Here is a 69,789-nt window from a genome sequence, read left to right on the forward strand (position 1 = left end):
GACTTGGCTAATGGAGTGGAGAGTGTGCTATTCAATTTGCAGATGACCCGAGCGGGGAGGAGTGGAGGACAGGATTCAAATTCAAAACGCCCTTGACAAATTGGAGAATTGGTCTGTAGCCATCACCGGGAGGTTCAATACAGACACGTTCAAAGTCCTTCACTCAGGAAGGAAAAAATCGAACACACCGCTACAAAACAAGGACTAAGTGGGTAGGGGGTCAGATGGCTGGAAAGGCTCTGGGGCTGACAGTGGGTCACAAATTGGAGCTGAATCAGCAATGGGATGTATTTGTGAAAAAAGGCAAATGACGAATATCATTCTAGGGTGTATGAACATGCGTGTCGTAGGTACATGCATGTCGTAGGTACATGTGTGTCTTAGGTAAGACATGGAAGGTGATTGTCCTGCTCTGCTCGGGCCTCAGCTGGAGTCCTGTGACTTTAGACCAGACGGGGACAAATTGCAGAGAGTCCAGAGGACAGCAACAGAAATGAGAAAAAGTTTAGAAAACCTGACTTACGAGGGAAGGTTATGGGGTTTGTGGAGTGGAATCCTCCACCCTCGATCCTCAGGGGGAAGGATGCTGGTTCTTGGGGCGCTCCTGGGGGGCCTGGCTGAGCTCGGGGCTAGAGAAGAGGGGTGATATGTTCTTCTCCCAGTAGGTGGAATTATATCTGCCCTGCATATACCCTGTCCATGACGAATGAAAGCAGCTCTCCACCTTCACAGCCGTGGGAGGTGAGTTCATTTGTTGGGGTTTGTATCAAGCTGGCCATGAAGGGGTGTGTCTCTGTGTCTCTGTGTGTGAAATGCTACCCCCTGCTGGAAGAAATCAGGCCTGGTGTATGCAAGCCCACACATGCGTTTTGCACGCCGCCCCCTCCCCCTCCCAAAATTGGTTCACTCTATGGGTGGGCGAGTGCGTTTGCACCACCGCTCACTACTGTACATCCTCAGCTCACTATGTACATGTGGATGCGTGTGATGTGGTGCTATTTAACCGACCAAAACCAGCTCGCAGCTCCGATCTGGAACAAAACATTGGTTCCTCTTAGGTTCAGAAAGAGGGAAGGGAAAACTCTTTCGATCCAAAATGGAGCAAATAATACGGGACAGGGATGGGAAAATAGAGGGGCGATAAATCCAGACAGGATCCCAGGTCATGCGGTGATTGGAAAACGAATTTATTTTGGCAGTTCTTTGATATGTTTTCAAGCAGCGAAAGGAGGGACATGTCAGTGGGTTTTTTCTTTTTAGTTCATTTGTCTTTTTAAAAATGTTTTAGTGCCACACAGACGAAAAGGGGCTGAGGAAGAGACCGGAAGTGGAAACAGGAAAGGGAAGAAGGAAAGAAAAATGAAGAGGTTATTTGTCTGTTTCTTAGCAAACACACCACAGATTACAGGAAAACAGCCCACACGGAAACAATACACAGCTCAATACCCCAAAAGGGAAGTTGAGGGACATCAACAACGTGGTAGGAATTTTTCTCCCGCATTTGTTTTGTTTTTTTAGTCCTTTTTAACATCTTTTTTTTGTTCGCTTTTGTGTTTTGTTTAAAAAAGATCAAAAAATCTAAGTTTGGTTTGTTCTTTTTTTTTTCTTTTTCGGAAGGTAGGCTGGGAATGCAGACATGGTGGAATGGAGGTTGTGTAGGTAGGTAAAGGTGCTGTGAGCGCACACACAGAACACACACTATATATCACAGCTAGACCCTGGGAACAAGCCGCAGCTGATGTGAATTGTTGGTAGTGATAAATCCACGGAACTATCGTCATTTGTACGAACTGTGAATCTCGCTCTGTGTGTGTGTGTGTCTAGTATATTTTGACATGCTATACATAGGCATATAGTATATTTGTGATATGTGTGTATACATAGTTACACACATATATAGTATAGCTACTATATATATGGGACTGTAGATATACGCTTACACATAAAAGGACACACAGAGGACATTTTATATATATATGTGTGTGTGCATATATATGCATATATACAGTAGCTAAACATCTGTAGTAAATTTACTATATATGTATGTGTGTATTTATTTATATACAACATATATATTATACACACAGTAAATATATAATGCATATATTTTTATATAAAGATATAGACATGTAGAGTATATTTCCTACACGTATGTATGTGTGTGTGTATATATCAATCTAAATAGCTACACATATATATATCTATATATGCTATATAGATATTATATATGAGATATAGATATAGTAAATATACATATTGTAGATGTATTATATATGCGTACTTATATTTATATATACATATATATGCACACATACAGATATGTAAGAAATATACTGTCTATACACACATAATAAATATGCCGTAGATGTGTCTTTATGTATCTTTATTTATATATACAAATATAAACATAAATATTAAATATCCTATAGAGGGGTGTATTTATCTTTAAATATAAATACATAGGAAATATACTATAGATGTGTCTGTCTATACTCATACACACATACACAGTAAATATGCTGTATACGCGTATATCTTTATATATCTTATATATAATATATATATATATATATATATACACACATACACATATTATAAATATTAAATATATGATAGAGGTTTAATTAATATACCATATTTAATATTTGTGTTTATATACACACATCTATAATATATTTAATACATCCGCATATACAGACATCTATAGTATATTTAATATTTGTTTATACACACACACACACATATATATACACACATATCTATAGGATATTTAAGATACAAATATACACATATATACACACATGCACATCTATCTATCTATCTTTCATGGTACATATACATACACATCACCTCCAATATATTCTCACACCCACTGGGCGAGATCCCCGGCTGGTATAAAACTACCATCACTTCTTTGCCTTCAGTGGAGCAAAGCTGAATGACACCAGCTGGGACCTGGCCCCGTTCCATGCCCACCCTGCTTGTATAGTATATTTGGTGTGTCTGTATGGGCTCTGCACAGCACAATGCTCCTCACTCTTCTCCCCAATCTAGACAGGATGCCCCCACTCCCAGTCAGAGAGCGGCCCGGTGGGACACACCTCAAATACAGCAGGTTGTCTTGGTGTGACTAGGATTTAGCTACGGCTACACCAACAGCTGTGTCTATAGCCACTGAGCGAGATACTCAAACACACATATATAGTATACACCGAATGTATCTCGATCTAGCTACCTATCCACAGGATATCGTTTTATAGAGCGTAACTAGAACTAGTTATGTAGCCTAACTAGAACTAGAACAAAATGAGATGTTTACAATGGTGTTGGCAAGCCATTGTTACTGAAGACTACCATAGTATTTTTCTCAAAGAGATGCTATTTGGATATCCATTTATATATATACACATACATACATACACACACGCACACAAAATCACAAATATCTATATATATGCACACACACACAATCACAAATATACATATATACACACAATCACAAATATATACACACACACACAAAATCACAAATAAATAAATACACACCTATGCATATACATATAGCTAGATACACATAGGTTAATGTATACTATATGCAGCATGCAGAAATGTGTTGTGTATAGCGTGTGTATAGAAATACACACAGATACTGTATATATGTGTGTGTGTGTGTGCGCACGCACCCACATATGCTATAAAACGCAACAGTGTGACACAGTTGTCAGGAGGACGACCTAGTGGGTAAGGACGAGGTATGGGGACAGAATTATGTCGCCCCATTGCTGGGACATTGGGAAGTAGGATTCCTGGGCAGCAGATGGTCAGGGATGATTGTGCCCCAGTTGAGTATGGGCTAGATGGGTCCTGGTGTGGTGTCTCCTCATGGTCTGATGACTGATCACCCCTCCATCTGGGGTGAGGGACCAGCCACAGTCCCCCCATGTGGTTTGGAGCAGTCTATTCCCTTCCTCGATGCCTATTCCCTCCCGACGCCAAAGCTCACAGTGGTGTTTGGCCACAAGATAGCTCCACCGTAGGGTGACTTGAAGACTGTTAATACCCAGGTGTGGCTGACATTGCTCTGGGATAACTCCCACCCTCCCCCAACACCCCCCCGCCCCACTGTCCCTACAGCATCCCAGAGTAATTGTCCCAGATACTTGTAGAAATATTCTGGTGTACTAGAGTAATGAACCCCAATATGATAGTGACATGGCAGTGTTTGGGGCTATTACTCCAGAATGCTGCAGTGTACTTTGGGAAGACTAGCAGTTGGAGATAAATTATTATTCTAGTATTTTTATCATGGCATACTCGGGAGCCATAAATACTCCAATTTCTTTAGTATTTTACAAGGGTATATTTGGAACCGGTTATTACTCCACGTTACTCCATGATTTTCTGCGGGTGTGTTAGGGAGACACTTTTACTTTAAATTACTATAGTATTATTATAAACATATATTTGGGGTTACTGTTCTTAGAGAAGTGTCTTTTTTTAAGAAAACAAGACTAATCTAGAGTACTATTTGCTTCCAAAGTGTGTTTGGAAGATATTATTACTCTAAATTAGTCTAGAAGTGTGTTTGGTGGCCACTATTAATTAGTTTACTATTTCCAGAAGTTTAGTGTATACAAATGCTAGCATATTCTAGAGTGAGACTAGTTTCTAAACTGTATTGGCAAGCCACGGTTACTCTAGATTATTCTACTATTCTTACAAACATGTGTTTTGGATTCATGAGTACTTTATATCTTTGTAATATTTTATAAGTGTTTTTTTTAGGGAGCCATCATTACTCATAATTACTCTAGTATTCTTATCAGTGTGTGTTTGAGAACCATTATTACTCTAGATTACCACTGAATTTTTTCAAAGCTATATTTAAGTGCCACTATTACACTATATACTCCAGGGTCTTTATAAGAGTGCCATATTTGGATATTCATTATTACTCTGGACTACCACAGTATTTTGCAGAGCCATACTATTTGGGATCCAGTATTGCTTTAGATTACTGCAGCGATCAAATATAGCCAGTATTACTCTAGATTAATCTCACATTTCTATAACTGTGCAGTATTTGGACATCCGTTATTACTCTAGCATTTTTATAACAGGTACAGTATTTGGAGAGCCATTATTGCTTTATAATATTGTATTATTTTCTCCAGAGGAACAATATTTCAGCATTCACTATTACTCTATGTTGCCTCAGTGTTTTCCTTAAGGGTGAATTCTTTGGAAACTAGTAACATTCGAGAGTACTGCAGCATCTTTTATAAGGGTGTAATATTTGGAGGGCCGGTAATACTGTAGTATACTATAGTATTTTTCCCTAATATAAAATAAAAAGGTAGAGTATTTAGACATCCATTATTAATTTACAGTAATCTAGCATTTGTGTAAGAATGTTGTATTAGGAAAAACTACCATTCCTCTGGAATACTGTAGTATTTTTAAGCTATGTATTGCTTGGCTATCCAGTATTACTTTAGGTTTCTAAAATATTTTTTCAGGGGCATAATATTTGGACATCCCTTATTACTCTGAACTATAACTGTATTATCCAGAGAGCTCTTCCACATGCACATCTATCTATATTTTTATATGACTGTAGTATTTAGGTTTCATTGTTACTAAATATTCTGTTCCAGGAGTTCTCAACCTTTTTCTTTCTGAGACCCCACAAACATGCTATAAAAACTCCAAGAACTGGTTTTCGGCATATGAAAGCCAGGACCGGCATTAGGGGGTAGCAAGCAGGGCAGTTGCCCAGGGCCCCACCTCACAGGTTGCTCAGGCTTCAGCCCCATGCAGTGGGACTTCGGCTTTCTGTCCTGGGCCCCAGCAAGTCTAATGCTGGTCCTGCTTGGCGGACCCCCTGAAACCTGCTCACAGTCCCCCAGAGGGCCCAGACCCCTGGTTGAGAACCACTGCTCTATTCTATGATTCTTTTTAAATGAGGGTATAATATTTGAGATGTTTACAAGCCATTGTTACTGAAGACTACCATAGGATTTTTCTCAAAGAGATGCTATTTGGATATCCATTTTTACTCCATATTACTTTAATATATTTATAAAGGACGTATTTACTTGGCCACATACTCTCACTCCAGAATACTGTATTTTTTCTTTTCTTAGGCATAATGTTGCATATTCAATATTACTCTGTATATCGCTAGTATTTTAAAATAAATGTGTAGTACTGGTAGCAAGCCATTATTACTCTAGAATATCACAGTATTTTTCCACAGACATACAATTTAGCATCTATTACTAATAATTACCAGTCATTACTGTATAGTATTCAAGCAATTTTATAAAGGTGTAGGATTTGGGCACCACTATTAGTCTAAAATACTATGGGATCTTCCTCCCCATAAACCTGTATGTCCAGTATTTTTATATTACCTGAATGTATTATAAAGGTGTAATATTTGGATAGCCATTATTACTCTATATTGCTGCAGAATTATTGTAAGGCTGTAGTATTTGGGAGCCCTTATTTTACTAGTATATTATATAGGTTTTGCATTTTGCGGAGCCATTATTACTCTAGTATTTTACAAGAGTTTAGTATTTGGGAACTGTTATTATTTTAGTATATTATTCTAGTGTTTTATAGGGGTGTGGTGTTTGAGAGTACTTATACTCCAGTATTTTGTGAGGGCTTAGGTTGTAGGAGCCAACATTACACTAAGACACCACAGTAATATCCTTCCTAAGGCTGTTGTATTTGAGATCATGTATTACTGTTATTACCCTCAAATACTGTGTCATTTTCCTCGTCAGTGTACATTATTCGAGTATATTTTACAATGGCTCAGTATTGTTACTCTGGAATAGTGTAATACTGATCATTAATAACTTAATAATATATTTTGTTCATAGTTGCTCTTATGCAAAGGAGGGGCTGAACTTTAGGATCTTCCCACCTGGAATACCGGAGTATTCTTTGATTTTGTAGTATTTCTGTAGTAATGCTCATTTCTTTTTCAATAACACCTGACATAGTGGCAACCATTCCTGGCATGTGGAATTGGAATCAGGCATGAGCTGGGATAGCCATGTGCTTCCCCAAGTCATGTATACTGGAGTATCTTTAGAAACTGGAGTATTTTGTAGTGATGGGAGATGACTTAATCTGGATAGTTTTAACATTCTTACATACTGTCATATTGCTACTCCAGTATTCATGGCTACTGTAGTATCGGTGCTCCAGCATTCTTGCTAGTGTAGCATAAATACTCCACGATTCCAGGATCCTGCAGTAGAAGCAGTTTGGGTTCTTGGGCACTGTAGTAGCATTGCTCTGGTACACCTGGATACAGTAACATTGCTATTGAAGTATTCGGCGATATGACAGCATTCCTTGGAACTACAGTATTTGTACTCTAGCATTTTTGATACTGTAGCATCGATACTGTAGTATCAATACTGTAGCATTGGAGTCTGCTGTAGCATTCCTCTATAAACTAATACTAGTACTCTAGTTTTCCTGGATACTGCAGGACTAGTATGTTACTATTAGTATTTGGGGATAGTGCTTCATTCATATTCTGGTATAACTGGATGTTCTTGAATTCCTCAGTGCTCTAGTATCAACACCATTTTCTGTGCCTCTAGTATTTTATGTAGCAGTCTGTTTCCCTCCGACAATGACTGACTGGTAATCATTCTGATATTCCTTAATATTTTAGTACTGATATTGCAATATTTTGCTGCTCTAGCTTTTCATATAATTCTCTGGTATTTTTTCCATAGTGATTGATGGGTAACTACTCCTGTTTTCCTCAGTGGGCAGGTATTGACACTGCAATATTCAGCTACTGGGGTATTTCCTAGAATAAACTGGTATTTTTCATAACAGCTGATTGGTAACCACTCTGGGATCCCTTAGCTTTCTAGTATTGACAACTTTCCATGTATTATACTGGTATTTCCCCCCCCACTCCCCGACTACTGGCCACACCATCCCCAGCAGAACCCAAAACAAGACAGCATCAACAAAGGACAGATCACCACTCCGTCCCTCCAGGCTAACCTCGGATGTGAAGAGAAACCAGAGCGTTTGGGTCACTGTGAACCCAAAGGTGGGTTATGAGCCAATCCACGCCCTCCTACCAGGGGTCAGGGATGTCGGCCGATCTGGGGAGAACCCAGGTATCCGGGGGATGGAGAGATGGATGGAAAGATGGCGGAGAACAAGAAACTTAGATTTGCTGACCCCCAAGGAGTGTATGTATAGGTAGCTGGAACGTGTGCTGTTATATCCATTGCATGTACAAGTTTTCTTTAAATTATTATTATATTATTATTATAATTTTTTTTGCTTTGATTTACAACCCCAGAGTCCCCCCAATTGTGGAAGCAAGAACTACCCCAAGGACCACGCAACAAATTATAATCATAATTTTCTTCTACATTACCCCAGGGATCCAGGAAGCGAGAGAGAGAGAGAGAGAAGAAGAGATGTTAATGGCTAGTTTAATACTTTCATGGCTGGACTGGGCACCAGCAAGACAACAAGCAGAGTGAGTGAGATTGTTAGCTGATGGAAATCACTGGAGCTACATGGATTCACACCTGCTGGGGATTGGGCCCCACTGACCCCAATGGAGCGACAGCCGAGTGACCCCAGCTGGGATCCGCCCCATTGACCCCAATGGAGTGACGGGCAAGTGACCCATGCTGGGGATCTGCCCCACTGAGCCCAATGGAGCGACGGCCCCATGACACCAGCTGGGGATCTGCCCCACTGACCTCAATGGAGCGACGGGCCCATGACACCAGCTGGGATCTGCCCCACTGACCCCAATGGAGTGACAGCCGAGTGACCCCAGTTGGGGATCTGGCCCCACTGACTCTAATGGAGTGACGGCCGAGTGACCCCAGCTGGGATCTGCCCCATTGACCCCAATGGAGTGACAGTCAAGTGACCCATGCTGGGGATCTGCCCCACTGACGCCAATGGAGCGATGGCCGAGTGACCCCAGCTGGGATCTGCCCCATTGACCCCAATAGAGCGACGGTCAAGTGACCCATGCTGGGGATCTGCCCCACTGACCCCAATGAAGCGACGGCCCCATGACACCAGCTGGGCATCTGCCCCACTGACCCCAATGGAGCGACAGCCGAGTGACCCCAGTTGGGAATCTGGCCCCACTGACTCTAATGGAGCGACGGCCGAGTGACCCCAGCTGGGATCTGCCCCATTGACCCCAATGGAGTGACGGCCCCGTGACCCCAGCTGGGGATCTGGCCCCACTGACCCCAATGGAGTGACGGCCCCATGACACCAGCTGGGGATTGGGCCCCACTGACCCCAATGGAGCGACGGCCCCATGACACCAGCTGGGGATCGGGCCCCACTGACCCCAATGGACCGATGGCCCCATGACCCCAGCTGGGATCTGCCCCATTGACCCCAATGGAGCTACGGCTGAGTGACCCCGGCTGGGGATCGGGCCCCACTGACCCCAATGGAGTGACGGCCCCGTGACCCCAGCTGTTCTTATTTATTTATGTTGAACAAAAAGGTGATTTATTAAACACCATCAATCTACAGAGTAAGGAAAAGAACCCAGGAGTCCTGGCTCCTATTTCCTCAGGCTCCATCCTGTTAGACCCCACTCCCCTCTTAGAACCAGGACTAGAGCCCAGGAGACCTCAGTTCTTTAGATCTCTCCATCTCCTGATGGAAACCAAGGGTGTCCCTGCCCCTCGCGTTCACTCGGAGCGTCATTCCTCTCCTGCTCTCGGACTCATCACATCTGTTTATTCACAGTGCCAGATAGCAGTCTGACAGATCCCTCATTGCTCTGCCAAGGGAGGTGGGGCTGGGACAGGAGGGGGCTGCAGGTCAGGAGTGAGGGGCACCAGCAGAGGTGTGGGTGCGGGGGAGCCCAGGGCTGGGCTAGCAGGGGGCAGCAAGTCAGGACTGAGGAGCACAGGCAGAGCTGTGGGTAAGAGGGAGCCCAGGGCAGAGATAGCAGGACGCTGTGTGTCGGGAGTGAGGGGCACCGGCAGAGCTGTGAGTGTGGGGGAGGCCAGGGCTGGGCTAGCAGGGGGCTGCATGTCAAGAGTGAGGGGCACCAGCAGAGCTGGGGTGGGGGGTAGCCCAGGGCTCGGTTAGCAGGGGCTGTGTGTCGGGAGGGAGGGGCACCAGCAGAGCTGTGAGTGTGGGGGAGGCCAGGGCTGGGATAGCAGGGGGCTGTGTGTTGGGAGTGAGGGGCACCGGCAGAGCTATGAGTGTGGGGGAGGCCAGGGCTGGGCTAGCAGGGGGCTGCGTGTCGGGAGTGAGGGGCACCGGCAGAGCTGGGGGCTGGGGGGGGGGGGGGGAGGCCAGGGCTGGGATAGCAGGGGGCTGCGTGTCGGGAGTGAGGGGCACCAGCAGAGCTGTGAGTGTGGTGGGGGGGCAGGGCTGGGATAGCAGGGGGCTGCGTGTCAGGAGTGAGGGGCACCGGCAGAGCTGTGAGTGCGGGGGAGGCCAGGGCTGGGCTAGCAGGGGGCTGCGTGTTGGGAGTGAGGAGCACAGGCAGAGCTGTGGGTAAGGGGGAGGCCAGGGCTGGGATAGCAGGGGCTGCGTGTCGGGAGGGAGGGGCACCAGCAGAGCTGTGGGTAAGGGGGAGGCCAGGGCTGGGCTAGCAGTGTTTCAGGAGCCAGTGGAAGTGCAGGCCAAGATTGAAGGGAGTGGATAGACTGTGTTAGAAATAGAAAACGGCTGCCACACACAAAATTAGTGAAGCATGTGGTGTGGAGAGGCCTTGGGGATGGAGTGATGGAGAAAGAGAGACAGGAGAAGGGAAGTGTCTCCATCTCTGCGGGGGGAGGAGGCTCTCGGGGATGACCTGCCTCGAGTGGAGCTGGGGAGATTTGTGTACAGATTTCTGTGGGTTCTCAGCCTCTTTCCTCAGATGAAGGGGGTTCATTGCAGAGCAGGTTGGGTCCACCCCCCCGCCCCATCCCCGCACTCACCCTCCGAGCCTTGCTCTGGTATTTTACAGCTTTCTTGGTGTCGGACACAGCTCTTTCCACGTAGTCAACGGAGTGCTCCACATTGTACTCAATGCGGTCAATCATCTCCCCCTGAAACAGACAGCCCAGGTGAGAGGTAAACCCGCACAGAAAAATCAGCCAGTTTAGGGAATGGGACCCAGGGTCGTTCCCCTTAAGGGTGGGCATCGGCTCCAAAATGGGACTGGCTCGCTCAAGGGGGCAGAGAATGGGACATGGGGCCTTTCTCTTCTAGGGAGGGCTGTGAGTCAGGTGTGAATTTTATTTGAAAGCTATTCTGAGTCTTGTATGCAATGAGTTTCATGAGTCTCAGTCCAGATTCTCATGGAGGAAGAGTCCCCATCACAACATCACAAGGGGGCCCTGGCTGGCAGCCCTTTGGAGAGAAGCCAACAGCTGAAATGGAAATCTAGGTACCTTGTTGCGAACTTAAAAATGCACACTACTGACACCTTTGCAGCCCCTGATGGACTCTGCAAACGAGCCCCATTTAGTGCTTCCTGGGTGCCAGAACTTTTAAAAGATTGGTGAGTCTGCTTCAGAACTTGTAACGCTGTACATTCTGGAACCTAGAACGTGCACTCTGGATCCACTGATGTTCTAAAAGAGTTCTAGAGTGGACCGTCACCTTACGGTAGAGTGTAAGATAGAGAACCCACCATCTGGGGACTCCCTCTAGCACTCTTCCTGGCCTCAGAGTGTTGGAACTCTGTGGGTTCTAGATGGCAGAACACATGCAGCTGTGACTATCTTCAGAAGCATCACTATCCAGATCTCTCTGGTTCTAGACTGGGGAGCCCATCTGACTGTCAAGCGCCCTGTGTTGCAGAATGCATTATGTTCTCGACCATTGCTCATGTCTTCCACAATCCAGAACTCTAACTGTTATGTAATGTAAAAGACCTCCAAGGTTTTAGTGGCTCAAAGGACTGAGAACTTGGCTAACTCTGAAATGCTGACGCCAACCATGGGCTCTGAAATCAAGAACTTTATGGGTTCTAGACTGCAGCACACAGGTTACATGATCAAGAACCCTGCATGTCCTAGACCATGGGCACTTAGATTCATGAAGCTGTCAGGTTGAGGTAATAATCTCAGGGGTTCTAGGTTATAGTACCCTGTAAATTATGGGCCATATTTCATGGGTTCCATGATACAGAACTTTCTGGGTTTTCTAGCGCAACATCTAAGTTCTAAGGTGCAGAAGGTTGTGGATTCTAGATAATAGTTCATTCCTGGATTTATCATGCGTGAACTGTCCATAATGCATGGATTCCATAATTCAGAACACAGCAAGTCCTAGACTGTTGCATTTAGGTGCAGAAGTCTGTTGAATACAGAAGGCATCTAGACAATAATCTCATGGGTCCAAGGTACAGAACCCTGTACATTCTAGAGCATAGCTCATGGGCTCCATGACCTAGAATTCTGCTGGTTGGAGATTCATTTCTGGGTTCTATGATACATATAGCTGCACATTCTAGACTATCACTCTTAAGTGCTAAAATGCAGAATGCTCTCCACTTGTGGTAATAATCTCCTAGGTTCCACACTACACAATCCTACATGTTCCAGATCATATAAGATGGGTTCATTGATCCAGAACTCTCTTGGATCTGGGAAAAACACATGGGTTCTAAGATGCAGAAGATTGTGGATAATAGCTTATGGGCCCCAAGGTTCAGAACCCTGGAACATAGCTAATGGGTTCCAGGATCCAGAACTCTTCAGGTTCTATAGTACATGGGTTCTAGGATGCAGATGACTGTGGGCTTTAGATAATAGCTCATGGGTCTCAAGGTCTAGAACCCTGTATGTTGTAGACCACAGCACATGGGTTCCACAATCTAGAACTCCTTATGTTCTAGCCTACAGTATATGGTTTTATGATGCAGAAGGCTGTGGACTGTAGATAATATGTGCTGAAGGTTCAGAACCCTGCAGGTTCTAGACCAGAGTTTCCCTGATGCTGTGCTGTCAGGCCTGAACAGGGGTACCAAGGAATTTTTTGAAAAACTACAAAGGGGGGGAAGCTGACTTCTGATTGGTCATCTGCCTCACTGACCTTCCTCCTCCAGGAGTGAAGCAACCAATCAGAGCTCAATAGCCCTCTCTTTTCCCCTCCCGTTCTGTGTGAGCAATGGGTCAGCTCCTCTGCCCCTCCTCTTCCCTCCTACAGATGCCAGCTGAGGGTGGGGTGGGGTGGGGTGGGGAAGAGCCCCTGGAGCTCAAGTTGTGCCACGGCAGAGAAAAGGTTGAGAACCACTGTTCTAGACCATTGTTTATGGGTTCCACAATCTAGAACTCTTTGGGGTCTAGATTATAGTGCATGGTTTCTATGCTGCAGAAGGCTGTGGGCTGTCGAAAATAGTTCCTGGGCTCCAGGGTCCAGCACTCTGCAGGTTCTCAACCACAGCTCACATGCTCCACCATCCAGAACTCTGCAGATTCTAGGCTGAAGCCCACTCTAGCTCCAGAACACTGCAGGTTCTCACCTGGCTCTCCACCAACATAGCCATGTCCACAAACATGTCATGCAGCTCACGGATACTGGTTTCCAGTTTGATGATCTCATTATGTCGGGTTTCGATCTCATTCAGAGCCTGTTTCGTCATCTGTGAGTCCATTTTGATCTGTGGAAGCAGAAGGGAGTCTGAATGATAGAAATAAGCATCCCCCCAATCCCTCCAGGGCCTTCTAGTGCTCACCCATTCAGGGCCGGTGAAACCATTTAGGCGACCTAGGCGGTCGCCTAGTGTGCTAGGATTTGGGGGGCGCAATTTTCTTTGGCAGCGACCACGGAGGCCGGATCTTTGGCCGCCCCGGTCCCCGCCGGCATTTAGGCAGAGGGAGATGGGGCAGGGGGGTGCGGGGAGGGCCGCCTGCAGCAAGTAAGAGGGGTGGTGGCATGTAGGGGAACTCCCCGCCCCAGCTCACCCCTGCCCCACCTCCTCCCCCAGCATGCCATGGCCGTTTCACTTCTCCCGCCTCCCAGGCTTGCAGTGCCTCAGTTGAGAGCTGCCGCTGGGGGGGGCGGGGGCACCTCAAGGCAGGGGTGCTGGGGGGGCAAGATGGAAGTTTCGCCTGGGGCGCGAAACCTCCTTGCACCAGCCCTGCACCCTTAGCTGAAATGCAGCCACCTCTGGGGTGGGGCAGCTGGGGATGGGGATGGCCTGCCCTGTGCTGAAATGCAATTGTCCCCAGTGGCACAGTGCCCCCTAGTGCCGCACTGGGCTATTGACTTGGGAACATGGGGAGCCCTGTTTCGGGTGACATCCCAGTCCTGACACTTACATCATCAGTGAAAATAGCCAGTTTGCCGCTCTCCAGCATGTCTTCCAGCTCTTCATTGGTGGTTGTCCGACCAGCTGTGAAGGCAATAGAAGGTCAGTGGCCTTGGCCTATTGCTCCAGGGCTGACGGAAGCAAAGTCCCAATCCCTGTTGCACAGCGCCCCCCCTAGTACCACCCAGACTGCAAAGGAACAGCACCCCCTACTGAGCTCTGTTCCCAGCAGCACAGCGCCCCCTAGTGCCTCACTGGGACACTGTGACCAGCCCTGATTGCCTGGGGAGAGCGACCCCTGCTGAGCCCCTGTCCCGCTCCCCGCAGCACAGCGCCCCCTAGCGCTGCATAGGGGCACTGGGGTCACTCAGCACTTTGAGGGTGTGTGCGCCCACACACACACACACACCCAGGGTGCTGATTCCTACCAGCAGGGGGCAGTGCTGCTCTCTCTTACACACACACACACAACCACAGCTTCCCCATGCAAAGGCCCCGCCCCCATCCAAACCTACTTATCTCCAATTGCCTCTGGATCCGATCCTTGCAGCGGTCCCGGTATTTGGACTGGGTGGCGTTGTACTCTGTCATCACCTCCACGAACTTACGGGATAGGGTGGAGTGCTGGGGGGAAGGGGTGGGGAAGGGAGACACCGTGAGAGACGCAGAGCGGCCGGGGGCACTATTTTTTGGGGGGGTCCCTTCGGTGGTGGAAGCTTGTGGCGCTGACTGAGATTGCGAGTGATCTGCCCTCGACTTAGTGGAGGGAGGGATGCGGGGAGCTGTGATGGGAGAGAGCTGGAGAGGTGGGGAAGGAAGGGATGGAAGAGAGAGGATGGCTCTGGAAGTTGATGCTGAGGCTGGGGCTTCAGGAGGGAAGGATATTGGGGGCGGGGAGACGGAGGGGTACCTGTGTCTGGGGGGAGTGAGGAGGAGGGATACCTGTGTCTGGGGGGAGTGGGGAGGAGGGCTACCTGTGTCTGGGGGGAGTGGGGAGGAGGGCTACCTGTGTCTGCGGGGAGTGGGGAGCAGGGATACCTGTGTTTGGGGGGAGTGGGGAGGAGGGATTCCTGTGTCTGGGTGGGACGAGGGAGGAGGGATACATGTATCTGGGAAGGCAAGGATGGAGGGATACCAGTATGGGGGGGGGGTGATGGCGGAGGAATACCTATGTTGTGGAGGGCGAGGACGGAGGGATACCTGTTTCTGGGGGGCAGGTGAGGGCGGAGGGATACCTGTTTCTGTAAGGGCAAGGGTGGAGGGATATCTGTGTCTAGGGGGAGGAGGGCTGAAGGATACTTGTATTTGGGGGAGGCCGAGGAGGGAGGGATACCTGTGTCGGGGGGGAGTGAGGAGGGAGGGATACCTGTGTCTTGAAGGAGTCAGGGCAGAGGGATACTTGTATTTGGGGGGGCTGAGGAAGGAGGGATACCTGTGTTGGGGGGGGCGAGGGAAACCTGTGTTGGGGGGGAGGGCGGAGAGATACCTGTGTTTTACGGATCCGCAGGTCAGCCGAGGACCGGTTCAGCCCCTCCTCCTGCTCAATGCTCTGCTCGATGGCTGTGGAGAGACATGAGGAGCTGGATCTGAGCCACGGACTCCCTTGGCATGGGAGACGGGGAGTATTTTTCAGGGCAGAGTGATATGCCCTGGAGGGGAAGGCGTGCAGGACCAGCCAATATGGCCACCCAGGCTCGTACCTTTCAACTTGGAGCGCACCTTGTTGGCCGTCTTCTTGATGTCGGCCGTGAGGTCCTCCAGCTCCTGCTTGGTCTCTGCATGGGCGGGGGGAAGCGGGGGGGATGAGATGGAAGAGTCACCACCACCGCCTCCCACACTGGGGGTGAGGCCACCTTCCCAACCCCCTGATCCCCCTGGGATCCCCATGGCGGGCATGCCTGCCAGGGAGTCCCCTCCCCGCCCCCCCGCCCACCTTCCACACTGGGGACGGGGCCTGGAACAGCTGGGTGAACAAAGGGTGAATGGGGAGATGTGTGGATACAGATAGCTAGGCACACACACGGAGCCATGGATGACGGGAGGGAGGGAGGGAGGGATGGAGGGACAGAGTGATGAATAGATGGAGGGCGGGACGGACAGTTGGTTAGGCAGATGGAGGGATGGCTAGAGGACAGATTGACAGGCAGACGGATGGGTGGATGGACGGATGAATCGGAGGAGAGAGGGATGGATGGATGGATAGATGGATGGAGGGAGGGATGAAGGCCCAGCGAGATGGATGGAAGGAGGAAGGGGGAGGGATGTATGGGTGGACAGGGATGAATGAAAGGAGAGGGTTGGATAGACTGAGGGGTGTGTGTGGGGGGGGATAGATAGGTAGGTAGGTAGGTAAAGGGTGAATGGTTGATACATGAAGGAAGGAGGAAGGAAGGGGTGGATGGACCCCTCTAGGTTCCATCCCCCTCTCCCCCCAGCAGAGCAGGGAGGCGATGGGGCTCAGAGACCCCCTCAGCCTGGGGCACCGCAACTCACTCTCGTCTGGGTTGGGAGCAGCCAGGATGGCACTGTGCTGCTTCTTCACCTGCTCCACGTCCTCCGACAGCTTCTCTATGCAGCCACGGATCTCCTCCACCTGGGGACGGACAGATGGACAGATACATGCACGGGGGCACTGCAATTGCCAGGCATACCAGCATGGGGCACTGTGCTGCAGGGAACAGGGCAGGGGGCTCTCTCCCCTGGCAGTCGGTGCTGGTCCCAGTGCCCCATTGTGGCTCTAGGGGGTGCTGTTCTGCAGGGAGTGGGGCGGGGGCTCAGCAGGGGGTGCTGGGCTGCAGGGAGCGGGGTGGGTGCTCAGCAGAGGGTGGCAGGCTGCAGGGAGCAGAGCAGGAGCTTGGGAGGGGGCGCCGAGCTGCAGGGAGTGGGCAGGGGGCTTGGCGGGGGGCACCAGGCTGCAGGGAGCGGTGCGGGAGCTCAGCAGGGGGTGCTGGGCTGCAGGGAGCGGGGTGGGTGCTCAGCAGAGGGTGGCAGGCTGCAGGGAGCAGAGCAGGAGCTTGGGAGGGGGCGCCGAGCTGCAGGGAGTGGGCAGGGGGCTTGGCGGGGGGCACCAGGCTGCAGGGAGCGGTGCGGGAGCTCAGCAGGGGGTGCTGGGCTGCAGGGAGCGGGGTGGGAGCTCAGCAGGGGGTGGCGGGCTGCAGGGAGCAGAGCAGGAGCTTGGGAGGGGGTGCCGAGCTGCAGGGAGAGGGCTGGGGGCTTGGAGGGAGGCGCCAGGCTGCAGGGAGAGGGCTGGGGGCGCTGGGCTGCAGAGAGCGGAGCAGGAGCTTGAGAGGGGGCGCCTGGCTGCAGGGAGTGGGGTGGGGGCTCAGTGGGGGGAGCCGGGCTGCAGGAAGTGGGGTGGGGACTCAGTAGGGGGTGGTGGGCTGCAGGAAGCGGGTGGGGAGCTCGGCAGGGGGTGGTGGGCTGCAGGGAGCGGGGCAGGGGCTCAGCAGGGGGTGGCGGGCTCCAGGGAGCGGGCAGGGGGCTCGGCAGGGGGTGGTGGGCTGCAGGGAGCGGGGTGGGAGCTCAGCAGGGGGTGGTGGGCTGCAGGGAGCGGAGCAGGAGCTTGGGATGGGGCGCCGAGCTGCAGGGAGTGGGCAGGGGGCTTGGTGGGGGGCACCAGGCTGCAGGGAGAGGGCTGGGGGTGCCGGGCTGCAGGGATCGGGTGGGGGGGCTTGGCAGGGGGAGCCGGGCTGCAGGAAGCGGGGTGGGGGCTCAGTAGGCGGCACTCTCCCCTGGCATTCCATGCTGGCCCCAATGCCCCCACGCGGCACTAGGAGGCGCTGTGCTAAGGCCCTGGATCTTGTCCCATATCGCCCCCCAGCACCATGCTGTGGCATTGGAAATGAACTGTTCTGTGAACTTTGCTATTCCTCCTCCTGCCCCCCGCCCCACCCCGCCGTGGCTGCACAATTAACTAGGCCACGTGTGTAACTTACGACACCACCACCTGCGTGCGAAGGACAAACTGCATCATCAGTGAGCTCCTTGGCCTATTAATCAGCCTGTCTGAATATTAATAAGGCCAGCTGCACACTAATTCAGAACCACCTGCCTTGGCAGGAGTTATTTCAGGTTACGCAGAAGCACCTTGTCGTGAGCGAACGGGCAGAGATGCAGCCGGGTCTGGGGTGTGGCAGCTGGGTGAGGAGTAGGAGTTGTCAACTGTCTAATCACACAAACCCAAACAGCCTTGCCCCACCCCCTGCACCCCCATCCCTAAGGCCCCACCCCTGCCCCACCCTGCCCCTTCCCCAAGGCCCTGCCCTGCTCACTCTATTTCCCCTCCCTCTGTCGCTTGCTCTCCCCGACCCTCGCTGACTTTCACTGGGCTGGGGCAGGGGATTGGGGTATGGGAGGGATGCAGGCTCTGGGCTGGGGCTAAGGGGTTTGGAGTGTGGGTGGGAGGGAGCTCTGGACTGAGCCTGGGGCAGAGGGTTGGGGTGCAGGAGGGGGCTCAGGGTTGGGGGAGGGGGTTGGGGTGTGGGAGGAGGTGGGGGGTTCAGGCTCTGGGAGGGCTTAGGGCTGGGGAACGGGTGCAGGAGGGGCTGGGGGGTGTGGGCTCTGGGAGGGAGCTTGGGTGCAGGAGGGGGATCTGGGCTCGGGCGGGGGTGGGGGTGCAGAAGGGGGTGTGGGCTCTGGAAGGGAATTTGGGTTCAGGAGGGGGCTCCGGGCTGGGGCACGGGGGTGCGGTGTGGGCTCCGGCCGGGCGGCACTTACCTTGGGTGGTTCCCAGTCAGCGGCACAGCAGGGCTAAGGCAGGCTCCTTGCCTGCCCTGGCCCCGTGCCGCTCCTGGAAGCTGCTAGCACATCCAGGGAACTGCGGCCAATGGAGCTGCCTTAGTCCCGCAGGACCACTGATTGGCAGCCGCCCAAGGTAAACTGAGCCAGAGGGCTCTGCGCGCTGCTCCCAGAAATGGCCGGGGCAGGGGACTCTGCGCGCTGCCCCTGCCTGCAGGCACCGCCCCCGCAGTGCCCATTGGCTGCAGTACCCAGCCAATGGGGTCTGCGGAGCCAGTGCTTGGAGCAGAGACAGACCACTCCACCCCTTAAAATAAAAATACAGAGATATACCTATCTCATAGAACTGGACGGGACCTTGAAAGGTCATCATGTCCAGTCCCCTGCCTTCACTAGCAGGACCAAGTACTGGTTTTGCCCCAGGTCCCTAAATGGCCCCCTCAAGGATTAAACTCACAACCCTGGGTTTAGCAGGCCAATGCTCAAACCACTGAGCAATCCCTCCCTTCCATGGGCTGTAGGGATGTGTTGGCCACTTCTGGGAGTGATGTGGAGCCAGGTCAGGCAGGGAGCCTGCTTTAGCCCCACTGCACCGCCGGACTTTTCATGCCTAAAATCTCCCAGTTTGGCTTCAGTAGCCTCCAGGAGATAGAGCCCGATTCTGGGAGACTCCCGGTGAAACTGGGAGGGCTGGTAACCCTAAGTAGGACATGACTCGTATAAATAGCAGCCCTTCGTCTCTAACCTGTTCGAAGAATTCGTCCATAAAATGATCCCGGTCCACATGAACCACCTCTTCTTCATCGTCACTGTCTTTGGCCTGGAGGGGAGAGAAGATAAGAGATTAGAGGCCCCACTGTCTCCCCCAGATGCACACAGATCCCAGCGACCACCTTAGAGCAATTTGCAAGGTGAGCAGGTATGTATCACACAACCCAGCCCTGAGATACAGCCACCTCTGGGGCGGGGCAGCTGGGGAACAGCCGCACAGCGACGCCGCGTAGGCATGGCTCACCCAGTGCTGAGATGCAGCCATCTCTGGGGTGGAGCGCAGCAGGTGTCCTACAATTTAGGACATAAAATGAACAAAGTTATGGCCTATGCCCTTCAACACCAATCTGCAATTCCCCCACGCTCTTCAAGTCCTGAGCTCCCCCACCCACAATTATGCTGAAACACCCATTATTTATGTATGTATGTATCTATCTTTCTATCTATCTTGAATTAATGATAAATCTTTTGTTAAAGATAACGTCATGCAATGAAACTCCAGGAATTCATCCAACCAAAGTTGGCAACCCGACTTTGGGGTGCTGTCCTATACACCACATTGCCCACATGGTGGCCTGCAAGGCCTACAAAGGCCAACAGAGTCTGGTCCTGGAGTAGTTTGTTGGCTGGGCAGCGAGGCTGAATCTTGGGAGAGGGGACAAATTGAGACCTTGGTTTTGACCCTCTTTAGGCCAAAAGCCACTGATTGCCAATCCTTTCAGGGAATAGGGACCAATGCTCCCCACTAAAGACCGGGGTGACTGCAGGGGGTCCTGCATCCACCCCCAGTTAACATGGGACCATGCTGTGTCTGGTTTTGGCAAAAAAAGGAGGGAAGCAGGATGTGGGAGGCAAGAGATTAAGAGGAGGGGTCCCCCTAAATAATTTCACTGGGGTTCCCCATCCATCCTTCCCCACCAAACACAAAATCAGACTGGCCTAAGAAAGGAACAGATCTACTGCAACAGCTGGGGAAATTGAGGCTCAGAGTGCTAAAGGGGTTGGAACAAGGTCATGCAGTGCTTAGACTAGACTAGAAACCAGCAATGCTGACCCCCATCCCTGCCCTAACCCACCAGACCCCATTCCTCGCCCAGAGCCAGGGATAGAACCCATGTGTCCTGACTCCCAGCCCCACCTACTCTAACCCACTACACACCAGATAGAGGGGTGTGTGTACGGAGATGGATAAACAGATGTTTGTTTAGGAGGATAGGAAGATGTATCTATAGAATCACAGGACTGGAAGGGACTTCGAGAGGTCATCTAGTCCAGTCCCCTGCACTCCTGGCAGGAGTAAGTATTATCTAGATCATCCCTGACAGGTGTTTGTCCAACCTGCTCTTAAAAATCCCCAATTATGGAGATTCAACAACCTCCCTAGGCAAATTATTCCAGTGCTTAACCACCCTGACAGTTAGGAAGTTTTTCCTAATGTCCAACCTATATCGCCCTTGCTGCAGTTTAAGTTCACTGCTTCTTGTCCTATCCTCAGAAGTTAAGAAAAACAATTTTTCTTCCTCCTCCTTGTAACAACCTTTTACATACTTGAAAACTGTTCTCATGTCTCCTCTCAGTCTTCTCTTCTCCAGACTAAACAAACCCAGTTTTTTCGATCTTTCCTTGTAAGTCCTGTTTTCTAGACCTTTCATCATTTTTGTTACTCTTCTCTGGACTTTCTCCAATTTGTCCTCATCCTTCCTGAAATGTGGTGCCCAGAGCTGCACACAATACTCCAGTTGAGGGCTAATCAGTGCGGAGTAGAGCGGAAGAATCACTTCTCGTGTCTTGCTTACAACACTCCTGCTAATACAGCCAAGAAGGATGTTTGCTTTTTTTGCAACAATGTTACACTGTTGACTCATATTTAGCTTGTGATCCACTATGACCCCCAGATCCTTTTCCACAGTTCTCCTTCCTAGGTAGTCATTTTCCATTGTGTGTGTGCAACTGATTGTTCCTTCCTAAGTGGAGCACTTTGCATTTGTCCTTAATGAATTTCATCCTGTTTACTTCAGACCATTTCTCCAGTTTGTCCAGATCATTTTGAATGTTCATCCTACCCATCAAAGCACTTGCAACCCCTCCCAGCTTGGTATCGGCCACAAATTTTATAAGTGTACGCTCTGTGCCATTATCTAAATCATTGATGAAGATACTGAACAGAACCGGACAGTGGTTTTGGAACATTTTTAATAGTGGGGGTGCTGAAAACCAGCCCCCTTATCCCTATATACTCCCCCCCGCCAAGCTGAGGCCAGGACCCCCAGTGTGCGGGGCTGGCAGCCGGGATCCAGGGTGCACGAGGCGGCAGCTGGGACCCCGGGTGCGGGGCTGGCAGTCAGGAGCCCTGGGGTGCTGCAGCATCCCCTGTACCCCTAGTTCCCATGCCTATGGAACCAGACTCAGAACTGAACCCTGCAGGACCCCACTTGTTATGCCCTTCCAGCATGAGTGTGAACCACTGATAACTACTCTCTGGGAACAGTTTTCCAACCAGTTTTGCACCCTATGTATCTAGTTCTCTCTCTGTCTCTACTGAGATCCAGATCTCTCTGCAACTCTGATGTAGCTCAGCTTAAAAAACAACAAGGAGTCCGGTGGCACCTTAAAGACAAACAGATTTATTGGGGCATAAGCTTCCGTGGGTAAAAAAGCCACTCCAAATAAATCTGCAAGTCTTTAAGGTGCCACCAGACTCCTCATCGTTTTTGTGGATACAGACTAACCCTCGATACTTAGCTCAGCTAACTACAAACTCCTTTACCTAGGCCAGTGGTTCTTAACCAGGGGTACATGTACTCCCGAGGATACACAGAGGTCTTCCGGGGGTACATCAACTCATCTAGATATTTGCCTAGTTTTGCAACAGGCTACATAAAAAGCACTAGCAAAGTCAGTCCAACTAAAATTTCATACAGACAACGACTTGTTTATACTGCTCTATATTCCATACACTGAAATGTAAGTACAATATTTCTATTCCAGTTGATTTAGTTTATAATTATATGGCAAAAAGGAGAAAGTCAGCAAGTTTTCCATACTAGTGGCTGTGACACTATTCGTATTTTGATGTCTGGTTTTGTAAACAAGTAGTTTTTAAGTGAGGTGCAACTTTGGGGTAGGCAAGACAAATCAGACTCCTGAAAGGGGGACAGGAGTCTGGAAAGGTTGAGAGGTACTGATCTAGGCTTTGAAGCATTACATTTTTATTGGTCAACATCGATTTTACCGTACACACACACATCAATGAAAAAAAATATTTCCATCCATAACAACTGAAACTGGCAGCTGGCAAAGTGAGGAAGATGCTGCCTGAGAGGGGAGTTTGATTTAAGTAGACGCATATGCGTTGACATGGGATGTGGACAACTTGCGTTTTAACGGTTACAACGCTTTCTGAATCTCAGCGTCTCCTGCCATTAAATAATTATGGTCTTGTGGCCCCAGGGAATTTCCCACAACTCGGAAAATTGAAATCAATACAAATACAAAAAAATTGCTTAAACCCCATAATTGTGTGCACCTGTTAAAATGTAAATAGATAAAAATCGGGAAAAAAAGTCTTAAAAATAGACATCAAAATTATTTAAAAAAAAATCAAATTCTTCAAACCCTGCCTTTATCTATCCATCCCTATACACTTCTGTCTCTTCCCACTACACACATCTATCTAATCTATCTGTCTATCTATTCCATGTTCCTCAATTCCACAGCCCCTCAAGCAGCCCTGTCTGTGCCATGACTACACTCCACTTACATAAGATGCTTTCCAAACTTGATCTAACCCCAGGCGACATGTTCTGAAGTAGCGGTGCGGAAACGTCCCCCTGGGAGGGCTCTGCTCCCTGTACAGAGACCCAGCACTGCAGGGAGCGTATCGGCCTGGGCTGAGGGGTCCCATCCCAGAGCTGGGGCGAGACAGATCCACCCCCCCGAAGCTGGAGAGAGATGGGATATCCCAAAGGTGCTCCGGGAGGGGAGGAGTCTGGGATTGAGCCATGGAGGGGTGAAGTTGGGTTGGGGAGGGGCTGTGGCTGAGGCTGTGGCTGTGTGTCTCTTTCCTGGAGGGCATTCTGGCTCACATCTCTCATGCGTCTCCTTCGCTCCAAGGTCACTGCTTGGTGTGTTGGAGCAGTGACATAACACACACGCTCCGGTGGCTGCGGGAGGGGGCGAAGGGCAGCGCATCCTCTGCTTGGGGGACTATCACATTCCCATTGTCCTTCCAGGAACCCGTCATTCCCAAAATAACCAGCCTCTGGAGTGGCGTCAGCGCTGACCCAATGCGGCGCTAGGGGGTGCTGTGCTGCAGGAAACGGCATGGGATCAGCAGGGGGCGCTCTCCCCTAGCAATCAGGGCTGGCCCCAGTGCGGCACTAGGGGGCGCTGTGCTGCGGGGAGTGGGATGTTCTAGATTCGGGTGTCCCCCTTATAGCCTCTATTTTCATACAGGGAGGAGAGGGTCTCCCCAAAGCGTAGCTAGACTGCTCCCCACTCCTTGTTCTCTCCACCGTTAGCCTGTCTGGCCCTCCAGCGCCCCATCTCTCCTCCTGACCCCTCCCCAGAGAGGAGCCATCCATACCCTTTCACCAGCCCGTCCAGCCATACGACACACAGGCTCTGTGTGTGTGTGTGTATTTGTGCCTGGGCTTTTTTTTGTGTGTGTGTGTGTGTGTGTGTGTTTGTGTGGCTTTCTGCCTGTGTCTCAGATTGTGGGGGGAGGGGTGTCGGTGGTTTTATGCGTGAGAGTGTGTGTCACATTGTGTATTTGTGGGTGTGTGTCTCTGTAGGTGTGTGCTTGTCTGTGTGGGTCTGTGTTTGGCGTCGCTCTGCACACAACTGTGATTTTGTGTGCTTGCATGTCTGGTTGTGTGCCTGTTTGTCGGTTTTTGTGGGCATCCGTGTTTCTGTGTCTCTGTAGTAGTAGGTTCGCTGTGTGTGTGTGTGTGTCTGCAGGCCAGCGTGTTTGCCTGGTTGTGTGCTTTTGTGCACACCTGCGGCTTTGTGGCTGTAAGTCAAAATGCCACGGATGTATCCCAGCGTGTGTTTGTGTGGCTGTGTATTGTGTGTGTCAAGGCATCCCTCTGCCTTTGACTGTGCATCTCTAGCCTTGCGGCTGTGTGTCAGTCGGTGTGTTTGTGTTGTTTGGTGCTGTGCAGGTGCCGTGTTTGTGCTGGTGTCAGTGTGTCTCTCGGTGTCTGTCTGTACAGCCTGTCAGTCTCCAGTTCCCTTCCTCTGCCGCTCTGTGCTCAGGCCGGCCTTCTGCTGCAGCATCATGCAGGGATCTCCGTCACGGGCAGCCTGCAGCACGGACAGGCAGGGAAGAGGGGGGTGCTGCGGGGAGCCAAAGGATTCAGCCCCTGCAACCAGGGGAAAGTCCAGGCAGGGTTCGGGATGGGAGCAGGGCGGGAGATGGATGACTTAAGGGGCACTGGAGGGATGTTCAAATTGTAGAGAAAGTGATGGAAATCCAGAGCTCTGAGAGGGGAGTGGGGTCTAGTGGGTTGGGGGGGGGGGCTGGGAGCCAGGACTCCTGGGTTCTATCTCCAGCTCTGGGAAGGGACTGGGGTCCACTGGGTTGGAGTGGGGGCAGGCTGGGAGACAGGATTCCTGGGTTCTCTCCCCGACTCTTGGAAGGGAGTGGGGTCTAGGGGTTAGAGTGTGGGGGGGGGGGGCTGGGAGCCAGGACTCCTGGGTTCTCTAGCAGGGGAGTAAGGTGAAGCAGAATAAACAGGGGTGTCTCCCCCCCATATGGCTATTAAACAACTACCCCACCCCACCCCAGGGGCAGCTGCATCTCAGTGCCAGGGGAGCGATGCTGACATGCCCCAAAGAGCCGGATTGCTTCTGTGGAGTAATTCTTGATCATAATTAGAGCTATCGCTCCCATTCTCGCCCTGCGCTCTCCCAGCCCTCGAGAGCTGAGCGGCATATTTAGCAGCACTGCCCTCCCCTTGCTGGCTGAGGAAAACCCAGTGCGCCAGCGTCACAACACTGGGCTAAAAAAAGACTCCACTGCCCAAATATGGAGCCACTTAAACAACTTAATGGCTGCATGCACTGCTACTGCTGCCCTGCTCCTCCCACCCACAACGGGTTCCCCCCTATAGCCCACCTCTGCTCTAACCACTAGACCCTACTCCCCTACCAGAGACAGCACAGAACCCAGGAGTCCTGGCTCCCAACCTGTTCTAACGCAGTAGACCCTGCTTCTTCCCCAAAGGGTTGTGTTTGGGAGGGACAGAGAGAGGAAGGGGGGGTTATGGGAAGAGAGAGAGAGAAAGAGAAAGGAGGCTTATGGGGATGGAAGAATAGACAAAAAATAGTTGGAGTGTATTGAGATGGATGGAGAAATAGGTAGCGGGAACATATGGGGATGGATAGATCAATAAATAGATAGATGATGGCTGGGGGTGTATGGGGATGGATGGGTAGGCAGGTAGATAGAGGGGGTATATCGGGATGGATGGGTAGATATATAGAGGGGATATAAAGGGATGGATGGATAGATGGATTGGTTGGTAGATAGATGGAGGGAGTGTATGGGGCTGGCTGTCTTGATAGATAGTTGGAGAGGGTATATGGGGATGGATGATTGGATAGATGGGTGCAGGGGGTATATGGGGATGGATGGATGGATGGATAGACAGAGGGGGTATATGGGGATGGATGGATGGATAGATAGACAGAGGGGGTATATGGAGACGGATGGATGGATGGATAGACAGACAGAGGGGGTATATGGAGATGAATGGATGGATGGATAGATAGACAGAGGGGGTATATGGAGATGGACGGATGGATGGATGGATGGATAGACAGAGGGGGTATAGAGATGGATGGATGGATAGATAGATAGAGGGAGTATATGGGGATAGATGGATGGATAGATAGACAGAGGGGGTATATACGGATGGATGGATGGATAGATAGACAGAGGGGCGAGATGGAGATGGATGGATGGCTAGATAGACAGAGGGGGTATATGGAGATGAATGGATAGATGGACAGAGTGGGTATATGGAGATGGATGGATGGATAGATAGACAGAGGGGGTATATGGGGATGGATGGATGGATGAACGGATAGATAGACAGAGGGGGTATATGGAGATGGATGGATGGATAGATAGAGGGGGTATATGGACACGGATGGATGGATAGATAGACAGAGGGGGTATATGGAGATGGATGGATGGATAGGTAGACATAGGAGGTATATGGAGATGGATGGATGGATAGATAGACAGAGGGGGTATATGGAGATGAATGGATGGATGGATAGATAGACAGAGGGTTATATGGAGATGGATGGATGGATAGACAGAGGGGGTATATGGGGATGGATGGATAGATAGACAGAGGGGGTATATGGGGATGGATGGACGGATGGATAGATAGACAGAGGGGGTGTATGGAGATGGAGGGATAGATAGACAGAGGGGGTATATGGGGATGGATGGATAGATAGACAGAGGGGGTATATGGGGATGGATGGATGGATAGATAGACAGAGGGGGTATATGGGGATGGATGGATAGATAGACAGAGGGGGTATATGGGGATGGATGAATGGATGGATAGATAGACAGAGGGGGTGTATGGAGATGGATGGATAGATAGACAGAGGGGGTATATGGGGATGGATGGATGGATGGATAGACAGAGGGGGGTATATGGGGATGGATTGATAGATAGACAGAGGGGGTATATGGGGATGGATGGATGGATGGATAGATAGACAGAGGGGGTGTATGGAGATGGATGGATAGATAGACAGAGGGGGTATATGGGGATGGATGGATGGATAGATAGACAGAGGGGGTATATGGAGATGGATGGATGGATGGATAGACAGAGGGGGTATATGGGGATGGATGGATAGATAGACAGAGGGGGTATATGGGGATGGATGGATGGATAGACAGAGGGGGTATATGGGGATGGATGGATAGATAGAGGGGGTATATGGGGATGGATGGATGGATGGATAGATAGACAGAGGGGGTGTATGGAGATGGATGGATAGATAGACAGAGGGGGTATATGGGGATGGATGGATGGATAGATAGACAGACGGGGTATATGGAGATGGATGGATGGATCTTGCAAACCTTCTAATCTCCCCTCTCTGACCCCATCCTAAAGGGGACCCAGAGCCTCTGCTCCCTCCCTGCTGGGTGACCCAGATTAATTCCCTGCTCCTGTCCGGTCTGTCCATCCACTACCCTGGGGGTCTCAGCCCCACACTGCAAGGCTGGCAGGACTCAGCAGCCACCTCTGGCACCAGATGTGGCCCAGGGCTTAATTTGTAATGAGAGAGGTGCCAGGGCACAAGCTATTTTTTTACATTCATAAAAGACGCAGCAAGTCCAGAGGTGCCCGGTCTGTGAACTGCCAGGCCCAGAGGTGCTGGGGGGCTCTGAACTGCCAGGCCCAGAGGTGCTGGGTGGCTCTGAACTGCCAGGCCCAGAGGTGCTGGGGGGCTCTGAACTGCCAGGCCCAGAGGTGCCGGGCTCTGAACTGTCAGGCCCAGAGGTGCTGGGGGGCTCTGAACTGCCAGGCCCAGGGGTGCTGGGGGGCTCTGAACTGCCAGGCCCAGGGGTGCTGGGGGGCTCTGAACTGCCAGGCCCAGAGGTGCTGGGTGGCTCTGAACTGCCAGGCCTAGAGGTACCAGGGCTCTGAACTGCCAGGCCCAGGGGTGCTGGGGGGCTCTGAACTGCCAAGCCCAGAGGTGCTGGGGCCCTGAACTGCCAGGCCCAGGGGTGCTGAGGGGCTCTGAACTGCCAGGCCCAGGGGTGTTGGGGCCCTGAACTGCCAGGCCCAGGGGTGCTGGGGATCTGAACTGCCAGGCCCAGGGGTGCTAGGGCCCTGAATTGCCAGGCCCTGGCACAAATTAAGCCCCAGTGCTGTCACCTTGACAGTAATAGCAGCCAGGCTGGACTCTGGGTCCCCACCAGCAGTTGGGCTCCAGCTGCAGCTCTGGGGTCTCAGGGCTGAGAGAGTCGGGAGGGGACAGGGTGTGTGTGTGTTGGAGGGAGACAGCACATGTCTTTGTGACTGTGTGTGTGAGAGAGAGAAGCTGTGTGTTGAGGAGAGCTTGTGTGTAGCTTTATGTATGTCGCTATGTCTTTATGTGTAAAAGAGGCTGTGTTTGTGTGGGAGAAGTTGTGTGTGTGTGACAGTGTGTCTGAGGGTGTATGGGAGAGACTGTGAGCATCGGTGAGACCTGTGTTTGGATGTGTGGCTCTGCATCTTTGAGATTTTGTGTGTGTGAGCGATTGTGTGTGTGTGTGTGTGTGTAACAGTGTGCTTGTGTGAAGGACTTTGTGTGTGACAGAGACATTGAGTGGGTGATTGTGTGGGGGACACAGATGTGTGTGTGTCTGTGTGTGTGAGAGAGTGCAAGTGTGTGTCTCGGAGTGTATGTGTGTTCGAGAGATGGGGTGTGGTTCAGAGAGAGACTCTGTGTGTGTGTGCGCGTGCGCGCGTGGGGGGGGGGTGAGCCGTGTCCGCATGTCTCTGTCTTCTGGGCTGATGCCCCCTCGAGAAACCTTCCAGAGAAGCCAATAAAACCCAGTGCGACAGGCCCAGACCCCAGGCAAGCATCTGCCCCTGCCTGGCCTGGCCCCAGCCCCGACCCCCCAGCTCTTCCAGCCCTGCCAAGCACCCTGAGCTGGGGCAACTGATGGGGAGAGACAGAGGCCTCCTGTCACTGCTGCCCACCCCCCATGGGTGCCTGCATTGCAGCTGTCTGGCAGGGAGGGGCTGGTGGGCAGGAACATGGAGCCACAGTTAGACACACACAGACACACGCAGCCTGTGCGCTGGGGGCCTGCATGGCACCCCTGGGGCACCCACCAACCACCCAGTTATGGCCAAGAGTCCAGTGCCGGGGGCAGGGAGAGCCGGCGCTACCGAGAGAGCTGTACCCACCCAGAGGGAGAGAGAATCTATCTATCTATCTATCTATCTGTCCCCAGACACCCTTGTATCTATCAGGTGAGGTGGAGGGTAGCTTCTGTCTGGGATCTGCCCCATAACTGGAGGATCTTAGCCCCTAGCTGCCTCTGGCAAGATGTTGCTCACATGTGGCCTTGTGCCAGGGGCAGCTGGGCAATTTGGGGCCTCCTCATGCCAGCCACTGTCCCATGGCGGAAGCTGTTATGCCAGGGTCTCCCCGCTGCTCAGCAGCTCCCCAAGCCAGCCCAGCAGTGTAGGTTTGTGGGGCCACAACACACACATACACAGTCACCCAGACGGGGATCTGCTGTCATGTTGTATGGTGTGTGTGTGTTTTGGAGTGTATGGCAGTGGATATGTGTGTGTGGATGTGTGTCAAGTGTGTCTGAATACGTGGGCATATGCAAATGTGTTCTGTGTGGGCGTGCCATCTCCCACCCAGCGTACCTGTTTTATAACCCATGCAAACACACCCAGACACACACATGCACAGACACACTGACACAAACACATGCTCTGACACACACACTGACACTCTCTCTCTCACACACACACACTAACACACACAGTGACTGACCCATACGTGTCACTCTTTCTCATATACATACGGAGAGACACACATCAGTCTCTCACACACACACTCACTCACACACTGACATATACATATCACACACATACTCTCACACACACCACACACAATGACACACATACAGTTTCTCTCATACACCACACACTAACACACACACACACACTGTCTCACACACCCATACCCACACATCAGAAGCACACTGATAGATACACAGATCGCATACACTCTCAATCACTCACACACATCACATACACACTCTCTCACACACTAATACATCACACACACTCTCACACATTGACACACACTGACAGACACACAAGTCACTCACCCACAGACACGCAGGTCACACACACACTCTCACACATGACACTGACAGATACATACCTATTGCTCACACATGGACACACGTGTCACACATACACTCTCTCTCACACTCACACACTAACAGATACACACTCATCACTCACACATGGACACACACACAAACTGACACACACACTAATCACACACTGACACCCACCTGTTGCTCACACCCAGACACACAAACATCACATACACACTCTTTCACACTCACACACATCACACGCACTGACAAACACACACCCATTGCTCAGACATAGCCACACACACTCTCTCACATTAAACATACTGACAGACACACATATTGCTCACCCAGAGACACACGGGTCATGCACACACTCTCATTCACACACAACACACACTTACACACATCACACACTGACACATGCCTATTGCTCACACACATCTCACACACACTCACACTCACACTGACAGACACACACTTGTTGCTCACACACAGATACATGTACATCACACACATGGACAGACGTGTCTCACACACTCTCTTGCACTCACACACTGACAGACACCCCCCCCCGTTGCTCTCACACACATACACATAACACATACTAACACACACATCACACACACTCTCACACATTCATCACACACTCACAGATACACATCCATTGCTCACACAGACACAAACTCACATCAGACACACTGACAAACACTCATTGCTCACATACAGACACACACACATCACAAACTCACACACATCACACACACTGACAGACACACCTCCATTGCTCAAACATAGACACACACACTGTCTCGCATCACACAGCCTGACAGACACACAACCGTCGCTCACACAGGGACACACACGCACACTGACAGACACACAGCTATTGCTCACACACGGTGACACACAGTCGTCGCTCACACATGCACACACACACCCTGACAGACACGCAACCATCACTCACACATGCACACACACCCTGACAGACACACAGCCATTGCTCACACACGGGGGGGGGACACACACACTGACAGACACACAGCCATTGCTCACACACGGGGGGACATAGTCAGCGCTCACACATGCACACACACACCCTGACAGACACACAGCCGTTGCTCACACATGGGGACACACACACACACCCTGACACACAACCGTGGCTCACACACGGGGACACCCCCGCCCCCCCAAGGCACACAGCCATTGCTCACACACGAGGGGGACACACACATGCACTGACAGACACACAGCCACTGCTCACACACGGGGGGACATAGTCATTGCTTACACACACACACACACACCCTGACAGACACACAGCCATCGGACACACACACCCTGAGAGGCACACAGCCATTGCTCACAGACACACATCACATACACACGCTCATCACACACTGACAGACAAGTCACTCACATGCACGCCACACACTCCCTCTCACCCCCCTCGTGTCTCTCTGCTGCATTCACCCCCCCACCGTCGAGTGAAAACCCCCCTCCGCTCCCTGCAGCAAACCTGACCCAGCACCCACTGCGCCAGCAGCCAGCCGGGCCATCTTCCCGGCACTCACCTGCCCGCACCTGCAGCTGGGCCAGGGGTGTGGGGCCCAGGGCCTCCCGCTGGCCACAGCCCCCCCTAGTCCTGCCGGCCCCTGGCCCAAGGGCCACAGAGAAGGCAGCAGCCTTCAAATCTAGCCAGGAGAAGCCCCAGCGAGCAGCCCGGAGCTCTGGAATCCATTCCCACCTCTCCACCTCACTGCCTTTCTCAATCCCTCCATCCTTGAAGGGAAGGAAAGAGCCCCAGCGAGCAGACAGGGGCTCTCTATCCCCAGCTCCGTCTCTCCGCCTCGCTGCCTTACTCTATCCCTCCAGCCTCATAGCGAAGGGAACGGCGCCCGATCACCGAAAAGAGTCATTTATTCCTCCTCCATCCATCCCTGTGTCCCTGCAGCAAATGAGCACGCTCCATTCCCGGCTGCCTCTCTCCTTCTCTCTGCCTTTCCCGATCCCTCCATCCCAGCCAGCCTTCCCTGCTGCCAGCATCACATCATAGGAAAAAAAGCCCCTGCTTCTGTTCACTGCAGAAGGGTGTGCTTGCCACCAGCTATTTTAGACTCCATGCACTGAGCAGCATTGTCTGTCTGGCTCCATCCATCCATCCATCCCGCAGCAGCAAAGCGGAAAGCAAATCAACTAGCAATTTTGGAAGGGTTTTTCCCCTCAAGCTGTAATTAAACCATGTTTCTGGGTATTTGTTGTTAAACACACACACACACACATACTTCTGAACTGCCTGTATCCTGTTGGAGAGAATTTTCTCTCCATCTGCAATATTTTTATTAGGGAAGTGAAATGAGCGCACACACACACACACACACACACACACACACACACACACACACACACACACACACACACACACACACACACACACACACACACACACACACACCACACACACACACACACACACACACAAATAGAACCCACAGGAATCACAGACAGAAATAGATCCTGCCTTTTCCTTGAGAGAAAGATTTGCAAAGATTCCCGGCTCCCCTCCTACCCACCCACCCCCACCCACCGCCCCAACCTTGATCCGTGACATAAATTGGGGATGTGTGGAAAAGGGGTGGTTCTTTCTCCATCACCTCATATATATATTTTATCCTGCCACCGCATTCCTCCTCCCCCCCGCATCCTCCCAGAAAACCCCCAAAGGGGAGTGTGTGTGTGTGTGTGTGTGTGTGGGGGGGGGGGGGGAATAGGAATCCTGGCCAGGAAACTGGTGAAATATCGCCAGGAAAAAATATTATGAAACAGACAAGCCCGATTTGATTTGGGCACCAGAGAGGGGGTGGGAGCGGGTTAGATAGAGCTAGAAAGAAGGGGGTTGGGGGGGTCTGAATTGCCCCCCCGTATCCATCACGCATACCCCTTCCCATAGACCCATGGAAATATATTCTGGGGAGTGGTTATTCCCCCCCCCTTATCATCTCCTCCCTCTTGGTCCCTATGGGGGGGTGGCGCTGGATCCCCACCACACACACCCGCAAACACACTCCCTGGGAGTTCAGCAATGGACCTCCCTCCCCATCTAAATTTCCTCCCTTTGGAGATTTGAGCTAGGGGGTCTGCCCCAACATCCCACCCCTTGGAGAGCTCAGCCTGGGGGGTGGTCTGATCTCCCTTCCCCCTTGGAGCACTCAGCATGTGGGGGAGTCTGATCTCCCTTCCCCCTTGGAGAGCTCAGCCTGGGGGGCAGAGTCTGATCTCCCTTTCCCCTTGGAGTGCTCAGCCTGGGGGTAGGTCTGGTGTCCACTCCCCCGGGGGAATCAGGGCTCTCTCCCCGCCCCCCGGGCCCTGGGAGGGGGGATGTCTGATCTCCCTTCCCCCTTGGAGAGCTCAGCCTGGGGGGGTCTGGTGTCCCTTCCCCCTTGGAGAGCTCAGCCTGGGGGAGTTTGATCTCCCTTCCCCCTTGGAGAACTCAGCCTGGGGGGGTTTGGTGTCCCCTCCCCCTTGGAGCGCTCAGCCTGGGGGGTCTGGTGTCCCCTCCCCTGGGGAATCAGGGCTCTCTCTCCGCCCCCAGGCCCTGGGGGGGTTGGACGGGGGGGTCCCCTGGGTTAAGTAGAAAAGAGACATTGGCTCTTACAGTCCTCAGCTCCTGAGTACGGTCCTTCATGGCTGCTGCTGCTTCCTCCGGCTGCTGCCGCAGCCCCTGCTCCCCCTGGATCCGGGGGGGGCCCCTGCTGCTGGGGTGGCGGGTGGGGGAGGGAGGAAGAGGAGGAAGTGGGGGTGGAGGGGGCTCTGGGTTACTGCAGCACCGGGCGAAGCTCCTGCTCCAGCCGGGTGGCTGCTGCCGCTGCTGCTGCTCAAGGATGGAGAGAGGCTGGTGCTGATGCAGCAGAGGGGGCGGGGGGGATGCAGGGGAAGGATGGAGGGAGGGGGGAGATGGGGGTCTGGGCATGCTCCCTGCACCCCGCCTGCCCCCCCGGGGAGCGCTGGGAGTTGTAGTTTTGGGGGGGCAGGGCGGCGCAGATTTGGGGGTGGCCTCTGTGTGTGAGTGTGTGTCAATGTGTGTGTCTGTGGGCAGGTCAGTGTCAGAGAGTGTATGTGTGAGTGTTGCAGTGTTTGTGTGTCAGTGTGTCAGTGAATGTCTCAGTGTGTCTGTCTGTGTGTGTGTCTCAGAGCATGTGTCAGTGTTTGTCTGTGATTGTGTCAGTGTGTCTGAGTGTGTCTGTGATTGTGTAGCCATGAATGTCTCAGTGTGTCAATGTGTGTGTCTGTGTGTTTGTCTGTAAATGTTGCAGTGTGTGTGTCAGTGTGTGTGTGTCTTAGAGCATGTGTCAGTGTTTGTGAGTGTGTCTGTGAGTGTTGCAATGTGTGTCAGTGTCCAGTGCGTGTGTGTCTCAGAGCATGTCAGTGTGTGTCAGTGTGTCTGTGAGTGTGTGTCTGAGTGTGTGTTTGTGAATGTCTCAGAGTGTGTGTGTTGATGTGTGTATCTGTGAGCATGTCAGTGTGTCAGTGAGTGTGGCAGAGTGTGTCTGTGAGTGTTGCAGTGTGTGTGTGTCAGTGTGTGTGTGTGTGTGTGTGTGTGTGCGCCTCAGTGCCCGCCTCCAGCTGGTTCAGCTGGGGATGTTGTTCCAGCAATGGGCACTAGGGGGAGCCATGTGCCTTGCTCTGAGCAGCTAGTGTGTGCGTGTTGTGCACGTCAGCAGATGAGAGGCGTATTAGAGTGCATGCAGTTGAGCATCAGTAGATGAGGGGTGTTAGAGTGAAGTTGTGAGGGTGTGTGTGTGGGAGGTGTGTTATCAGCAGATTAGAGGGGTTTTAGAGTGTCTGTGTGCCTGTGTGTGCATATCAGCAGATAAGGGATACTGGAGTGTGATTGGAGGTTGTGTGTTTGTGTGTGGTTTTTTATCAGGAGTTAAGGGGTGCTAAAGTATGTGTGTGTATCTATCAGCAGATTAGGGGCATTGAAGTGTAGTGAAAGTGTGTGTGCATCATCTTAAGTGTGTTTACATATGACAGTGCTGAGTGTGTGTTGTGGGTCTCTGTGCTGGGGTTTGTCTTGGAGAGTGTGTGCATGAAAGACTGGGAGAGAATGCGTGTATGTGTTGTGATTGTGTAGGAGACACATAGTTATGGTGTTGTGTGTGGGTGTGAGGTGGCTGTGTAGGACACTCACTGTTGAGATATTAGAGGGTTGTGGGTCTGTGTTGTGGTTGTGTAGCTCACTCACCGCTGTGGTGTCAGGAAGCTGTGTGTGTTTTGGTTTTGTAGGCTACACACGATTGTGGTGTCAGGGGCTCAGTGTGTTTATGCTGTGGTTGTGTAAGGACTCACTGTTGTGGTGTGAGGGAACTGTGTATGTTGTGGTTGTGTATGGCACACAACCGGAACACACAGCCTCTTCAACAGTGCTACAATGTGCACTCTACACAACCACAACATACACATCCTCCCTGACAGCACCGCAGTGTGTGCCCTACACAACTACAACACACACACATACACACACTCACACTCCTGGACAGCTGCTCAACACCACAAAGTGTGCCGTAAAAAATCAAATCTCTCTCTCTCTCTTCCCCCACCTCTCCCCCTGACAGTCAGTGCTGGCCCCCAAAGCCCCAGTGAATGGTTCTGGGGGTGCTGTGCTGCAAGGAGCAGTGTGTGGGGCCAAGTAGGAGGCACTCTCCTCTCACAGTCAGTGTTGAGCCTGATGCCACAGATTGCACCGGTTTCTCTATCCTACCCTAGTTAAGGCCATATGATCCCCTCCGCATGTATGCAGCTAAACTGGGATAAAACGACTTATTCCAGCATAGCTAGTCCAATACAGGAAGGGGAATAGGCTCTACAGCATTCAACTTCTTTATTCCAGTAGAGCTGCCTCCACAATGGGCATTGGACCAGTATAACTGTATGGGTGAACAAATCACCCCCCTTGGAAGGAAATTTCGGGTTAAGCCCAACTGGCCACACCACACCTGGTCCTGTCTGCAATGGGCATGTTCAACTATGCCCCGTTAGCCACAAGTGCTCCTAGACTCCTTCAGCTGCCCCAGCTGGGGAGTTAGATGTGAGTGTCCGAGGTGTGAGGGGGCTATTAATAAGTAAGTATTGGTAGCATTCAGCACCATGGCACTGATTTTCAGAGAGCTGGAGGTGAAAGAGAAAGAACTATACGAAGAGCTTGGATGGAAGGAAGGAAGGGTACAGCATGAATGAATGGAAGGAGGGAGGAAGGAAGGAAAGAAAGGAAGAGGATAGATGGATGGATAAGGAAGAGATAGGTTGGGTTTTGGTGGATGGAGGGAAGGAGTAACAGAGATTAGATGGCTTGGTGTCTAGATGTTGCATGGAAGGAAGGATGGCTATAGCCGGGATGGATGAAAGGACAGATAGGTATAGCCAGAATGTGTGGAAGGAGGGATGGGCATAGCTGGGTTGGGTGGAAGGAGGGATGGGTATAGCTGGGATGGATGGAATGAGGGATGGGTATAGCCGGGATGGGTGGAAGGAGGGATGGGTATAGGTGGGATCAGTGGAAGGAGGGATGGCTATAGCTGGGATGGATAGAAGGAGGGATGGCTATACCTGGCATGGATGGAAGAAGGAATGGGTATAAGTGGGATGGATGAAAGGAGGGATGACTATACCTGGGATGGATGGAAGGACTGATGGCTATACTTGGGAACATGGATGTCTATGCTTGTCAAGTCGGATGGATAGACAGAATGATGGTCTGACAGATGGGTGGATGACTAGGTGTCATGGTATAATTCCCCACTCTGAACCTTAGCGTCCAAAAGATGGGGTACCAGCATGAATTCCTCTAAGCTCAATTACCAGCTTAATACTTGTAGCACTGCTACCAAACAGGAATTCCAGCGCCTGGTACACTCTGGTCCCCCCAAAACCTTGCCTGGGGACCCCCAAGACCCAGTCCCTCAGGATCTTAACACAGGGAAAGTAAACCCTTTCCCTCACTGTTGCCTCTCCCAGGCTTCCCCTCCCTGGGTTACCCTGGAAGATCACTGTGATTCAAACTCCTTGAATCTTAAAACAGAGAGGAAAATTCACCTTCCCCCCCTCCTTCTCTTTCCCCCTCCCAGACTCTCCCTGAGAGAGAAAGTAATCCTAACACAGAGAAAAAATTAACCTTTCTCTCCCCCTTCCCTTCTTTCTCCCCACCAATTCCCTGGTGGATCCAGACCCAGTCCCCTGGGGTCTCACCAGATGAAAAAAAATCAGGTTCTTAAACAAGAAAAGCTTTTAATTAAAGAAAGAAAAACAGTATAAATTATCTTTGTAAATTTAAAATGGAATATGTTACAGGGTCTTTCAGCTACAGACACTGGGAACACCCTCCCAGCCTAAGTATACAAGTACAAATTAAAATCCTTTCAGCAAAATACAAATTTGTACTCCTTCCAGCCAAATACACATTTGCAAATAAAGAAAACAAACATAAGCCTAACTCACTTAATCTACCTAGTACTCACTATTCTGACCTTATAAGAGCCTGTATTGGAGAGATTGGAGAGAAACCTGGTTGCACGTCTGGTCCCTCTGAGAACCCAGAGAGAACAACCACCAAACACTAACAGCACACACACAAAATTCCCTCCCTCAAGATTTGAAAGTCTCCTGTCCCCTGATTGGTCCTCTGGTCAGGTGACAGCCAGGCTCACTGATCTTGTCAGCCCTTTACAGGCAAAAGAGAGTGAAGCACTTCTGCTCTATTAACTCTTACTTACCTGTTTATGACACTAGGACTTTGGAAGGCTGGATCAGTGGCATTGTGGAAAGACATACATGGTGTTTGTCATAATATACTACACCATGTCCGTACTTAGGAGCTTATAGTAGTGTAGCTGTTCTGAAACACCTGTGCTGCTGTAAGATGTCTTGTGTAGCCACTTTTTGCTGACTGGAGAGAGCTTTCCCGTCGACATAATAAAATCAACTCAACGAGGGGCGGTGGCTATGCTGGCGGGAGAGCATGTTCCACCAACCCACCGTTTTGTACACAAGTGCTTATGCCAGCAAAATATATTACTCAGTGGGGTGTTTTTTTCACACCTCTAAGGAGAAGAGTTTGGCCGACCTAAGTTCTAGTGTAGACATGGCCGCTTGCGGTAGGGTCCATCTTTCACTCTGTGTCTGTGCAGTACCTGGCACCACAGGGACCCTGATCTCCTGCAAGGTCAGTGGTGCTGCCTTACTACACCTAATAGATAAGAATGGATAAATGAATGACTTTATCTGATGATTTTTCTCAACAGCCCTTTTTGAGAAGCAATAACTATGGCATGTGAGTCATGCTGGACTGTCAGGTAATCAAGGCAGCTAGTTTATGGCCATGCATGCAAGGGGTGAGTCAGCATGGGAGGGGGCTGGGGCTCAGAAGGCGAGGAGCCAAATTAGGGCTGACTCACTTGGCATTCATCCTTAGGAAGTGGGGTTAAACTGATGATTGAGGGTGGGGAGTAGAAATGACCATGGTGGGTTTGCAGCCAGGTTTAGTTGAGGCCTGTGGTTTGGGGCTGAGGGGCACTGACAGAGATGTGTGTGCGTAAGACCCCGGGGCTGGGAAAGCAGTGGTCTGTGGGTCAAGATTTAGGGGCACCAGCAGTGCTGAGGTGAAGGAACCCAGGGCTGGGATAGCAGGGGGCTGCAAAGCAGGATGGAAGGGCACCAGCTGAGTGTGGGGCCGGAAGAGCCCTGGGCTGGAATAGGAGGGGCTGCAGGTTGGGACTGAGGACTGTGCCTTGCTCTGTCCCCTTGGCTTTGCTGTTTGGCCTTGACGGGATGAATTAATTCATTCTGGTTCCCGCCAGGATGATTTCCAGCCCTGACTCATTGTGGAGAGAGACAGGCAGGGAAAATGTCAAGCAAGCAGGATGGGCGTTCAGTCACAGAGAGGAGAAGAGCAGCAGCCAATGCCCTGCTACTGAAAGCAATACCCTGGGATTTGCCTGCCAACGGCAAAGGGGAAGTTGGGCTTGTGAATTTGGCACTTGGCATGGATTCAGGACTATCCTCCAACCAGCTGCCGTAAGGGAGAAATCATAGATCCTGTAATTAATGCACAGGATTTTGAGTCAGGACTCCTGGGTTTTATCCCTAGCTCTGCCAGTGACTCCGTGTGTGACCCTTGGCAAATCACTCTACTAAGTATTACCATAACCCACCTAATAATGTGCATCAGCTCATTCGGTAATATTGCAATATTGATAGGTGGGTTTTCCCAGACTAGCACTACTTTGTCTCACTCTAGGAGATCAGTGTCACTAGCCCACTTTACAGATGGGGAAACTGAGGCACAGGGAGAGGAATCTACTTGCCCAAGGTAACGCAGAGAGCCAGTGGTAGAGCTGGGAAAACAACCCAGGTTTCCTGAGTCCAAGTCTAGTGTTCTCCCCACTAGGCCACTTCACACATTTGTGTGTCATCGTTGGTCTGGGGTCATGCTAATTGTCTCTGTATTGGCCCACTTTCAGTGTATGGGCCCCTTCGAGGAGAAAGCCCCTATATCCCGTTCTCCCCACCCCGAGCCAGCCAGCCACACCTCCCCTGCCCTGGAGTTGACAGGGTGACGCTCTGGTCTCTCTTGACTTGGTCAACTCTATGGTTGGTCTCTCCGGGGCGTGCATGCCACTGTGGGATGGGGTTGCACGCTGTAGCTTTTTGGGACATATCAGCGGCGGGCCGGGCCCGCAGAGCTGGGAAAACAGAGCTCTGGGAGGACCAGAGGCCAAGGGACTGTCTGTCCGCCCCTGTATCTTCATGGTGCCCTTCTGGCGGGCACCCGACCCAGAAGAGCTAAGGGCACAGCGACGTGTGTCTGAGCATAGAGGGCAACTTCCGGTCGGGGCACAGCAACTTCCGGGACGGAATCTCCTGGGCAAAGGGCGATAGCCTGTGGGGGCGATCCAACTTCTGGTCGCGGCGCTTTCCTCCTTGGGGTCATCGACTTCCGGTCCTCCTGCCGCCCGTCAGACACGCTACAGGGCAACTTCCTCTCGGGGCGGAGTTACTTCCGGCGCGGGTGACCTACTCTTCCGGTGCCGCTCGATGGGAGGTGCCAAACGCATGCGCAGGGGGGCGCGGGAGAGTTCCATCTCGGGCGGGCTGAAAGGGGGGGGGGTCTGCGGCTGGGAGAGACCATGAGGGACCGCACGCAGGAACTCAGAGAGGTGAGAGCCACCCCCCGGCTGTTCCCTCCAGGGAATCCCCTCCCCCCGCTCTCCCTCCCCCCGGGCTGTTACCCCCAGGGAGCCCCCTGAGGCTGTTCCCCCCCCAGGAGTCCCTCCCCCTGCTCCGTCCATTCACCCTACGGCTCTTCCCCCCGGGAGTCCCTCCCCCTTGCTCTGCCCATTCACCCCCCGGCTCTTCCCCCCGGGAGTCCCCCCCCCGCTCTGCCCATTCACCCCACGGCTCTTCCCCCCGGGAGTCCCTCCCCCCCCCCGCTCTGCCCATTCACCCCACGGCTCTTCCCCCCGGGAGTCCCTCCCCCCCTCTGCTCTGCCCCATTCACCCCACGGCTCTTCCCCCCGGGAGTACCCCCCCCCTTCTGCCCATTCACCCCACGGCTCTTCCCCCCGGGAGTCCCTCCCCCCCCCCGCTCTGCCCATTCACCCCACGGCTCTTCCCCCCGGGAGTCCCTCCCCCCCTCTGCTCTGCCCCATTCACCCCACGGCTCTTCCCCCCGGGAGTACCCCCCCCCTTCTGCCCATTCACCCCACGGCTCTTCCCCCCGGGAGTCCCTCCCCCCCTCTGCTCTGCCCCATTCACCCCACGGCTCTTCCCCCCGGGAGTCCCTCCCCCCCTCTGCTCTGCCCCATTCACCCCACGGCTCTTCCCCCCGGGAGTCCCTCCCCCCCCGCTCTGCCCATTCACCCCCACGGCTCTTCCCCCCGGGAGTCCCTCCCCCCCCGCTCTGCCCATTCACCCCCACGGCTCTTCCCCCCGGGAGTCCCTCCCCCCCCGCTCTGCCCATTCACCCCACGGCTCCTCCCCCCGGGAGTCCCTCCCCCCCGCTCTGCCCATTCACCCCACGGCTCTTCCCCCCGGGAGTCCCTCCTCCTCTCTGCTCTGCCCATTCACCCCACGGCTCTTCCCCCCGGGAGTCCCTCCCCCTCTCTGCTCTGCCCATTCACCCCACGGCTCTTCCCCCCGGGAGTCCCTCCCCCTCTCTGCTCTGCCCATTCACCCCACGGCTCTTTCCCCCGGGAGTCCCTCCCCCTCTCTGCTCTGCCCATTCACCCCACGGCTCTTCCCCCCGGGAGTCCCTCCCCCCCGCTCTGCCCATTCACCCCACGGCTCTTCCCCCCGGGAGTCCCTCCCCACTCTCTGCTCTGCCCCATTCACCCCACGGCTCTTCCCCCCGGGAGTTCCTCCCCACTCTCTGCTCTGCCCCATTCACCCCACGGCTCTTCCCCCCGGGAGTCCCTCCCCCCCCCCCGCTTTGCCCATTCACCCCACGGCTCTTCCCCCCGGGAGTTCCTCCCCTCCCCCCCGCTCTGCCCATTTACCCCTGGGCTCTCCCTCTCACCCAGGAAATTCCCCTCTCCCATCCCGTCTCCCCCCCCAGGCTGTTCTCCCTTCTGGTTCCTTCCCCGCTGGGTTATTGTCCCCAGGGAGGTCCCTCCCTCCGCTCTTTCCCCAGCCCCGTCTCCCTCTGTCTGTGCCCCTCACCCTGGTATCTGGCCTTCTGCATTGCCCGTCTTTGGGAAAGATGTGACCCCTGCCCCTCATGCAGCAGGCAAAGGGTTAATGTCTCTCCATGGAGTCAGCATCCAGCAGAAGCTTCCCAGGCCCCACAAAATCCTGGAGATGCCCCATGGTGCTGGGCGCTGCACAAGACCCCTCTCCTCCAACCGAAATTGGGGTATCCGTCACGCCAGGCGCTGCATACACACGGGAAGAGGTGTTCCTCACTCTGAAAAGCTCACGGACCAAACAAAGGCAGGATCACTCTCTCTATTTTACACATGGGGACACTGAGGCCCAGAGGTGCAGCCCCATGTCCAATGGCACAGAACATCTGCAGCAGAGCCAGGGAGCCTACACTGATTGCAAGGGGAGAGCGCCCCCTGCTGAGCTCCCCAGCTGCTGTGTTAATGGTTTAGCCTAGCGGGGGGTAGGGGATGGGGCCAGGACATGGACCTGGAATCGGTGAATTGATGGCATGAGGATTGGTGTGGGCTAGAGGGAATAGGGGGAGCAAAGAGAAGACTGAGGAGAGGGCGCAGATAGTGGGCAGGGAGATCAGGGCTGAGGCGTGTCCAGTGGAAGAGGGGCAGAGTGGGTGCGGGGAGTAGCTCAGTGGTTAGGGTATGTGCATGAGATGTGGGAAACGCAGCTTCAAGTCTCTACTCTGTCTGCTTCAGGCCAGGTCTGGGCAGGAGGGTTAGCTCAGGGGTTTGAGCATTGGCCTGCTAAGCCCTGGGTTGCGAGTTCAATCCTTGAGGGGACCATTTAGGGATCTGGGGCAAAAATCCATCTGGGGATTGGTCCTGCTTTAAGTAGGGTGTTGGACCAGATGACCTGAGGTACCTTCCAACCCTGATATTTTGTGATTGGGGTGGAGCATGTATAGTGGGGGAGGGTGGAAAAGTGTTTGTGGACTCAAATTAATCATGGATTTCTACATAAAAGTGCATTCTTGTTGGTTGTTATAACCTTCATACATCTTCACAGCTCAGAGACAGATGAGACCCAAACTGGGTCTCTCTTGCAGCCTGCTGCCATTATAGGTTTTCCCTTCTACTGAGAGAATGGTATAGTAGATCTCAAATCAATCAAGGCTACACTCAGAAAGACCTCAAGACTTCTAGAATATGCTGCTCGAACAGATTCACTTTTGTTTCTACTGCCTGTCCCTCCCTTCTCACATTTATCTCCAGACTTCTCCTTGTCCAGATCTATTTCACCCCCAACAACCTTCTATTCACTGAACTTTCTGAAACTTTTCACTTTTCGATAGAGGTAAGGGATTGACTCTGTGTAGGCACATTTGCAGAGGGACAATAAGGTTGAGGTCTGTTATTTCTCACTTCTCTATATTTATTTAAAATCATTTTTGCTGTTAACAAGCATGTTACCTCTGGAGACACAAATCCACAGTTTGAGAACTGCAAAACGAAGCATCTCTGCTGGTATCTTCTAGACTGAGCACTGTGTCCCATTGGGTAGATAGAAAGATTAACCTAAATAATCCATACAGAAGCCCCTGGAACCCCATAAGATTGGGTCCCTAATCCATGAACTGTTGGAACTCATTTGCAAAACTTTTCTTGAACATGACATGAATATATTGTCTCATACTATAGAGTGAGAATTTATAATCCCTGTTCCATGATGAGATATCATGTATCTTAATTAAAACTGTCTTTCGATAGGTTTTTTCCTCAAAAAAATCTGAATTAAAAAAAAATCGATTTTTATCCACCCTGATGGAGTAGGGGGAGTGGGCAAGGGTGCGTGGAAGGGCAGGGTCGGGTTGGGGTGTTGGTGGGGGCTGGGCAGGAAGAGGGAGATGGGTGGGGGGAGTACCCTGGGCGGGGAGGGAGAGCAGAGGGGGTTGGGTGAGGTGTGAAGGATGGAGCTGGCTGCAGAGCGGGGGGTCTGTGTACGGTGCCTGACCTCCCCCTCCCCACAGGATGACGGGAGCTCAGATGATGAGGAGGCCGAGCGGGTGGTCCTGGTCGTGAAGCCAGGATCGGCCAAGTCCAAGGATGAAGGGGAGCCGCTGGATGAGTTCTTCCAGACGGTAATGCAGCCTCTGCCCTCCAGAGGGTGCCAACTCCAGTTCAGCCCCAGGGCTGGGGACTGGCTGGCTCAGGGGGGCGGGGAATGGGACACGGGGCGCTGGCTCTGGTCCATCACTAGGGCACGGGAGTGGCTACTCCAAGCTGCGGCGTGGTCTCATCTCTGTCTGTTTTCCTCTCCTGCAGGCCCGGGGGATCCGTGAGGCGCTGAAGACCCTGGAGGGGAAGGTGAAGGATCTGGAAAAGCATCAGACCACGATTCTAGCCACCCCGCTGCCGGAGGACAGTAAGCTGAGGGGGGCAGGAATCCTTCCAACACTGACACGATGCGCCCCCACATGGCTTGTAACATGGCATCGTGCATGGTCTGTGCCATATTCTGGGTCCCATGGCAGGGCTGGGTTGGGCGAGAGGGGCATGGTTTGTGGGTCCCCTGCAGGGTGAAGGTGGTCTGGGTTGGGGCAGGGGGTTTATGGATGTGAGGGCTGGAGGGATCCCAGAGAGGAGTATGGGGCAGTGTTGGGAAGGGAGGGCTTTCAGGAGGAAGTGTGGGGCAGGGTTAGGAAGCTGGAGATGAGGTGGGGTATTGTGGGGGTCTGGGAGAGTGGAGGGGGAAGAGGGTAACTGGGAGAGTGGGTTGGGGAGGATGGGAAAGGGAGTTTGGGGAGGTTTGTGAAAGGGGAACACAAGGAGAGATGATGTGGAGCGGCGTGTGACCAGGCTTATGGGGCAGTCTGCGGACATGGGGATCTGGGGTGGGAACCTGAGGCGATGTATGGGGAAGGTCTGGAAAGGATATGGTTGGCATGGGGGGTGGTGTGCGGGGAGCAGTTTAGTGGGTAGAATATGTGGGGCGGTCGGGGGGAGGGAATAGGTGAAGCAGGTGAAGGGGAGGCTCTTTGAGTAGCATTGGGGAGTGGACGGTTTTGCTTAGATCATTCCTGGGGAGGGGGCTCTTGAACGTCCCTTCAGGAGTGGATGGGTCTAGGCTTGACTTAGGGACCCCTTAAAGATCTGGGGATGGGGTTGGGATTGTCCCTGGGAGGATGGGGGGCTCGGCAGACATCTGAGCCCCTCCTCCCCCTCCAATCTGCCCCAGGCATGAAGCGAGATCTGCAGAGACTGCGTGAGGAGATCAAGGGTCTGGCCAAAGACATTCGGAGCCGCCTGAAAAGTGAGTGAGGGACTGGGAGCCTGGACTCCTGGGTTCTGTCCCCAGCTCTGGGAGGGGAATGGAGGTAGGGTGGGGGCAGGGCTGGAAACCCGGATTCCTGGGTTCTCTCCATCAATTCCAGTCTCTCCCCAGCCATCGAACCCAAGAAGGGCGAGGAGGATGAGAACAGAAATGCCATCAACACCCGGATGAAGAGAACCCAGGTGAGGGGTTTGTGAAGAGGGCAGTGCAGGTGTGTGTGTGTCTGGGTCCAGGAGCCGCAATTAAACCCCCTTCCCCATTCCCAGCACGGCATCCTGTCCCAGCAGTTCCTGGAGCTGATCAACAAGTGCAACACCATCCAGTCGCAGTATCGGGACCGCAATGTGGAGCGAATCCACCGCCAGCTGCAGATCAGTGAGTGCCAGCCTCTGAGCCCAGCCTAGGGGCTTTCCCTCCGTTCCCCTGGATCCTGCCCCTAGGACGGTCTGGAGCTATGGATCCTGCCTCGCTGCCAATCCAGAACATCAGCCTGGACTCTGTGTTGGCCAAGGGAGTCCTGGCTCTTTGATGGTCCTTATCCTTGGCTGGGGTTCTGGATTGGTCAAGGGGTCCTGCCCCTCTGACCGAGCAGATCCCCGACGGGAATTCTGCATTGGCCAGACAGTCTTGCCCCCAATCCCTAGGGAGGGCCCTGGGATGTAACCTGTAGAGTGAACGTGCCTCTTTAGTGGCTCATCGATATGGGCTAATTGCCTACTACTGCTGCCAGCTAATGGAGCACCTCCTTTAGGTCTGCAGTGAGGATAACAGCCAGCCACTGCTACTAGCTAATGGCATTACCCCTTCAGCTGTGTACGGAGGATAATGGCTGTAATGGTGCTACCTGTTAAGGCCGGTTATTCCTGGAGCTAGAGTAGCAGGGGTCTGTGCTGGGGGGCTGGAATTCATAGACTCATAGACTCTAGGACTGGAAGGGACCTCGAGAGGTCATCGAGTCCAGTCCCCTGCCCTCATGGCAGGACCAAATACTGTCTAGACCATCCCTAATAGACATTTATCTAACCTACTCTTAAATATCTCCAGAGATGGAGATTCCACAACTTCCCTAGGCAATCTATTCCAGTGTTTAACTACCCTGACAGTTAGGAACTTTTTCCTAATGTCCAACCTAAATCTCCCTTGCTGCAGTTTAAGCCCATTGCTTCTTGTTCTATCATTGGAGGCTAAGGTGAACAAGTTTTCTCCCTCCTCCTGATGACACCCTTTTAGATACCTGAAAACTGCTATCATGTCCCCTCTCAGTCTTCTCTTTTCCAAACTAAACAAACCCAATTCCTTCAGCCTTCCTTCATAGGTCATGTTCTCAAGACCTTTAATCATTCTTGTTGCTCTTCTCTGGACCCTCTCCAATTTCTCCACATCTTTCTTGAAATGCGGTGCCCAGAACTGGACACAATACTCCAGTTGAGGCCTAACCAGCGCAGAGTAAAGCGGAAGAATGACTTCTCGTGTCTTGTTTACAACACGCCTGTTAATGCATCCCAGAATCATGTTTGCTTTTTTTGCAACAGTATCACACTGTTGACTCATATTAAGCTTGTGGTCCACTATGACCCCTAGATCTCTTTCTGCCATACTCCTTCCTAGACAGTCTCTTCCCATTCTGTATGTGTGAAACTGATTGTTCCTTCCTAAGTGGAGCACTTTGCATTTATCTTTATTGAACTTCATCCTGTTTACCTCAGACCATTTCTCCAATTTGTCCAGATCATTTTGAATTTTGACCCTGTCCTCCAAAGCAGTTGCAATCCCTCCCAGTTTGGTATCGTCCGCAAACTTAATAAGCGTACTTTTTATGCCAACATCTAAATCGTTGATGAAGATATTGAACAGAACCGGTCCCAAAACAGACCCCTGCGGAACCCCACTTGTTATACCTTTCCAGCAGGATTGGGAGCCATTAACAACTACTCTCTGAGTACGGTTATCCAGCCAGTTATGCACCCACCTTATAGTAGCCCCATCTAAATCGTACTTTCCTAGTTTATCTATAAGAATATCATGCGAGACCGTATCAAATGCTTTACTAAAGTCTAGGTATATCACATCCACCGCTTCTCCCTTATCCACAAGGCTCGTTATCCTATCAAAGAACGCTATCAGATTAGTTTGACACGATTTGTTCTTTACAAATCCATGCTGGCTATTCCCTATCACCTTACCACCTTCCAAGTGTTTCTTTGATTACCTGCTCCATTATCTTCCCTGGCACAGAAGTTAAACTAACGCACAGAAGTTAAACTAACTAACTAATTCATGGGTCAAATCCATGCAGGGCAATTGGTGGATGATAAACCTGTTCCAATGACCTTGGGGAGGCCAGAGTTAGAGCAGGGGGGCTGGGAGCCAGGACTCCTGGGTTCTCTCCCCAGCTTTGGGAGGGGAGTGGGGTCTAGTGGGTAAGGAAGGGAGCTGACCCAGCCCCTTACTCTCTTGGCAGCTGGCGGCGGCGTGGTGTCAGATGAAGAGCTGGAGCAGATGCTGGAGAGTGGCCAGACGGAAGTGTTTGTCTCTAACGTGAGTGCCAGGGACAGATGTGCATGTGTGTGTGGGAATGATGGGGGTCTGTCCAGGCCAGGCTGGGGTATTGACCCCCCCCCTTTCCTCCCTACCCGGCAGATCATGAAGGACACGCGTGTGACCAAGCAGGCGCTGAACGAGATAGAGACCCGGCATGACGAGATCCTCAAGCTGGAGCGCAGCATCCAGGAGCTGCACGATATGTTCACCTACCTTGCCACCGAGGTGGAGCTGCAGGTATGGGGGGTCCAGAACCTCCCTGGGGGCACAGCTTTGCCTCTTCTGGGCAGCTGGCTCCTTCCCCTGGGCCCGCCTCTCCTGCCAGCCACTGCTTCCACTTGCCTGCTCTAGCCAGTATCCGCTTCCTGTTTTAGGAAAGGCCACTTCCTGTGTGCTCAGCCCCGTCCCGCATTGCCAATGGCCACTTCCTGTAGGTGCTGCCCTATTCCTCCCATAGCCCTGTCCATCTCCCCTTCATTTCAGCTTGACCGCCTCGTGCTCCCCCATCTCTCACCCTTGTTCCCTGTTCCCCGAATCCTGGACCGGCTGAGGGTATCACAACCACCTCCTTCTCCCCTGGGCTGTAGGGGGAGACGATCGACCGGATTGAGAAGAACATCTTGGACTCTCAGGATTATGTCAAGAAGGGACACAACCATCTCAGCTCGGCCAGGGAGAACCAGCAGAAAGCCCGTAAGGTGGGTCCCCTGATGTTCCCTTCCCGCCCCACCGAGCTAACCAATCTCACCCCCCGACCCCTAGCTTAGCAGCTGGATCAGAACCAACACCCCTCAAGGAGAAAGGACCCACATCTCACTTTTTATACACTTCACTGTTAACTGGGAGCAGGACTCCTGGGTTCTTTTGATGGCTCTGGGAGGGGAGTGGGGGCTAGTGGGTTAGAACAGAGAAGGCTGGGAGCCAGGACTCCTGGGTTCTATCCCCAGCCATGGGAGGCGAGTGGGGTCTAGTGGGTTAAGCTGTGGAAGATAGGAAACCCGCTAACACTTTCCCCTTCTGCGCGGGGCTTGGCAGAAGAAGTTCATGATCATCATCTGCCTTTCGGTCACCGTCGTCATCGTTGTGGTTATCATCGGAGTGGCCATCGCCACCGGCTAGACCTGTGTTTGGTTTCCACCCCCTCTTCCCCCTGCTGTGGGGCTGGGGCTTTCTGGTAAGTACTGTGGGGCATAGTCACCCCTCAGCACGCACCACTAGTGTAGGTGTGGGGGATGCTGGGGCAGGGTGGGTCCATATTGCGTTTCTAAACCCAGCTATATTCTCTGCCTTTCAGGTTTCGTGAGCACGGCCCTGTCTTCCAGCGGAACCACTGCCCCCTGCTGGGAGGTTTATGCACTGATAGTCAGAGCGAACACCCGGTTTAAATCCTGATCTTTAAGCACAAGCCAGCCCCCTCCCGTCCAGAACGGTTTCTGTTGACTCCTCGCATCTCTTGCCTTCGGGGTAGGGGTGAGATCCGCCTTGAAGAGCCTCTGATTTTCCGAGGTCTGTGAATTTGTGGCATTTTAGTCTGACGGTTCATCCTCCATGTCACTTCCTGTGGCTCTGTCCCTCCCCTTTGAGCCTCTTCCTGTTTTGGGCAGTGCCACTTTGCGTGGCAAAGCCCCTCACACTAGCATTAACTTCATGCACTGAGCAAGTCAACTTCTTCTAAGCGCACCTCTACCTGGCCAAGCCCACTTCCTGTCTCATCGCCCCTCCTGCCAGTATCTACTTCCTGTTTTGGGAAAATCAGCTTCGTGTGGGCCCCGCCTCTTGCGCTGTCTCTACTTTGTGTTACGGTGATGCCAACTACCTTTTTGTGCTCCGGCCACTCCCCTCTGACGTCAACGTCCTGTCTCGGGTGGGCCTGCTCTCTGTGGTACGGTCCGTGTCCTGCCCCCCTCTCCAGCTGTGCCCACTTCCTGTCTCATATGGTGCCACTTCCTGTGTACCTGCTGCTCTCCCCAACTCCCCTCCTTAGGGTAAGGGACTGCATGCCCCAGTGAGAGTATTGGGGCATCCCACGCCCATGGGTCGCTGTTTGCTGGTTGGAGGGGGAGCGGTGCCCTCCGGCCTCCCCCGCTCACAGTGCCCCATCACTGCCTTAACAGGAGGTTCCCTCTAGGGGGCAGGGTGGGGTCGGTTTCTGTTCACACTGCCAGTGAGGTAAGTGCCAATGCAGCATGGTGGCTTTTCGGGGGGCAGGTGGGGGGGCTCCTGTCCCCCCAGTGAGCCAGGACTCCTGGGTTCTATCCCCAGCTCCGAGGGGAGGCCGACCTCCCCATGTCTCTTGTGCCTTAACCCCCTGGGGCTCAGTATTTAATCAGGATCCCATTCCAATCCCGCGTCCCCCCTCAGTTGACCCTCTCCATCCCCCAGCCGACTGGCAGGAGGGGCGCCGTTCCACATGGCCCACTGCCTGGCACCTTTGCTCTGCATCCCCCTGCCCCTGCTTCCCCCCACTCCCATCAGCCCCTGCTCCACTGCTGTCCTTGGTGCCTCTCCTCCATCACCCTCCCCCCTAGCCTTAGCACGGCCTTTCGCACTGCTTCCGTCGTACCAAGTGGTGGCCTCACCCCCAGGCCTTGGCTGCCACCTCTCTTCCCTGGCCCACCTCAACCCCTCATACCCCACCCCTGATCTGTGCGGATGAGGGGTGTCAGCTGACCCAACCCCCCACAGCAAGCCAGAGAAGGGTCTCTGACCTCCTTGCCCCTCCGCCAAGCCAAGCTGGGTCTGACTCACTGAGGCCTGAGCCAGATGTTTGCTCTCCCCATTAACCAGGCAGAGGATCAGGACGCCTGGGTTCTTGCCCCAGCCTTTTGTTTTAATTCTTAATCTCTAAGCTGCAATGTGGAGTGACATTTCCCAGCTGCCGTGGCCATTGAATGTAACATGGCCTGACTTGTATTTTGTAATAAAAAAGATAAACAAAGCACTTTTAAAAATGCCCCGTGTGTTGCAAAAGGTTTGATTCTCGTGCGATCGGTGTATGTGCTTCTGTGCGTAAAGCTTGTTCCTCAGTCGCCCCTCCCCAGAAGTGTCTGCATCTCTGCGCCGGGTGAGCCCGCCAGGTGTGATGTCACCCTGCACCTGTTCCCAGCCGCCCCTCCCCAGAAGTGTCTGCATCTCTGCGCCGGGTGAGCCCGCCAGGTGTGATGTCACCCTGCACCTGTTCCCAGCCGCCCCTCCCCAGAAGTGTCTGCATCTCCGCGCCCGGTGAGCCCGCCAGGTGTGATGTCACCCTGCACCTGTTCCCAGCCGCCCCTCCCCAGAAGTGTCTGCATCTCCGCGCCCGGTGAGCCCGCCAGGTGCGATGTCACCCTGCACCTGTTCCCAGCCGCCCCTCCCCAGAAGTGTCTGCATCTCTGCTCCCAGTGAGCCCGCCAGGTGTGATGTCACCCTGCACCTGTTCCCAGCTGTCCCTCCCCAGAAGTGGAAGCATCTCAGTACCTGGGGAGTACCCCGGGGTCATTGCTCGCTGAAGTAACCTGAAACATCCACTCAATGTGCAGCGGCAGTGAAAAAAGCGAACTGACTGCTGGGAATAATTAAGAAAAGGACAGAAAATATCATCTTGCCTCTATAAACCCATGGTACGTGCACACCTTGAATACTGCGTGCAGATGCGGTTGCCCATCTCAAAAAAGATTATATTGGAATTGGAAAAGGTTCAGAAAAGGGCAACAAAAATGATTAGGGATCTGGCACGGCTTCCGTATGAGGAAAGATTGATAAGACTGGGACTCTTCAGCTTGGAAAAGAGACGACTAGGGGGAGATACGATTGAGGTCTATAAAATCCTGACTGGTGTAGAGAAAGTATATAAGAAAGTGTTGTTTACTCCTCAACACAAGAACTTGGGGTCACCCAAAGAAATTAATAGGCAGCAGGTTTAAAACAAACCAAAGGAAGTATATCTTCACACAACACACAGTCAGCCTGTGGAACTCCTTGCCAGAAGATGTTGTGAAGGCCAACACCATCACAGGGTTCAAAAAAGCTCTAGATAAATTCATGGAGGACGAGTCCATCAATGCCTATTAGTCAGGATGGGCAGGGATGGTGTCCCTAGCCTCTGTTTGCTAGAAGCTGGGAATGAGCGACAGGGGATGCATCACTTGATGATTGCCTGTTCTGTTCATTCCCTCTGGGGCACCTGACATTCGCCACTGTTGGAAGACAGGACACTGCACTAGATGGACCTTTGGTCTGACCGAGCATGGATGCTCTATGTTCCTAAAGTGCCTGCTGTAGTACAATGGCCACCAGCAGGGGGTGATGTTTCTCCATGCGTCTCCGGTCGCAGTGGCTCCTTTCACATCAGTTCCAGAGCAGTCGGCTGGCTTGGTTCGGGACTCTAAGAAGTGGTTTCACAGCATACTTCTTCAGTGGTCTCCAAGTGCCGACACCCACTTTTGCTGGTGGGCGCTCTGACCCCTATTTTGTATAGTTCTTAATTAACTGTAGGGAAAACAAACACAAATGCGCGCAGATACACGGCTGACCCGCTGTCATTTATTTATGTAGGGTCTTCTTTGCAGACTGAATAAGGAAATTAATGTACAGCTCTCTTTTTCGGTGCCCTTGGCCCTGGCTGCCTCCCTCCTGCCCTGCCGGAGCCCCCTGGGTCTGATGCTTCCCCCCCATTCCCGTGAGCTCTCTTCTGTGCCCTTTGACCATGGCACCCAATAAGGTTGGCCCTGCTGAAACCCAGAGCTGCAGCCCTATGGCTGGAGCCGGGGGCCAAAGCCCAGAGCCCAGTAGCTGGGGGGTGGGGAGGAGGCAGGAGCCCACTGCCAGAGCCCCAAGGCTGAAGGAGGAGGGTTAAGACCACCCCTGGAACTGCACGGGTGAAGGGATTAATGCCTGCCAGCAGAGACTCTGGCTGAAGCAGGAGAGGGCGGCTGAAGCCAGACAGGAAGTGCTGAGCCCTGTCCCCCACCAGCCCTTGGATGCTGCAGGGAGGGGGTGCTGCTTTGCCCCCACCCCCATACCTGCCCAGGCATCTGTCATGGCTGCAGGAAAAAAAACGTGGTGGCCGCATTTGAGAAACACTGGTCTACGAGACAGTGTGTTATCCCCTTCCAGAGCTGCGGAGAGAACCCAGGAATCCTGGCTCCCAGCCCCTCCCTGCTCTAACCACCAGCCCCCACTCCCCTCCCAGAGCTGGGGATAGAACCCAGGAGTCCTGGCTCCCAGCCACCCCCCTGCTCTAAGCACTAGACCCCACTCCCCTCCCAGAACTGGGGAGAGAACCTGCGTGGGCTGGGGCTGGGGACCTTGGACTCCCAGCTAGAACCAGGCAAAAATGTTCACCAAAAATTGCAGATTCAAGCTGCTGGAGAAATGTCGTGAATTTGTGTCAATTTCAGCAAATTGTTGGTGTCTCTCCCCCCTCGCCCCGCCCATCCATGGTCAAGACAATTGAAATGTTTTGAAATTTCAATTCCTATCACAATCTCCTATTTTATTTCCCTCCCCCCGCAACTCAAAGCGTTTAATTTTACCCACATGATTCCCCCCCACCCTCCCCTGAGGTTTCGGCCCAACCAGCCAACTGAAAAAAACACCAGTTTTTCGTATCGCTCCCATCATTCAGCTGAAGGAGGATTGAGTGTATAGAACAGTAGTTCTCAAACTTTAGGACTGGTGACCCCTTTCACACAGCAGGCCTTTGTGTGCGACCCCCCCCCTTATGAATATATAAAAACTTTTTTTAATTTAACACCCTTATAAATGCTAGAGGCAAACTGGGATTTGGGATGTGGGCTAACAACTCACGAACCACCCCCCAATGTAATAACCACATGACTCCCTGAGGAGTCCTGACCCCCAGTTTGAGAACCCCGGTATAGAAGGATTTGGGAGTGACAGTGGATCACAAATTGAATGAGAGTGGAGTGTGATGCACTTGCAAACAAGGTTAATATCACAGGGGTGTATTAATAGGAGTATTGTATGTAAGACATGGGAGGTGATTGTCCCACTCTAGTCGGCACTGGGGAGGCCTCAGCTGGAGGACTGTGTCTAGTTCTGGGCATCCCACGGTAGGAAAAATGTGGGCGAATGGGAGCGAATCCAGAGGAGAGCAACAAAAATGAACAAAGGATTTAGAAAACTTGATCTAGGAGGAAAGATTTTAAAAAATTGGGCCCTGTTTAGCCTTGAGAAAATAGGAGGGTGAGGGGGGAGAGACCTGGGAACAGTCTTCAAAGATGTTCAGGGCTGTTATGAAGAGAACGGGGATCAATTGTTTTCCATGTCCACTGACGATATGCCCAGAAGTAACAGGCGTCTGCTGCAGCCAGGGAGATTTAGGTTAGATAGCAGGAAAAACTGGGATCAGCAGTGAAAAAGCCCCTTCCCTGCATTTCCACCTGGCCGTCACCTGTAGGGCCCTGTCTTCTCCTTGCAGGCCCAGCAGGGTCCCATAAGGATTTAGGAACCCAGCTCTGCCGTGATCCCTCCCTCATGGAGACAGAAGCCCAGTTTGAAGCAGGGAGCTTGGAGCTCAGGCAAGCTCCACAGGCTCTGTCACCTGACAAGCGCCCCCAAAAACCAGCTGTGCGGATCAAACATCTTACTGGTGGGCATCCCTAGCAGATAAAGCTGGATCCCAGGTCAGTGCTGGGAGCAGAGTCACAGAAGCAGCGCAGGGAGCAGATCCTGTCCTGGGAGCAGGGCTGCAGCAGCCAGAGGGGCCAGAGAAGCAGCCCAGGAGCTGGAGGCAGAGCAGCAGTTGCAGCTGTGCTGAGGCAGAGTGGAGCTGGAGCTGGGGCTGGAGCAGTCCGGAGCCGGGTGCGGGGAGCAGCTGGGGCGACTGAGGGGGACCCTGGGCAGTGGGCCCAGCACAGGGAGACACCTTAGCCAAGGGGCTTTGCAGGGCAGACTTGGAGGGGGATCGTAACCCTGACGGAGCGGGGGTGACGCTGGGACGAAGGGTCCTGCCACTTAGAGCCTGAGAGTGTGTGGCCACTGCCAGAGCAAATGTCTGACCCACAGTGTCCCTGCAGCACAGCCAGGGCCTGAGAAGGGGCCTGGGACCCACAGGGAGCAGACTGTGAACTGCCCGGACGTTCCAGAGACACTGTCTGTGATGTTCCCTGCCACAGAGCGGGGTGATGGGTTTTCCTTTAACCTTTCCCATTTTTCCTTATTCTTTTTTTAAGTTGTTAATTAAACAACTTGTATTTGCTTTAAATTGTATGATGTGATCAGTGGGTCAGGGTGGTGCCCAGTGTGGAGAGAGCACCCTGGAGTGGGGACACCCTAGCCCCTGTCCTGGGTGATCACAGCAGGGTTGGGGGTCAAGCCCCCCAGGAATCCTGGGCCCAGCCTTGTTGGGGTTATGAGGACTCTGCCAGACAGGAGAGTGGAAGGGGAGTCCTCGAGGGCAGGGAGGCCTGTGGGTAAAGGAAGTGGGAGCAAGGACTCAGATCTGTTCGCTAGCCCACTTCACCGGGGTAGCGCAGAAGCCAGGAAAGTTCCCCACAATAGCGGGACCCGTCCCCCGATTACGTTTACAAGGGCTAAGCCTGGTCGGGAGATTCCCAGCCACCAGGGCGGTGCCAGAGCAGCAGTGAGCAGGGCCCCAAGAGGGCAGGGGAGGGCGTTCCCCAGAGGAGGCACCAGGGGGCGCCAGATGTGGGCAAGTCCACCTATAACAGGGTTCTCAAACTGGGGGTCGGGACCCCGCAGGGGGTCACGAGTTTATTACATGGGGGGGGGGTCACGAGCTGCCAACCTCCACCCGAAACCTTGCTTTGCCTCCAGCATCTATAATAGAATTCAATACAATAAAGTGGTTTTAATTTGTAAGGGGTGGGGGTGGCACTCGGATTTTTCTAAATTTAATTTAATTTTTTAAAATTTATTTTTAAGTTGCTTAAATTTTATGAGAGTGATAGTCTGCGGGGCGGGGGTTTGGGGCTTGTTTTATTTGGAGGTGGCTTCTTTGCAGCCACTTTTTTGTATCGGGACTTCGGCACGAAGCGTAGGGTGACCTGATAGCAAGTGTGAAAAATCGGGATGGAGGAGTGGGGGTTACTAGGCACCTTTATAAGACAAAACCCTGAATCTTGGGCCTGCCCCTATAAAATCAGGACATCTGGTCACCCTAACAAAGTCATGCTATAAAAATGGTGGTAGGTGTGGTTTGGGTGACTCCTGCCCGTCACCAGAATTTGAGAAGCCTCCACTCCCTGCTCCCGTTCAGTTACAAAAATCCCACCCACTCGATGCATCCTATGCTGCATTTTCTCATCCTGCGTGAAAGATGCTTTCATGGTTCCACACAGGAATGTCCCATGAAGCAACAGTGACCGTGGAGGGTGGCGAGCGAGAGGATGACCTCTTTTCTTAATAATGGAAGTCCGCGCACGGTTATTAATTTTAATGTGTAACTTCATGTTGTAGGGAGCAAAACTAGAAGTACTAAAAATATATAATGGAATTTGTATAACCCCCCCCCCCACACACAGACCCATCTCCCTCTGAGATGGGTTTGGCTTGTTTTGGGCCTGGTTTCAAAGGCAGCACAGGGTTCAAGCTGGGACCCCTGGTTTTGAATCCCAGCTCAGGTAAGGGAGTGGGGTCTAGTGGGTTAGCGAAGTGGGGGCTGGGAGCCAGGATTCCTGGGTTCCATCCCCAGCTCTGGGAGGGAGTGGGGTCTAGTGGTTAGAGCAGGGGGGGCTGGGAGCCAGGACTCCTGGGTTCTATCCCCAGGTCTGGGTGGGAAGTGGGGGGCTAGTGGGTTACAGCAGGGGGCTGGGAGCCAGGACTCCTGGGTTCTATTCCCAGCTCTGGGTGGGGAGTGGGGTCTGTTGGGTTAGAGAAGCGAGGGCTGGGAGCCAGGACTCCTGGGTTCTATCCCCTGAGCCTCTCGCAGGCACGTACTCATGGCATATGTTGCCCTCTAGGTTGGGCCCGCACTCCAGCGTATAGTAAAACTCCAACTGGCCTTGTTCAAGTCTGCAGGTGAGCGTGACATTCTTGCCGACCTCGAGGTAGGTGTAGCAGCGGCCCAGGAGGTCATCGGGCAATATGTCCTTGTCCCACACCTCCATTTCCAGTTTGGGCTGCTCTAGCAGTGTCACCGCCCCAAAGTCCAGGTCCTCCCTCCAGATGGGGTTGTTATCATTCTTAATGCTGCCTGTCTGCAGTTGCTGGCCTTGGAACAAGAACTTGACATAGGCATCGGTGTCAGTCATGATGTCTCCTGACAGGTTTATGCCCCGCAGCACATGGACCTTCAGCCGGGCCGTGCCCCGCTTGAGTGAGCAGCACATGGAGTCCGTGAGGGGGTTGCCGGAGCAGTAGCATTTGCAGGGGTCCCAGGGGTCGACCTGACTCCCTTGTGGGCAGCTACGAGGGCAACTTCTCCTCCGCCCCCGCTCAGCCACGTACTCCTTCACCGCCTGCTTCAGCGCCTCCCGCCTGGGTTCGCCTGCTCTCACCAAGGTGTGGAGGGGCATCAGGGAGTAGGAGACCAGGTCGGGGCTGGCTTTCAGGCTCTCCATCCAGGTCGAGAAGGAGCTGGCATTTTGCTCGGTGGAGAAGAGCTGCTTGGAGTCACTGTTGCCACCTCTCACCTTGATGCGTTTTTCCATGTAGGGCACCTGGGAGCTCCCCCTGCCCTTGCTGCCCTGGTTGCTGGTCTGACTCAGGCCCAGGTCTTGCAAGATCTGTAAGCCCAGGCATGCCTTGATTTCAGTGGCTGTCAGCCCGTCCAGCGCTGCCCGGCAGGTCGGGATGGCCGTCAGCTGCCGCACGCGCCCCCCCAGGTCTGCCTGACTCACGTAGTGGGTACCGTACATGGCCAGGAAGGGCCAGTATGTGGCTGAGTCGTAGCTGCGTGGGAGGGTTCTCAGGGCCCGGGAGAACTGGGGCAGCAGTGGGGGGTCTTGACGGAGACTCAACCTGCCCAGAGGGGAAAGAGAGAGGAGTTAGGAGCCAACCAGAGAGACTTGTGTCACCTTCCCCTGAACAAACTGGCCCCACTTCCCCAGTGCTCACTCTGTGGGTTCCCTGGCACATGGGGGCGCAGTAGGAGACGCTCTCCTCTTGCAGTCAGTGCTACCCCATTACCCCGCTGCAGCAGTAGGGGGCGCTGGGCTGCAGAGAGCAGGGTGGCGGGGGCAGCAGGGAACAACCTGCTGCGGGGAGCAGGGCGGGGCAGGGGCCTAGCCTGGGATTCTCACCTGTAATACACACAGGGCATCTCGTGGCGTATGAACATGTACTTGTCCTGCAGCTCCTTCTGGTAAGCGTAGCTGGTGAGCCGGGATTTGGACCCTGCCAAGGCCGGGCCATGGGAATCCGCTAGCAGCTCCAGTTCTGACATCCAGTCGTTGTTCACATCCAACGCCAGTGCCCGGCCCACGGCTGTGGCTGACTCTTCCACTGAGCTGCTGAGCTCCCAGCTGCACGAGATGTTGACCCTCCAGTCCACCACGGCCAGCGGCAACCTCTGGTGCTGCCTCCCCTGCAGCCGGTTCTCGCAGAGGGTGCAGGCGCCATTTGGGCGGCGCCACAGGCTGGTGTCCACCACATCAGCCCCCGTCCCCTCCAGAGTGGACACGTCGATGCCCTCCCCCAGCAAGCTGTACCCGGGCACGAAGGTCATGGTCTCCTCGCATTCCTCAGCTGTACCAGTATAGCAGTCGGAGGAGACTCCAGGGAGAAGGAAGAGGAAGAGCAGAGGGATGAAGACACCGGATCTTGCCATGGCTGGTGCGATGGTGCCCCTTACTTGGGAGTGGATCTCGGTCTCTGAGCCTTCTTAGAGGGAGAGAAACAGAGAGGCTTCATGAACAACGATCAAGTGGCAGGCAGTTCCACAGGCACAACACATCCTAGCAGAATCCCAGAAGCCTGCAAACTGCTATGACCCTCCCTGGCTCTGAGAGAAGAGCTCTCCAACAACCTATGCTATAGCCTGCCTGCCCCATTGCCCGCTGATTCTGAAGGAGAGTTGCTGCGGGGTGTGAGCAGTACAGGGACTAGGACACATTCAACCTAGCAGTTCTGATTCTGTCCACTAGGGGGCAGTTGGTTTAGTCGTGTATAGTTGGGACACGAGACACATGGGTGACTAGTTCTCATTCCCTATAATAGAGAGCTGGGCGGACATGCACCTGTGTAAACCCCCACTCCCCACCCCAACCCCAAAATGAATCTCCCCTCATTGTGCTGGGAACTGAATCCCCCCTGTGAGCTGCAGGCAGCAGGGTGAACTTCCTGAAATACTCACAGCCCCATTGCCTCCAGCAGGAAGAGAGAGAGAGGAGTGCACACCCACATGAGTGTCCTCAATTCCATTCACATCTTACCTCCTAAATTGCTGTATGTGCCAGGCTCCTTCACCTGGCACTGAGATGCAGCCAGCTCTGGGGAGGGGCAGCTAGGAAATACCCAGACAATTATATTGCCCAGGGATAGCTCATCCGTCGCTGAGTTGCAGCTACCTCTGGGCTGCGGCAGTGGGGGAACAGCCACCCAGAGAGCTCTGGGGAGCACTGGCATGGGTACTTGGGTACGGTGATGTCCCCAAAAATACACAGACTGCTGCTCCCCAGCACGTCCAACAGGCTCCCCTGCCCCCTGGGTTACCTGTCTGCAGCAAAGCACAGGGCTCCCGTGTGGGGATCATGACAGCTGGGCTGGAGCGGCAGCGTTTCCAGGGGCTACCCTAATGCAGCTGTCAGCTGGATCAGAGTGCAGGGAGCTCATAGCTCCAGAACTCCCTGGGTTCGTCAGCTGGGAGGCAGGGCAGGCAGAAAGAGGGACCCCCGCCTACAGCAACGCCCCTCTGCAATAATGAATCCGGCAGGATCAGGGGGAGTGAAGGGGGGCTGGCTGGGGGGAAGGGCCAGATCATGACATAAGTGATCCAATTGTAAATCTGGAGTGGGGTCAGGCAGTTAGAGAGGGGAGCCAGGGAGCCAGGACACCTGGATTCTAACCCTGGCTCAGGAAGGCGAGAGGAGGCTAGTGGTTAGAGCAGGGGAGGCTGGGAGCCAGGACCCCTGGGTTCTCTCCCTAGCTCAAGCAGGGAAGTGGAGGCTAGTGGTTAGAGCAGGGGTGGCTGGGAGCCAGGACTCCTGGGTTCCCTTCCTAGCTCTGGGAGGGGAGTGGGGTCTGAGCCTGGACTTCTGGGTGCTTTCCCTGGCTCTGGAAGTGGAGCAGGACCTAGTGGCTAGAGCAAGGGGTAGTGGTGAGAGCTGGAAGCCTGGGCTCCTGGATTCTTTTATTTGCTCTGGGAGTGGAACTGGATCTAGGCATTAGATTGGGGGAGGCGAGGGGCTGGGATTCTATCCCCGGCTCTGGGAGGGCAGTGGGATCTAAGGATCAGAAGTGGGGTGGGGGGACACGGAGCCAAGAGGGATTAAACATTAGCAGACTAACTAGCCCATGTTCAACCTTTAGAGATATATTAGGAGATAATGATTGTGTTTTATGTGTGTTTACGTATACGCTGTTAGAGGCTGACAATGTAACCAAACGGCTCCTGTCTGTCACTATATTCTGTAAATTCAGAGATCCAAAGGAGATGTTAACATTTACATGAACTGTAAATGTAGTAACATCTCTGTCTTCATTCCTCTCTGAAGTATGCAGTTAATTACTTGTAAATGACGAGAGGTGAGTAGTTGCTTTATATTAATTCATGCAGCTTATTACGGGTGGTCCTTTATGAATAGAAGGTCGTACTTCAAAGCCACAAACTATAAAAGAACTCTTGGGCCCTGATCCTGTAATCTCAGATCTGCTTAAGCTTCATGGGAGAAGTTTGATTCGCAAGACTGAGGTCTCTGGCTCCAGTCTGGATCACCCTGATTTCGGACACTGGCCTGTCTTTTTGGGACAATAACCTGATGAACAGATTTGGGAAAGGACTCTTTGCACTTCTGAAGCTCACCATCTTTACTATGAAACTGACCTAAGAACTCTATTCATCGCTGGCTGGATAATGATCTTTTAACCAATCCCCTTTCTTTTCTTTTTTAATAAAGTTAAGTTTCATTCACAAGAGTTGGCTGTAAGTGTGCATTTGGGTAAGAGCTGAAATATTCACTGTCCTGGTGGGGAATGTGTCCAGTATTTTTATATGATGAGCAAGATTTTCAGTAATCCTGATCGTATTTCACTTGGCTGTCTGGATTGCAGCCCAAGGCTGGTTTCTTTAACGGAGCTGTTTTGGCTTCTGAGTAACCAGTAAGTTATTGCAGATGCTGTTTTGTTGCTGGCTTGGTGAATCTAAGTATTAGAAGAACCACCAGTTTTGGGGATTGTCTACCCCCTTCTTTGCAGTTTGCCCAGATTGAGAAATCTCAGGGTGCCCCCCCGCGAGATCCCAGTCACGGGGCTGGGAGCCAGGACTCTTGGGTTCTACTGAAAGCCGAGAACTTGCCGGGGAGCCAGTGTTTGTGGATGCTGGGTTGCCTCAGGGGACGTGTGTTGCCTGCTGCTCCCCTCCGCTCTCAGGACAGGGAGTGGGGAGGGGTGGGACACTGGGAAGGGAGACAAGGGGTCAGGGCAAGTGGCAGGATTTAGTCATGGGGTGGGTCTGAGTCCCTCTCTCACTCCTTCTGGCCATGCCAGGATCTGTGAGCGACCTGAGCCCCCTGCTTGTGTTTGTTCCAGGATCTGTGGGCGACCTGAGCCCCCTACCTGTGTTTGTTCCAGAAACTGTGGGCATCGAGTCCCCCTCTTAATTTCGTTTGGTGACCCCTAGTTCTTGTGTTATGAGAAGGAGTAAACAACACTTCCTCATCTTCTTTCTCCACACCAGTCATGACTTTATAGACCTCAATCATATCTCCCCTTAGCCATGTCTTTTCCAAGCTGAAGAGTTCCAGTCTCATTAATCTCTCCTCATACGGAAGCCGTTCCAGACCCCTATTCATTTTTATTGCCCTTTTCTGAACCTTTTCCAATTCTAATAGATCTTTTTTGAGATGGGGCGACCACAGCTGCACGCAGTGTTCAAGAGGTGGGCGTACCATGGATTTACACAGAGGCAAGATGATATTTTCTGTCCTATTATCTTTCCCTTTCTTAATGATTCCCAGCATTCTGTTGGCTTTTTTCACTGTCGCTGCACATTGAGTGGATGTTTTCAGAGAACTATCCACAATGACTCCACAATCTCTTCCTTGGGTGGTAACAGCGTCCACACCCTCTCCCTGCCCCCAGGCATGTGCTGGGATCTGGGGGTCAGGAAGGAATTATTCATAGATAGAGTGAGGGGATCTGGGGGGCAAGGGAGTGGGGGAAGAAATGTGGGAGGGGCACTTGGGGTAGAATGGGGGCCAAGGAGGGGATCAGGGGTTAGTGGGGGGCTGAGGGGCTTCCACGCAGCGAGACACCCGGGGGCAGCGGAGTCAGCGCTGCAGTTCCTTTACCCTCCTCAGCCCCTCTGCCTGGGCACCGAGGCACCAGCTTGGGACGTGGGGTCAGATCCTGGAGGAGGATCTCCCTGCTCTCCCCTCAAAGAACTCAGGATTTCGCCCCAGGGTTTCTCTTCTACATTTTCAAAAGTTTTGCAATAACTAAACAGCACCTACCTTGTGTGTGCCAGAAGCTGGAGTGATCCCAGCTCCTAAAGAGGCCTCTGGTCACCTGGGTTTAGCTTGTGCCATATAAATACTGTCATAGGCGCTGGCTTCTAGTTTTCCCCAGGAGTGCTCCACCCTCTTCCCTGAGGCCCCGCCTGAACTGCACCCCCTGTCCGGAGCTCGCTCTCTCCTCCCTCTTCCAGCCTGACCTCACTCCTCTCCCAGCACCCCCAGGTGAGCCCCCTGCCCTCTCAGTGGCTGGGCAGACCCCCGATCTGCACCATTCCTGGGGACTGAGTCTCCACCGTACCCCTCTCCTCTGTTGCTGGGGCCGGGGAAGTCCAATCCACTCCCCTGCCTGCCCCACCGATCTCAGAGCCGGGAGAAGCCCCTGCCCACCCAGGCCAGCACAGAGCTCTGCAGTCCCTGGCTGTCATGTTTCCTGGGCTCTGTGGGGTCCAAGTATTCGCTGAGGAGACAGGGCAGGGACACTACAGTCACCCCCAGGACTGTCACCCCTGTGCCAAGTGGATAAAGTGACAGCAGCTGCCCCCTCCTGTGCCCCACTCCCCCAATCCCTGCCCTCTTATCATCTCTTCCCGCCCCCACTCCGCCCCCTCGCAAGGCCTGCATACACACCTCTTGGCACTGTCCCCCTTCCCCCAAGGCCCCTGCCCCCCAGGGCTGCCTGACTTGCATAGTGGGTGCCCTACGTGGCCAGGAAGGGCTGATAGGCGGATGAGTGGTAGCTGGCTGGCAGGAGATGCAGGACCTGGGAGAAGTGGGGTGGCAGTGGGGGCTTTGGGGGGGCTTTGGGGTTCCTTAACCTTCCCAGAGGGAAAAGAGAGAGGAATTAGGAGCCAAGAGAGACCTCCCCTGGCTTCCCTGGGGAAGGGGGTCTGTGGTGGGCGCTTGCCCCTTGTGGTCAGTTCTGTCCCATTGCCCTAGAGCAGCACTAGGGGGCGCTGTTCTCCAGAGAGGAGGGAGGGGGGCTCGGAAGTGGATGCTGTGCTGCAGGGGCCAGCAGGGGGCGCTTCAGGGGATTCTCACCTGTCAAACACACAGGACACCTTGTGATGCACGAACATGAGCTTGGCCTGTGCTCCTTCAGGTAGGCGTGTCTGGTGAGCCAGGACCGGGAACGCCCAGAGCCAGGAATGGGGACTCATCCGACAGCCCCAGCGCCAATTTCCAGTCATTGTTCACATCCGACCCCATTGCCTGGGCTACGTCCACGGCTGACTCTTCCACCGAGCTGCTGAGGTGCCTTTGCACCAGCTGTGGACCCTCCAGTCCACCATGGCCAGCAGCAGGTTCTGGCACAGGCTGCAGGGACTGTTCAGGCCACGCCACAGGCTGGTGTCCACCTAGCATGGTCACGTCGATGGTCTCCCCTGCCAGGCTGTACGCAGGCAGAGAGAGGAGCAGGGGCAGGTAACCCTGGGAGTGAGTGGATGCCCGAGAAGATTGTCACACTGAATGGGGTTCCCCCCAGGGACCGCACGGGGCCAAGATTGGGCACAACCTTTGAGTCTGTGACACCTGCGAGTTGCTCTGGGATGGACTCACAATGGTCAGCGCGGGCAATCAGGACTGGCAGGAGTTGCTTCTCACTCTGGCTGAGTTCTCAGAAGCCCTTTGTCTCGTGCCCACTGATCCATCTCCAGGCATGGAGAGACTGACCGTGGAATTCACCACGTGTTCTGGGATGTCCTCGGCCTGGACCTTGCCATAGTCTGGGATGAGTCCGCAGGGAGCAGAGTGTTACCCCTGTCGTGCAGGCACCCAGTGCCCACCTCTGAGCGGGACCTCTGCACCACAACCTTTGGAATTGGTGTCCTGTCTCACTCCTCAGCAGAGCCTACATGGTCATAGCGAAGGCCATTTGACAGTGACTGGCAACAGCCGTGGGCCCCACGCTTTGGGGGGCCCTGCGTTCAGGGGCATGTGTTATGCTTATAAGAAGCACTCAGGATCCTTTTCAGAGGGTAAGGCAGTACGCTGCATTTTCTAAGAATATCACAGTAAAGCAGCTAGCATATGTTCACATAAACACACACACACACACACACACACATTCAGACACACACGCACTGTCCCTCCAGTCGATGTTATAGGTACCAGTCTGTAGCTCAGACTAACGTAATGGCCAGTTAGATTCACTTATCTTCTAACACACACATCCCTCATTCACACATAAAACAGGATTAATTTACCCAGAAACAGTATGGACATTTAAGCAGGAACATTAAGTTACAATTTAAAGAAAACACCCGTCTGCTTCTTTCACAATGCTAACTTTAAACCTATAATAAAGTGGTGACCATAAGGGTCTATTCCTGCTCTGAAATCAGCTTCAGACATAAGATTCTGGCTGATGCATCTTTACCAAGGGCACCCTAGGCCGTTCCTTCCTGCTTTCAGAAAGGGTGGCTGGCAGGGTACATCAAATTATAATTACAATATACATCAATGCATTTAATACATACTACATTATTTATTATCCTTCATTCTAACTAATTCATACCAAACCTAAAATAGGATTTTTCTAGTATAGCTTTGGGGTCCAGGGTGGCCTGGTGCTGCTAGCAGTGAGCGACCTGGCCCCAGCCCACCCTACTCTGCTGGTTTCTGGTGTCACTCAGGGGAGGAGGTGGAAGCCAGAAAGAGGCAGGGTGGAGGTTTGGGGGGAGGGGTGGATTGGGGACGGGGCAGGGTGGAGCAGGGGTGGGAAGAGGCAGGATGGGGGCTTGGGAGAAGGGGTGGAGTGGCTGCAAAGCAGGTGCAGGAAGAGGTGGGGTGGCGGCTTGGAAGAAGGGGTGGAGTGGAGGTGGGGCCTGGAGTAGAGGGGGAGTTGTCCTGGGCCCTGTACCTCCCCTAGGGATGGCCCTGGTAACTGGGGTCCACACTGGTTGGCTCGGGGACCTCCTTGAGTTCGTGTGTAGGGACGGTCTGTTGTTCGCCCTCCTGCCCTGAGCAGGAGAATGCGTTCAACTGGATGGACTATGGGTATCTCCTGGGCACTCTGCAGGGGTTCAAGGTTGAGACACTGTTTGTGGGTTTCCTCCAGGTGCTGTGCGCCTCCGTGGAGTGTTTGGTCAGGCTCAACTGGTCCCTGACTGAACCGGTCACCTGTCAGGCCAGCTGCACACTCTGGCCATTGAGCCCTGCCTCCATCTGCTCCGGACTATGAGCCGGAGTTTTCTGTGGTCCTGTCAACATATGCCGCCAACGTGCTGTTCATGGTGCAGGACCCAGGTGCCCTGGTGCGGTTGGAGGCCTGCCAGGCTATCTAATCAGCAGCCTCCTCCTCCCTGGTCAACTGAGTCAGGAGCTCTGACCTGGTGGTCAGGGAGAGGTGGCAGGCGAGCTTCCTCCCACTCACGCTTCAGGCCATCCAGTAAAGCACGGGTTTGCTACTCTCTCTCAGCATTCACCTTTCCTCCACTCATCCCACTCCATTGGAGAACAGGCAGGATTTGGAGAGCAGGGTGGTTGAGCGGTTCTGGAGGTGAACCGGACTGTTCTGGTGGCTTTTCCTGTGTCGGAAAGCACTGGTGCTCAACCAGCTAGTCCTGTCCCTGCTCTGGGACCAGCTTAATACCCCGAGCCTGGCCCTGGATTTCCTGGCCCAACTCCAGAAGGTAGCACTGGAGTTTTCCTCGCCAGGACAGCACTGGGTCTCTATGGGGTTCTCAGTCTCCCCTAGAGGAGGAAGGACAGGGTCTGGTCTGCCTCTGCACGCAAGTCCAAGTCTTCCACCTGCAGACCCTTTGTTGGCACATGACTTCCTCTGCTTCCCCCTTGGGCTCTGTACGACTGGCAACTCCTTTTTCTGCATCCAAGGGGTCTGCAACCTGGTGCACTCGAGGTAAACGTGTGCCAGAGTCTCCCTGGTGCCACAAAAGGGCAGGTGCCTGGGATAGGTGTGAAATATCCACGTACCTTCATGGAGCCATCAGCTGCTATTCCTGGTGGGCCGCAGAACCAGGTGGAATAAAGGCTGGCTCCCCGGGGCTCCTCACTCTCAAGAGATGGCACAAGGTGCTGCCTCTATGTATTGGGGTGGGACACGAGGGTGAGCAAATGGAACGTGTGGAGCACGAGTGTGTACAGATGCTTCCTTCGTGTGATTCAGAAACAAACTGGCTGCAGATCATGGAGCCTTCTCAAGTTGGGAGAGGGAGTGAGTTGGGGGGCAGGGGGTTCATGGGGCAGGGGCCTGATAACAAGGTCCAGAGGGCAGGGGTGAGGGGTGGGCGGGGAGCTCCCTCTCACAGATCCTACTCAAGAAAAGCCACAGAGGCGGGTGGTAAGGCTGCCCTTGCCTCCGGGAGTACACACCAGAATGTATGAGCGGTGGAAAGCCCCATGAAACGACCAAGTGCCAGGGGATCCACCCAGTCCCGTCCTGTCCCCCGCTCGTAATGCAGGAGGTCTCTGATCCTGGGGCTTCATGCCAGGACCAGCCCCCAGCGCTCTGATGGAGACCCCCCTACCCCTACACCTAGTTGGGGATTGTGCAGCAAGAGCTCCGCGAAGACGCCTACCCCCTCAGTGGCTGCCGCAGACCTAGATGTCGGCACAAGTCAGAGCTGTCCCGTCCATAGGCTGGTTTGGGGCAATTGCTTTGGGCCCCATGCTTTGGGGGCATGTGGGGCCCAAGGCAGCCCAGACCGTTCATGTGTGTAGCCTAGCACCAGCAGCAGGGGTCGCGCCTGCCTCCTCGTTAGCATCACTCGGAGGAGGGGACTTGGGGGGAGGAGTGGAGTGGGGCAGAGCAGGGTGGGAAGAGGCAGGGTGGGGGCAGAGCAGGGGTGAGGGTTCAGGGGATGGGGTGGAGTAGGGATGGGAAGGGGCAGGGCCTGGGGTTGGGGGGGGTTGTCTCAGGCCTTGTACCCCCCTAGGGACAGCCCTAGAGGCATGGCCCTGTAACCTCCTGCTCCTGTTTGATTATTTGTTTTCTCCTGAATTTAGTTGAACTTTGGGCTTTGTTAGCGGTTTCTCCCCCTGGGCTGGTGCTGGAGCCTTCAGTTGTTGGGTGGGCGAGCACCCTCCCCCGTGCCCGGGACGTTGATAGGTGGGTTTGCGTTGTACCATGGAGAAAAAGAGCCAATAGGAAACTGGAACTAAAAGTTTTTTAGGGTCACGGGCTCCCAGCCTTTACCAGAAATCACACAGAGCACAAAGTGGGGGAAAGGTCAGCAGCCTTCCCCTCCTAACCCGAGCCCCCGGCGCACGGCCAGACGACAGAGGGAAAGCATGTTTGCTTCCAGGGCGGCATCCTAAGGTGGCCCATTCACATCTCTGTGTAGCAATCCAGTTCGGTGAGAATTGTTCCGCCAGTCACACTCTGGAAGTGATGGCCATGGGTAGGAGAAAGTCAGATCCCTCAGGGGTCGATGGGCACCAGGGAGTATGAGCCCAGACCGGGGCTGGCTTTGAGGCTCTCCAGCCAGGATAAGAAGGCTCCAGCCCATGCCAGGGGCTCTGTGTGCCCCCATCCCCAAGCCAGTGGCTGTGCTTCCTAGGGCATTGACATTTTAAATGCCATAGGAACATAGAGGAAGAGATGGCTGGGTCCTTCTGAGATGCTGGCAGGGGTTGATCTGTCCCCAGATGTTTTTGACTTCCCCATTCACTCTGCAGCAACTCTCCTCGTTCCTAAGCTAAAGACCCCTGTATGATGGGTTGGGTCACAGAAACCCCCTTGGGACTGCCACCTGACGTGCTGAGACTACTTCTGAGCCCATTTTCCCTGCCAGCTTGGGACTTCAGTACCCTGCCTTGTTGAGCCAGACACACTAGCCTGCTGCAAACACAGACTCAGGTCTGAACCACATCCCGAAAAGCTGCATGCTTAACTGAAAACAGCTTAAGAAGTGCTCCTGTCTCTAGCACCCAGACACCAAGCCCTCAATGGGATCCAAACCCCAAATACATTAGTTTTACTCTGTATAAAGTTTATACAGGGTAAACTCATAAATTGTCCACTCTCTATAACACTGATAGGGAGATATGCACAGCTGTTTGTTCCCCCAGGTATTAATCACTTACTCTACCTTAATTAATAAGGAAAACTGATTTTATTAAATATAAAAAGTAGGATTTAAGTGGTTCCAAGTACTAACAGACAGAACAAAGTAAGTTATCAAGCAAAATGAAACAAAACACGCAAGGCTAGGCCTAATACATTAAGAAACTGTTACAGGTAAATCTCACCCTCAGAGATGTTCCAATCAGCTTTCTAGTCTGGGCCCAATCCTTTCCCCTGGTACAATCCTTCTTCCAGCTCAGGTGGTAGCTAGGGGATTTCTCATGACTGCAGCCCTTTTGTTCCATTTCACCCCTTTATATAGCTTTGAACAAGGCCAGAATCTTTTGTCTTTCTGGGTCCCCTCCCCTCCTTCTAAACGGAAAAGCACCAGGTTTAAGATGGATTTCAGTACCAGGTGACATGGTCACATGTCCCGTGAGACCCCCAAGCCTTCATTCTTCCCTGGTTTGACTCACAGAAAGGCTTGCAAGTAAACAGAGCCATCTACAGTCAATTGTCCTAGCTGATGGGAGCCATCAAGATTCGAAACCACTGTTAATAGCCTACACTTTGCAAAATTGCAATAGAACCTCAGAGTTATATCCATACTTATAGTTTCATATACAAGAATGATACATTCATGCAAATAGGATGACCACACTACAGATTATAAGGAATGATGCCTTACAAGAAACCTTTTGTATGAAGCGTATTCCAGTTACATTATATTCACGCTTATTAGCATATTTTCATACAATCATATGGAGAGCAACGTCACACCCTATGGGGTTTGCTCACCAAGTGGCTTACCAGCGGAACAATTGTAACGTGAAAGTGGGAAAAGGGAGGTGTGGAACCTGGAGCACATGAGGGTGGTAGCTTGGAAGTGCTGAGCAACCAGTCTGCCAAATCCAAGGGCACGTGAAGGTCACAGCTTGAAAGTGCTGCTCAGCCCAATCTGCTGAGGCAAGAG

At 53.0% G+C, this 69,789-nt stretch overlaps 3 protein-coding genes and 2 long non-coding RNA genes across 6 annotated transcripts in view; 3 read left to right on the forward strand and 2 right to left on the reverse strand.

The window, feature by feature from the left end:
* Positions 1 to 2,201, forward strand: part of LOC127052923 (uncharacterized) — a 6,412-nt gene extending 4,211 nt beyond the window's left edge. The window contains exon 3 of the long non-coding RNA XR_007774893.1: positions 1 to 2,201. This exon is cut by the window's left edge and continues 2,129 nt beyond it. This is a non-coding gene — a long non-coding RNA (uncharacterized LOC127052923).
* Positions 2,202 to 7,830: 5,629 nt separating this feature from the next.
* On the reverse strand, positions 7,831 to 34,477 carry STX1B (syntaxin 1B). 2 transcript variants are annotated; one of them, XM_050956975.1, is made up of 10 exons: positions 34,348 to 34,472; positions 19,788 to 19,862; positions 16,799 to 16,898; positions 16,006 to 16,080; positions 15,792 to 15,865; positions 14,821 to 14,929; positions 14,316 to 14,389; positions 13,517 to 13,654; positions 10,983 to 11,093; positions 7,831 to 8,425 (listed from the first exon to the last, which is right to left on the reverse strand). In XM_050956975.1, the coding sequence occupies exons 1-10, from the start codon at positions 34,375 to 34,377 to the stop codon at positions 8,345 to 8,347; spliced, it is 867 nt and encodes a 288-aa protein (XP_050812932.1). In that variant the 5' UTR covers positions 34,378 to 34,472; the 3' UTR covers positions 7,831 to 8,344. The 2 variants fall into 2 exon arrangements, with proteins under 2 accessions (XP_050812932.1, XP_050812934.1); XM_050956977.1 differs by lacking the exon at positions 7,831 to 8,425 and adding an exon at positions 9,758 to 9,844 and having other exon boundaries at positions 34,348 to 34,477.
* Positions 34,478 to 40,792: 6,315 nt separating this feature from the next.
* STX4 (syntaxin 4) lies at positions 40,793 to 51,173 on the forward strand. The gene is made up of 11 exons (XM_050956967.1): positions 40,793 to 40,903; positions 44,371 to 44,481; positions 44,666 to 44,765; positions 45,579 to 45,653; positions 45,786 to 45,856; positions 45,941 to 46,049; positions 48,136 to 48,212; positions 48,315 to 48,452; positions 48,803 to 48,913; positions 49,251 to 49,389; positions 49,510 to 51,173. Exons 1-10 carry the CDS (start codon positions 40,874 to 40,876, stop codon positions 49,332 to 49,334), a joined length of 906 nt encoding a protein of 301 aa, XP_050812924.1. The 5' UTR covers positions 40,793 to 40,873; the 3' UTR covers positions 49,335 to 49,389; positions 49,510 to 51,173.
* Positions 41,067 to 41,502, forward strand: LOC127052934 (uncharacterized). Its single transcript, XR_007774907.1, has 3 exons — positions 41,067 to 41,159; positions 41,268 to 41,367; positions 41,423 to 41,502. It is a non-coding gene; the product is annotated as an uncharacterized LOC127052934 (long non-coding RNA).
* Positions 51,174 to 51,689: 516 nt separating the features above from the next.
* On the reverse strand, positions 51,690 to 59,744 carry LOC127051284 (perforin-1-like). The gene is made up of 4 exons (XM_050953372.1): positions 59,552 to 59,744; positions 58,421 to 59,000; positions 57,022 to 58,139; positions 51,690 to 51,709 (listed from the first exon to the last, which is right to left on the reverse strand). Exons 1-4 carry the CDS (start codon positions 59,742 to 59,744, stop codon positions 51,690 to 51,692), a joined length of 1,911 nt encoding a protein of 636 aa, XP_050809329.1.
* Positions 59,745 to 69,789: the final 10,045 nt, after the last annotated feature.

Source organism: Gopherus flavomarginatus, chromosome 5 (assembly GCF_025201925.1).
Source record: "Gopherus flavomarginatus isolate rGopFla2 chromosome 5, rGopFla2.mat.asm, whole genome shotgun sequence".
Taxonomy (NCBI): domain Eukaryota; kingdom Metazoa; phylum Chordata; order Testudines; family Testudinidae; genus Gopherus; species Gopherus flavomarginatus.

Excerpts from the sequence above, each read along its gene's own strand:
- STX1B (XM_050956975.1), bottom strand. The coding sequence starts at position 34,377 with ATGAAGGACCGTACTCAGGAGCTGAGGACT. Across the intron at positions 16,899-19,787 it reads TGGACGAATTCTTCGAACAG|GTGGAGGAGATCCGTGGCTG; the intron begins GTTAGAGACGAA and ends GTCCGTCCCCAG. Across the intron at positions 8,426-10,982 it reads ACCAGAGCAAGGCTCGGAGG|AAGAAAATTATGATTATAAT; the intron begins GTGAGTGCGGGG and ends GGGGTAATGTAG.
- STX4 (XM_050956967.1), top strand. The coding sequence starts at position 40,874 with ATGAGGGACCGCACGCAGGAACTCAGAGAG. Across the intron at positions 40,904-44,370 it reads GCACGCAGGAACTCAGAGAG|GATGACGGGAGCTCAGATGA; the intron begins GTGAGAGCCACC and ends CCCTCCCCACAG. Across the intron at positions 44,766-45,578 it reads CACCCCGCTGCCGGAGGACA|GCATGAAGCGAGATCTGCAG; the intron begins GTAAGCTGAGGG and ends AATCTGCCCCAG.
- LOC127051284 (XM_050953372.1), bottom strand. The coding sequence starts at position 59,744 with ATGCCAGTGCTCCCCAGAGCTCTCTGGGTGGCTGTTCCCCCACTGCCG. Across the intron at positions 59,001-59,551 it reads CACATACAGCAATTTAGGAG|AAGGCTCAGAGACCGAGATC; the intron begins GTAAGATGTGAA and ends TCTCCCTCTAAG. Across the intron at positions 58,140-58,420 it reads ATGCCCTGTGTGTATTACAG|GTTGAGTCTCCGTCAAGACC; the intron begins GTGAGAATCCCA and ends CCCTCTGGGCAG.